The sequence below is a fragment of the Diabrotica virgifera genome, chromosome 8 (genome assembly GCF_917563875.1).
Source record: "Diabrotica virgifera virgifera chromosome 8, PGI_DIABVI_V3a".
Taxonomy (NCBI): domain Eukaryota; kingdom Metazoa; phylum Arthropoda; class Insecta; order Coleoptera; family Chrysomelidae; genus Diabrotica; species Diabrotica virgifera.
In genome coordinates this window covers 16,271,922-16,344,010 of record NC_065450.1, presented here as the reverse complement: position 1 = coordinate 16,344,010, position 72,089 = coordinate 16,271,922, and the positions used below count along the sequence as shown (strand labels likewise).

Below are 72,089 nucleotides of genomic sequence, written 5' to 3'. Positions count from 1 at the left end.
GATCGTTTACTTGATAAAGCTATGTCCGCAAATGCTTGCAAATATAAAATTATTTTGCCAAACGATCATTATTTTTTCATGCAGAAATTACCCCTTAAATTTTGTCGCACTTATATTTAGAAACACCTGTATCGATAAAGAACATGGCTAGTTGTTAAAGTCCTTAACTTTTTTATTATCCAACGTAAGCGAATGAATAAAAAACAGAATGTTAATAAAACCTGGAGCTATAGTTAGGCTTTAATTTAAATATTTTATAAAGGCTAGAATATTCCACAGGGTGTTGTGAAAATTGAGAAAAAAACCCAGTTTGATTGGTACACCCGGTATACAATGAAAATTTACCTGTCTATCAATAATGTTATCATAGCTATATTGTTAAATAATAAGGCTATAACATATTAAAAAAATTACTTAAATCGGACCAAAGGTTTGGGAGATACGAGACATCAAAAATTACTCATTTTTTTGGGGTGCCCGTTTTTCGTGCCGGTGAGTGTAGATTAAATTAGAAGTTCATTGTAAAAAAGGAAGTAAACAAAAACACGAGAAAAATGAATTTATATAAGTAAATAGGTAAGTAAATATTATAGATTAAAATAAGTACAGAAAATATATAATTATAGAGATATATAATCACTTATTGTACCTTCATTTAAGGCTAACTTTAAAAGTAAAGCAGATCTGCTATTATTCATGTTTAAAAAGAAAAGGCACACAAAACACTAAGTACGATTAGGACCGCGAATCTACAACAGATAAATGTCTGGAAACCGTTACACAGGGTTGCCAAAAAACGGAAGTCACACCGAGCGGTGTGGTATACGGAAGACGCTACGCGTTGTGTACATAACCTGTATAGTAGCACGGGAGCGACACTAGCGCTGGTGATATACCGTCGAACTAAAATCTGATCTTATGAGTATGTTAGATACGATATGACTTCCAGCGAAATTTTTAATATAAGCCTTCTGATACCATCTAGTAGCCAAATTCGTAAAAATATAGGCAAAACGTTGTGACTTCCGAAATCGGAAGTCATAACGGTATATATGAAGTAACAACGTATTACGAGAATCTACTTTGGAAGTCACATGGATACATGTATCAATATATATATATATATATATATATATATATATATATATATATATATATTGATGTGATCTTTATTATTGATATGAGATAATATTCTTATATGTTACTTAATTTAATCAATGTATTAATACTAATCTAATTAATTAACCAGATCACATATCAATATGTTTTCAATCTCAGGGCGAATTATAAATTAATTACTTACTTCCGTGGCTTCTAAATATTTCTTAATGGTTCCTAATCGGGATAGAAAAGAAAAGAGTAAAAAAAATACACATATGGGTTACAATTATAATCAAAATATTTTTTATTTTATTTAAAAAGGCAATCAATGCTTAATATTTGCTATTTCTTATTATTCTTAAACATAACATTTACAAATGGGAATCTTATTTCCTTTTGGTTTTCAATTGAAAGTTTTTATTAACATTTAACTATTAGGAGTTATTAGGAACAACTCTATTTAAGTTTGATGAAGCTTTTCTGATATTATTGATTATGTTATTCAATTTTTTATGTGGAATTTAATACGAAAACCCATACATTCATGTCCAAACAAATGAGACTGACCTTTTCCTGGTGAACTGAAAATGTCCTCACACAAGACCCTTTCCTGCTATCCTTGGCTGCGATCAAACCTCGTCCTGGCTTCCAGTGATGTTCTCCTTTGAAAAACTAGCTCGAATAGCTCTCGTTCCTGCTTTTGTCGTGATGCTGTGTTCTACCTTTTTCGAAACTGCTATCAGCTACCGGGACACTCTGGGCTCAAGGAGGTTCTTTTACTCTCGACCTGGCCTACTTCTCGTTCCACGATAAATACTCCACACTCACGGAACTACACCGGCTTTCTCACTCCTCGAACACTACCGTCTACTACTCGACTTCACTTCTCGACAGCTCAAAACATTCCGCCCTCTATTTTTCATTCATTCCCCTACTTTCTAAATATCCCTTCCAGATTCACAAATCAACCTTCCACCACCAACTCTCATTCGCAGTATTCCTCAAAACCAATTTTTAATGTTTCTAAATATGCTTAATGGATTTCCAAAGAAAATATTTAATTCCCATTCTAAAATACTTTCTAACTATTTACAAATTTTAATGACCTATTCTCTCTTTCAAATGAGTCTTATTTAGCATAGGCTAATGATCGAAACCTTCCGCGAAAAACGATAATGAACTATCATCTATTTCACTGAGTTTTATTTAGCATAGGCTAATGATCGACCTTCCGAGAAGAACGATAATGGTACGCGTCATTCACTTTGTTTATCTAAGCACATTGTTCCGAGTTTCGTACGCTTATTCTAATCACTTCTTAAAATGAAATATAACAATTTGTTGTATACAGGTTGTTCTAAATTTATATGCCCGAGGTTGAGAAAATTAAAAATATTTTATATTAAAGTGAATTTTGTTTATAATTATCAAATTTTAATTTTTATATCAAATAGAAATATAACAATATATATATCTGTATATGGGAGGCATACTATCCTAAGTCCATTTTTTCAGAAAAATACATTATTGCATAACTGGGATCGGAATACCCTATATTATTCAGGGGAATACTATACTAAGTCCAAACTCTTTTAGAAACGAAATTAGACGAGAAACTATGTATACTATGTCCAGTTTGCTTTAGAGGTATATAATCTTATCTGGACTTAAACTTATATTCCTCCAAATGAAATATTATAAACCGGATCCTAAGTCCATTATAGGATTATATGCCTCTCAAGGAAAATATATCAAGTATATAATAAAATATACACACAGGTGTGCATTTTCGTGGAACTTAATCTTTTTAAAACAAACTCAAGTTAAATGCATAGTATATTAAGTGCACATCAAGTGGTAACTGTTTAGAATATTGGTTTAGTAATTTTAAGGTTTACAGGCCGCCCTAATTTGTTGTGTTTATGTCTTTTGGAGAATGGATTTAATTATTACTTAATTTATTAGGTTGTACTAAGCAGTATTTTAACGAAAAATCGTCATTAATGACAGACAGGCGCATTCTGAAAATAATATAGTATTTAGTTTTTAACCTACCAGCATAGCAAACAGATAACAGATTTAAAGTCGAAAGCGTGTTATTTTAGAGAAGGTATTTAGTGAGTCTTTTATTGCTTTAACAATGGCTTTTCGCAAAAGAAGTTTAAGGATATTAGATTTGTCGCTCTCCGACATACCTAAGTCTTTAAATACAGAACCCAGATTACAAAAAGGTAAGTTTTTATCACTAATTTACTATTTTTTTCAGTCAGTCGTGAAAAAATAAATGCAATATTTACTGCTTTTCTAAATGTTAATAAAAATATCTTTAATTTTAATCATTTTATTTAAACTCTGCTTCCGTTGTAACGAAACTTTCTATTGCAGGTGAAGATAAAGAAACCCTACCACATCACGAACTTAGCGATATATGCGGCCAAGATGCAGCCATCAAATCGGCTAGTGTTGCAGAAGAAAATCACTCTAAACAAAGTTCTGTGGTAAGTGCCAACCTTTATTTAAGTGACAGCGATGACTCAATAAAGGATAAAGATTATCAACCAGATTCGGACACTGATTCAGATGAAAGTGGAAGTAGGTTTCCTGTACCTTTATCGGCATTTCCAGAAGGTGTGCCAAGTACATCTAATGCTATACCAGACTCTTTACCTAATACAGTAGAAGATACTATAAATCCCAATCGTCTAGTGACCAAAAGAAAAGTCGTCAATAAAACAAAAATAAAGCAAACAGGAAAGAAACGAACACGACATGTTCTTAACTGGAAAGCGAATGAGAGAAAAAGAAACTATGTTGGTGGAAGGGCCTATGTTAGTAAGAAGGGTAAGAATGTTCCTTGCAAAAACTTGAAAGTGTCATGCGGAAAATCTTGCCGCATGAAATGTGGTTCAAAATTATCTGAAGCTCAAGGGGAAGATATTTTCAAAAAATATTGGAATGATACAGCAGATTATAACATCAAACGGCAATTTATATTATTTTGTGTCCAAACGAAACCTACAGAACGAAGTAGGTCGCGCTCAGGAGATGAGTCTAAACTAAGATCAAATACTTTGGTTTACTCTTTTGTAATTAACGGTAATAGAACTGTAGTTTGTAGAACCATGTTCTTAAACACGTTAAGTATTTCACAACAAGTAGTGAAGACTGCTTTATCAAAGCGACAGGATGGCGGCATGGTTCAACGGGATCTTAGGGGCACTCGTGAGCCAAGTAATAAGACAACAGAAAAAATTATTCATTCTGTGGTATCACATATTTCATCTTTTCCCAAATACGAGTGTCACTACAATCGGGAAAGCCCCAAAAAGAATTATTTAGGGCCTGATTTAAATATTAAAAAAATGTATAAATTATACGAACAGGTAAAAACAGAGAATAAGGATGCTACTGAAGACATAGCAAAGCCCTGGCTATATCGCGATATATTTAATAAGCAATTTAATTTAACATTTAAACCCCCAGAGGTAGACACTTGTGACGACTGCGATATGTTTGCAGCTAAAATACGAGCAATTGATAATGATTCTGAGAAACAACTGATTGAAAACCAGAAATATACGCACTTAAAAGAAGCAGAAGACAGATATAAATTTAAATCTATTGATATGGCCGAAGCAAAAGTAAATATAAAGTACAAAGTACTGACTGGTGATCTACAAAAGTGCCTTCCAACGCCATATTTGACCAATTGTGTAAATTTTTATAAGCGAAAATTATGGACTTTGAATTACACTTTATACGATGGATATAATAGTGCTGCATATTGTGTAATGTGGGATGAAACCAAAGCAAACAGAGGAGGAAATGAAATTGCTTCGGGAATTTTAAAGTGGGCTGATCTAAATATTCCTTCATCTGACGTCGAATGTGTAACCATATGGGCAGATAACTGTTGGGGCCAGACCAAAAACCTATGTGTAGTTATGTGTGCATTTTACCTCATTCAAAGATATCCCAAACTACAAGTAATAGATTGTAAATTTCTTCTAAAGACGCACACGCATATGGAATCCGATTCAGTACACGCTAATATAGAAAGGAAACGGAAAATACTAACTATATTAACACCCTAACTATATTAACACCCTGGGACTGGCAACAATTTATTCGTCAGTGCTCAAATAAATACGAAGCTGTCAACATGGAACTCAATGATTTTAAAAATTTTGAATGCTTATATTCTTCAAACAGGTCCATTTATTAATCGGAAAATAAATACTGATAGAGGGGCATTTCAAATTTCAAAATCAGTGATCTTACGTGTTACCAAAGAAAATTTTGGAATGCTTCAATATAAAACATCATTCAACAGTGACACTTTTCAAATGGTTGACTTAAGACGAAATAAAAGAGGTGATATCATTTTGCCAGAAACTTAACCCAAATGAATATGCAATTGATTCCTATATCAACAAAAAAATATAGTGATCTTATGGACTTACTCTTATACTTGCCATCCTATTGCGATGATTTCTATAAAAATCTGCCACATTCAAACGAAGAATCCGAGTACCCTAATGATAATGATAACATGTAATTTGAAAACCGTATGTTAATTATAACTAAATAAAATAAATAAAGAAATATTGATGAGTTTTTTTACACAGATAACCAATTTATGAGGACTTAGTATATGTGTATTATAAATATAAGGAGGCTTATAACTTAGAGGTAATATATCCTAAGTCCATTATTTTATTATCTTTAAACCCTTACTTTACTTTCAAAATACCACAGCAAACTATATATAATACTATTTTTAAATACCGACAATAGTTTTCACTACAATTATTAATTACTTATCATTTTTTGAACAAACATAAAATATAATGTTTAAGTGCTCCTCCTGTAAAATTATGAAAATGTGACTTAGGATAGTATGCTTCCTATGTACAGATATATATATATATATATATATATATATATATATATATATATATATATATATATATATAAAGTGAGAGTGTTTGTATTAAAAATGCTGTGTCGACTTGATTATAAATAAAGAATAATATTTGCTACTGCAAGCTGACCTTGTATCGAAAACTGATACACTGGTGTGGTAACATAGGTCAATCATGTTTATTATAAACAAACGTATTTGTTTTACCAAGGACATTTAAATATTAAAAGAATTTGTCTTGTACTTAATAAGATGATTACTAAGAGATGCAGTGTATCCCAATACATCTTCCCATTCCCTCCAAAAATTTTCTGACTACGGAAAAGGAAGAAAATTTTCTGATAGTACCACCAACTGCTTACTGCGTTTTAATCAATACAAGTTAAGTTTTTATTTCCTATACCTAATAATTAAATACAAAAAAATGTTCATTATCAATCTTGTTCATGTTTCACTTGTCACGCACTGTGTTCTCGGATTGTAAGCATATAATCTATTCTTATGTATTTCCTTGATTTTATTGTTTTCCATTTTGATATTACAATTAACGTTATTTACCTCTGTTATTGTGAAGGGGCCTACATAAAGACTATCAAACTTACCATTCTCTTCCCTTTTTATCAGGACTAGGTCTCCTATTTTAAAGTGTTGTGGTGTTGCTTTGAGCTTGTTATTTTCTTGTCGCTCTTTTTTGTGCTTTAGTAAGAAGGTTCTAGTTCTCTCGTGTGCGCTTTGTAGTTTGTAGCGTAACTCATTGTAGTAAGCATCTATATTGTAACATGGTTGAATCTCCTGTGTAAGGTCTTCTGGTAGGTTAACCTTCCTGCCATATAACAGTTCAAACGGTGTGTAACCATGATACGCGTTAGGGGTTGTATTGTAGCAGTATGTGAACATTCTGCAACACACGTCCCAATTTTCTCTGTCTTCGTCTATGAATGCTCTTACGTACTCGTTTAATGTTCTGTGCAGTTTTTCGCAACTTTCAATGGACTGTGGATGGTACGCCGTTGAAAAGTTGTGCTCTATTTTTAGTAGCTTTGTTAGTTCCTGCATTACTTCATTTTTATATTCTGTGCCTTGATCTGTTCTTATTTGTTTCATAAGTCCGTATGTTGGTATGAAATGATCAAAAATTCCTCGGGCTATTGTCTTAGCTTCTTTATTGCACATGCATCCTGGCAGGATCGCCGTATGGTGGTTCCTGTTTATCTATACCATCTCAGATAATTGAGGGGTGGTTACCCCCTACCATAAGGGTTAATGAAGTAACACTACTCACTGTAAATTCATTTATTTGTACGCTGAAGTAACTACGGTAAAGAGCTGGTGGTAAAATATTTATCCGCTGTGATGTTTACCCGTTGGGATCTCAAATACCAATGACTAATCTTTACGCAATGAATTTAATACTAAGAATGTGTAATTTCCTGTTTAATGTTTTGATATATATATAAAGTGAGAGTGTTTGTATTAAAAATGCTGTGTCGACTTGATTATAAATAAAGAATAATATTTGCTACTGCAAGCTGACCTTGTATCGAAAACTGATACACTGGTGTGGTAATATGGGTCAATCATGTTTATTATAAACAAACGTATTTGTTTTACCAATTTAAATATTAAAAGAATTTGTCTTGTACTTAATAAGATGATTACTAAGAGATGCAGTGTATCTCAATACACTTACATCCGACGATGGATGGAATAGCTGTTGATGATGAGGACCTTTTGTTCCTTACATGGTGTCTAAAACTTAACATAAGAACAAAAAATTCCTTTTCTTCCACCCGGTATAAGTACAAAGATAAGTTTCAGGAAACCTTTGCCCAACTGCGTAAATAACGAATAAACATCCAAAGTAATAAAAAAAATTTGCGGAATCCGTAAATATTTTTATACACAGAAGAAATCGTTGGAGATTATCAATGCGGATTTAGACCGGGCCGCTCTACTATTGACCATATATTCACAATAAAACAGATAATGGAAAAATACTGGGAGTTTGATCGTGAGCTTCATCAGATGTTCATAGATTTTAAACAAGCATTTGATAGAGTATGCAGGGCTAGACTGTGGACAGCGATAGAGGAACTTGGCTTTCCAAAAAAACTAGTCAGGTTGATACGGATGTGTATGGAACGGTTACGATGTAAGGTGAGAGTTGGACAACAATACTCGGAGACGTTTGAAATAAACAATGGACTAAAACAGGAAGATGCACTTTCACCACAACTCTTCAACTTAGCTCTGGAGCACATAATCAGAAGTGCAAGAATCGAAAAACCTAATACAGTATTTCATCGAGAAGGACCAAACTTACTACTGGCATTTGCAGACGATATCGATCAAATAGGAAACACACGATTAAGGATGAAGGAGACTTTCGTAAGGTTCGAGAAGGAAGCAGAGAAGATGGGGCTCCAAATCAACGAAAACAAGACGAAATATATGTATATGAGCCGCAATAACCACAGCAGAGACAGAATCGATCAGAACATCACCATCGATGACTTTAATTTTGAGCGCGTTAGAGACTTCAAGTATCTCGGAACAACAATAACTGAAGACAATAGCGGATCACAAGAAATAAACAACAGGATTCAGGCCGGCAACAGATGTCTTTATGCCCTCCAAAACCTCATATAATCGAAACAACTAACAAGACGTACGAATATACAGGTCTATAAAACTATCATACGACCCGTTGTGATGTATGGAAGCGAAACGTGGACGATATCAAAGGCAAACGAAGAGAGACTATGTATTTGGGAAAGAAAAATCCTAAGGAAGATCTTTGGTCCTGTGCTGGATGAAGCATCAGGACAATATAGGATAAGAACTAACAAAGAGCTCGAAGAACTATACCCAGGCGCCATCATTATAAAAGAAATAAAATCCAAAAGGCTCCAATGGGCAGGACACCTCAGAAGACATTCTGACCAAAGAACAGTAAGACTGGTGTGGGAGGAAGTCCCAACTCGAAGGAGACCACGCGGACGCCCTCGACTCCGGTGGCGAGATAATATAGCAGGAGACCTAAGCGCGATGGGCGTGGAGAATTGGATGGAGGTTGCTCAAGACAGAAAACGGTGGAGGCATGCTGACGAGTCGGCTAAAACCCACGAAGGGTTGTAACGCCACGGAGTAAGTAAGTTAGTAAATATTTTTTCGAAAAAGTCAACTGTGAAAATTAGCATGATTTTAGGTGATGCGTAACTTTTTAAACTATGTGTATTATTATACAGGGTGTAACAAAAATACAGGTCATAAATTAAACCACATATTTCGGGACCAAAAATAGTTCGAATGAACCTAACTAACCTTTGTACTAATATGCACACAAAAAAAGTTACAGCCCTTTGAAGTTACAAAATGAAAATCGATTTTTTCGAATATGTCGAAAACTATTAGAGATTTTTTGTTGAAAATAGACATGTGGAATTCTTATGGCAAGAACGTCTTAAAGAAAAATTATAGTGAAATTTGTGCACCCCATAAAATTTTATGGGGGTTTTGTTCCCTTAAACCCCCCCAAACTTTTGTGTCCGTTTCAAATAAATTATTATTCTGATGCCATTAGTTAAACTAAATATGTTTAAAACTTTTTTGTCTCTTGGTATTTTTTCGATGAGGCAGTTTTTATCGAGTTGTGGCTTTTTTTTATTATGTTTACATAAAAATTTTATGAGGGTTTTGTTCCTTTAAACCCCCCAAATGTTTGTGTACGTTCCAATTCAACTATTACTGCGGTACCATTAGTTAAACACAGTGTTTTTAAAGCTTTTTTGCCTTTTTGTATTTTTTTGATAAAGCATCTTTTATCGAGATGTGGCTTCTTCTTTAATATGGTTCAAAATATACCTAAAAATGTAAATCATAAATAAATTTTCATATTATTACCAAGTCTCCATAATCGTATTTTACCATATACAAATATGTGGTGGATTTGACAAATATTCAAATATCTCGATAAAAACTGACTTTTGGAAAAAGTACTAAGAGACAAAAAAGTTTTTAAAAACTTGTATTTAACTAAAGGCGCCTCAATAATAATTAAATTGAAACGTGCACAAAAGTTTGGGGGGGTTAAAAGAACCAAACCCCAATAAAATTTTTATGGGGTGTCCAAATCTCATTATAATTTTTTCTTAAAATACTACCGCCATAACAATACCACATGTCCATTTTTAATAAAAAATCTCTAATAGTTTTCGATATATTGGAAAAAATCGATTTTCATTTTGTAACTTCAAAGGGCTGTAACTTTTTTCCGTGCACATTTGTACTAAGGTAAGTTATGTTCAATCGAACTATTTTAGGTCCCAGAATACGGGATTAAATTTATGACCTCTATTTTTGTTACACCCTGTATATGTCGCACTGAATCTTGTCCAAATAATCATTTTCAATAATTCATCCAAAATAAAATAAAATTTTGAAAAAGGATAAATAAACTCAAATTCCTCAAATATACCTACATTCTCCATACATAAAATTTTAGAACCAGGCAATTGTAAATATAAAACTTGACTAAACAATCGAACATTACAATAATATATGGATAATATATGGATGGATCCACCAAATATTTATTGAGCATGAATTTTATTACCAAATATATATTGAGTGCTGTAAACTCTATAAACTGAGCACTGATACGGATAATAACATCCTGTTATATGGGTTACATGTCGAAATATGTAACTCCTATTTGTTTGTTGATAATCGATATGTTGACAATCTATGATTGAATTATCCGATGATATCCAGTGCTCAGAGAAACTATTTATTTTTATACAAAAAGTATGTTATTAAGGTTAACTTTGTAAATTAAAATAAATACACTTTTATAAAAAAGATTTTTGTATAATAAAACCTTTTTAGTATTTATAGGAAAGAATATAAAATAATTTAACGATAATAGTCTAGTAAAATAAAATTACACTACATGTAAATTAAAATGTAAATTCGTACAGGTTGAAACAAATTTTATATCAAAGTTTAGGTGGGTACAAAAGATATTTTCAAGAAAGTATCCAAATCGTACAAGGGGATCATTGTTTAAATAATTAAAAAGGGGTCATTTTTGCAAAAAAAAAATATTTTTTTAGCTGCTGAGGTCATTCAATTACCAATGAAGGTCTATGGGATTTTTTTCTGCAAATGTGAAGGGTAAGTCTACAAATTAAGTTGCACTATGTTATCAGTATGAAGCAAAAAAAAATTGGTCCAAAATATTTAATATTTTTTGAGATATTGAATTTGCTTATTAAATGTTACTCTATTTTCTATTGCAAAAACGCGGTTGTTGCTAAAGAAATATTCACCTGTATTAAACCTTATTATTTTTATTTTTATGTATATTTTTGATAAATGTACTGATAAATTCAAATTTCAATTAAACTTCCCCCTAAAATGGTATTTGAAAATTATTCAAATTTGTTTATAATTTGTTTTTTTAATAACGTCGCGGGGATTAAATATTTTGAAATTCCGTTTCGATAATTGGGTTCCTGGGAATTTTTCACTTATTAACAATTTTTTTGTCTGTTTTTCCTCTTCTTTTTTTTTTCTTGGAGTTATATTATTACGGGCCCTTTTAGGGTTAAGTTTCATTAAGAATGTCGAATCTCGTAAGTTGTAGATTCTAGACAGATTGTAGATAAAAATATTAAGATTGGTCTAAAATCACTTAAATAAAATGTGGCTACTTACTGAGTTACAGGGTGTTTTATTTAAAATTTTAAAAATTATTTTTACCAATTAGTGTCAAACTATTTGACGTATCCTTATCATACTTGGCAGAAAGTGTATGTACTATACAGTCTACTAAATTGTGATAAATAAAAGTTTCTAGCTACTACCAGAGGCTACCACAGGGGATAGTTAATGGTTGACCCTTCCCAAATTCTACGCCACTGAGGGAATTACTATTTTAGCGAAATTTTTCGATTCTCCAATACTTCCTATGTAAATAATATACTCTTTACTGGTAACGATTAAGTCATTAGTTTTCGAGATATTGGAAGTTAAAAATGAAACCGCATAGTTATTTTGATTCATTCATTCATTTAGTTTAAACTTCCAATATCTCTCAAACTGATGGCTTTATCAATACCAATAAAGTTATTTACATACAAAGTATTGGAGAATCGAAAAATTTCGCTAAAATAGTAATTCACTCAGTGGCGTAGAATTTGAGAAAAGTCAATCATTCACTATCCCCTGTCGTACGCCTCTGGCACTAGCTAGAAACGTTTATTAATCACAGTTTAGTAGGGTGTATAATATCCACACTTTCTGAAAAGTATGATAAGGATACGTCAAATAGTTTTAAAGTACTTGGTAACAATAATTTTTAAATTTTTAAATAAAACACCCTGTAACTCAATAAGTAGCCACATTTTATTTAAGAGATTTTAGTTAAATCTTAATATTTTTAGGTCTAGAATCTACAACTCAGAGATTTAATATTCTTAATAAAATTTAACCCTAAAATGGTCCGTAGTAATGTAACTCCAAGAAAAAAAAGAAGAAGAAAAAACGACAAAAAAATTTTGTTATATTAGTAAAAAATTCCCAGGAACTTAATTATCGAAACGACATTTCAAAATACTTAATCCCCGCGACGTTATTAAAAAAACAATTTGAATAATTTTCAAATGCCATTTTAGGGGGGAGTTTAATTGAAATTTGAATTAATCAATACATTTATCGAAAACATACATAAAAATAAAAATAATGACATCTTAAGCAGGTGAATATTTCTTTGGCAACAACCGCGTTTTTGCAATTTAAAATATAGTAACATTTAAAAAACAAATTCAATATCTCAGAAAATATTAAATATTTTTGGACCAATTTTTGTTCCTTAATACTGATAACATAGCGCAACTTAGTCTGTAAAATAATCCCCGTGTGGAGGCGGGCCTCTCAAGTAGAATACCTCCACAGCTTCTCCTGCTCATCGTAAAAGGCGACAAATTGTAGCAGCTGACCGCTGTCCTTCAACCCAGCTCCTAACCTGTCCCTGTGTGATAGTTATTACCCCCCAACTATCATATGACACCCACCCCTACCATCAAACACGTCCTGATACCCAAACCTATACCCGAGGAGAAAACCTCCACGAATTTAAAAACCAGTGGAGGAAACCACTGAAAACAAACGGATATGCATAGGGATTGCGGCTATGCACCATCCTAGTATACCGCCACCCCAACCTCAAGGTGTAACACCATCGTGCCGAAGGGGTGCATGGCCCAGGGGTAACGTAGTGGGCTACAAGCGATGCCTAAGGGAGATGGCGAACCCGAGGGGAAAACAGCCTTGGCGGGGCAAGGGCGCACTGCCCCACTGGACAGATCAACACGACCCAACTCGTGGGAAGGAAGATGGGACAAAAAAAGAAAAACAAAAAAGGCGGAAGAGAGAGCAGCGGGGGCGAAAAAGAAAACAGAAGAGGCGGAGAAAAAGAAAGGGACGAGAATCAAGGGGAGAAAAGATGGAGAAGAGAAGTGGAAGAAAAGGAAGACCCCGGATCTAGAACCAGCGCAAACAGAAGCAAGGGAAAAGAAAGAGAAGGTAAGAGGGAAACAAGAGAAGTAAGAGTGGAACTGCAAACCAAGAGAGAAGAAGAAAGAAAGAGAATAGGAAGAGAAAAAGAGGGAGAAGAGAACAGACAGAAGGACGAAAAAAATAAAGCGAAGAGTCAAAGGAAAGAAAACGCAAGGGAAGAAGGGGAATCGAGCAGCTCTGACAGCAGTTCCGATGATGAATCGGAGGAGGAGGAGCAAACACCCAACTGTAATGCAAGAACAAAGTTGGAACGCCTCCAGGATAGTGTAGCGGCCCTTGAAAAACTCATTGTTGAGGTGCCAAATACAAGGGTTGCCATAAAGCAGGAGGTCGACAACCTGAGAAACCGGTTGTTCGATTATACCGAGGAACTGGAGGAAAGAAAGAAGAAAGAAGAGGTTCCAAGGAAGTCTGTTTGCACGACATCCAGAGGTGTGCAGACGAACATGCAGCCTTTGAAAGTCAAGAAAATGGCGACAATGGGTGTTCAAGTGGACCTAGAGAACCCAGAAGCCATTAAAAGGAGGGTGGACGCCATCACGGAAAAAATGGCAATATGCGAGTACGAGGAAATAACAGAGTTCTTAAATGAGGATTGGCCGGAGGAAGTCTTCCAAAGAACTGAAGTGAAAGAGGGGGACATCTCTGATATAGCAGCAGACGTGGCAGTATTTGTTACCAACAACGACCAGGACAAAAAAGCCAGCGTCTCTTTGTTGTTTTATAACCTACAAAAATGTTTTATATAGTTTTTTTAGTTAGATGCATAGTTTTTAAGGTATTTTCGAAAAACCGTTCGAAAAGATATCATGTTTCAATTAAAATGGCCAATTTTCAACCACGAATAACTCAATAAGTATTGAGTTTTCAAAAAAAAATATAGAACCGTTTTTGCTTAGAATTAGGTTCTCTAGCGAATTCCGTAGTTTATTCAAAAAAATGTTCACCTCTGAGAAGGGGTAAGAACCACCCCAAGATAAAAGTACACATCGGAATATGGTAGACTTTGAATTAGGAGGTAATTAGAGGCTATTTCCAAAATTTCATTTAAATTCATACAATTTCCAAAATTTCATTAAAATCCATGCAGTAGGATAGAATTCTGAGGTAATATCCTATTCTTGCTCCCTTTGACTGGCGTATTGCTAGACTTAAAAATTCTCAGACTTGAAAACAAACATGAGTTCTCCGTATTTCATAAACCTACTCACTACTCATACCAGCTTAACTATACACAACTCATCACCCCATCCTACATAACTCAAATTGGCTCCTTCCGACATAAACATCTATAAGTAGTACTTAATACCCTTGTTACATGAATAACTATTATGTCTAGCATTAAGTGAAATTACTGATATTATGTGCCTACTAACTTACTACTTACCAATAAGTTTTTACCTATTTTGTATGATTAGTAATTATCAGTAGTAATTGCACAAGAGCTCTAAAATTATTGAATTTTTCCCGAGTGACACTTTGAGAGTTTTAATTTCACGAGCCGAAGGCGAGCGAAATTATGTCAAAGTGTCACGAGGGCAAAAATTCTATATTAATTTTAGAGATCGAGTGCAATTTGTTGCGATTATTTCATGAATAAAACTGCTCAAAACCAAAATTTTATTGTAATTTATTTATGTAAGTACAAATTAGTACTGTTAAACACACAGTTGATATAAAATATTTTACGTTTGAAAGTCATTACTTTTATAACTTTTAAAACATTAATTGTCATTAATGTCACTGAATGTATTTTTTCGTAGCAACGAAGGGCATCTGACGTAATATACTTGACGACTGGATATTATCAAAAATTATCACCTTAATTTGTTTTTATGTAGTTTTCTATTGGTCAGAATCTCCTATGAATGAAATAATCATTAGTAATTGCACAAGAGCTCTAAAATTCTATATTAATTTTAGAGATCGAGTGCAATTTGTTGCGATTATTTCATGAATAAAACTGTTCAAAACCAAAATTTTATTGTAATTTATTTATGTAAGTACAAATTAGTACAATTAAACACACAGTTGTTATAAATATGTATTTGACGGTTGAAAGTCATCACTTTAATAATTTTTAAAACATTTGTCATTAATGTCACTGAATGTATTTTTTCGTAGCAACGAAGGACGTCTGACGTAATGTGCTTGACGACGGGCAATTATCAAAAAAGTTATCAGTTTAATTTAGATTTCTGTAGCTGTCTATTGGCCAGAATCTCCTATGAATGAAATAATCATAATAATATACAGTATGGTGCAAATGAAAGGAATAAATTCGTTATTTAGTAAACCGCCGAGTTTACGGAAAAATCCCAAAACAAGTCGATTTTTATTTTTAAATTATAATATTTTTGCATATATGTCATACTAGTGACGTCATCCATCTGGGCGTGACGACGTAATCGATGATTTTTATAAATGAGAATAGGGGTCGTGTGCTTGCTCATTTGAAAGGTTATTCAATTCTCTATTCAGTAATATAAACATTAACATCGTTATTTATAGAGGGTGTACAAAAACATTTTTTTTAATTAAATTAATTGACAAAAAAAGAAGAATGTATGTAATTTATTTAATTCTAAATACATTTACTACTGTCGGGAAAGAGGAAAAAAATGTTTATTCGAAAAATTAACATAGCTTTTCGCTTAGAATAATTGTTCAAACTTCCAAAAAGCAGGTGCATAGCGTGAGCTGGCTTGAACATTAGTCTGGGCTGATTATCGGAGAATAGGGTATTTTTGGGAAAAGTTATTTACCAGCAATTTTATTGCTGGAATCGAATCTTATGATTATATATATTAATAATATAGGTATGAAAAGTCCGCAAATAATGTGCTACTTTTTTTATTAACAAAATGGCGCCCCCAAATCGTGTTTTTTTCAATTTTTGCTCCATAACTCCGAACATTTTAACTCTACACCAAAAACACCCTAATAAAAATTCACCGAAATTAAATTCTGCATATAGACATTTTTTTCCCGATCTGCTCCGACGAGAATTTTCCTCGGAAAATGCGGGTTTTCCCAACAAAATCTTTAAATTTCAAATAAAGTTTTAGATAAGAAATTACCTACCAATAGTTAAATAACTCGGTGACATAAAAGTTTTCTTGGTTTAGATTATAGTTTCAGAAGTCGGTGAAAATTAAACGAATATTTTAGCAACAATTCAATTGGTAATTAATAATTTACGGTCGCAATAATAACCAAAATAATCAAGATACACTGTTCAAACTTTGAAATATTATAAATATAAGATGCTTATTCAATATTTTGTCAACAAAATATAAATTTTTAATTTTTTTGAATAATCTTTAAATGTTAAAAAAAATAGTTATAAACAAATTAACGTTTCTCAGAAAGTTTTTATAATCTAATTTAAAAAATAGGTAAAACGCGTATTTCAAAGATCTTGAAAATGAATGCTTTAAAACTTTTTTGCAACCATTTTCAAAAAAGTTATGAAATAGCAAAGTAAACATACGATTACTATGTTGTTTATATATTTTTTTAATTTTTTCAAAGCGTAAAAGTGAGTTTAAAGTACAAGCTAATTACTTACAAAAAATATCGATTATTAGTTTAATGGTTACATTTTAATTTAAGATTATAAATATTTTTTTTTTGTAATTTACACGCGCGAAAGCAGACTAATACAGTACCGTAGCTAATAACATTTTCACTCGAAGCGACAACCGCCCGCGACGTACGGTAGTTAATAAATAAAATTAAGCTTCGGCTCTGTATCAAGCCTGTTTTCGCGCTAAAAATTACAAAAAAAAAACATTTTTAATCTTTGATTAATATACAGTGTGTAACAAAAATACAGGTCATAAATTAAACCACATATTCTGGGACCAAAAATAGTTCGAATGAACCTAACTAACCTTGGTACAAATATGCACACAAAAAAAGTTACAGCCCTTTGAAGTTACAAAATGAATATCGATTTTTTCGAATATATCGAAAACTGTTGGAGATTTTTTGTTAAAAATGGACATGTGGCATTCTTATGGCAAGAACACCTTAAAGAAAAATTATAGTGAAATTTGTGCACCCTATAAAAATTTTGTGGGGGTTTTGTTCCCTTAAACCCCCCCAAACTTTTGTGTCCGTTTTAAATAAATTATTATTCTGATGCCAGTAGTTAAATTAAATATTTTTAAAACTTTTTTGCCTCTTGGTATTTTTTCGATAAGGCAGTTTTTATCGAGTTGCAGCTTCTTTTTTAATATGTTTACATAAAAATTTTATGAGGGTTTTGTTCCTTTAAACCCCCAAATGTTTGTGTACGTTCCAATTAAACTATTACTGCGGTACCATTAGTTAAACACAGTGTTTTTAAAATTTTTTGCCTCTTTGTATTTTTTTGATAAAGCATCTTTTATCGAGATGTGGCTTCTTTTTTAATATGTTTCAAAATATACCTAAAAATGTAAATCATAAATAAATTTTTATATTATTACCAAGTCTCCATAATCGTACTTTACCATATACAAATATGTGGTGGATTTGACAAATATTAAAATATCTCGATAAAAACTGACTTTTGGAAAAAGTACTAAGAGACAAAAAAGTTTTTAAAAACTTGTATTTAACTAAGGGCGCTACAATAATAATTAAATTGAAACGCACACAAAAGTTTGGGGGGGTTTAAAGGAACCAAACCCCCATAAAATTTTTATGGGGTGTCCAAATTTCATTATAATTTTTTCTTAAAATACTACCACCATAACAATACCACATGTCCATTTTTAATAAAAAATCTCTAATAGTTTTCGATATATTGGAAAAAATCGATTTTAATTTTGTAACTTCAAAGGGCTGTAACTTTCTTTTCGTGCACATTTGTACTAAGGTAAGTTATGTTCAATCGAACTATTTTAGGTCCCAGAATACGGGATTAAATTGATGACCTGTGTTTTTGTTACACCCTGTATAACCATTGAACTAATGTTTGATATTTTTTGAGAGTAATTAGTTTGTACCATGAACTCATTTTTAAGCTTTGAAACAATTAAAACAAATTATAAAAAACGGAGTAATCGTATGTTTACTTTGCTGTTTCATAACTTTTTTGCAAATGGTTGGAAAAGAATATTAAAGCATTCGTTTTCAAGACCTTTGAAATGCGCATTTTAATCATTTTTTAAATTATAATATAATAAACAATTTCAGAGAAATGTTAATTTGTTTATAACTATTTTTGTTAAACATTTAAAGATTATGCAAAAAAATGAAAAATTTATATTTTGTCAACAAAATATTAAATAGGCATCACATCTTTATAATCTTTCTAAGTTTAATCAATGTTTCATGATTATTTTAGTTGTTATTGCGACTGTAAATTGTTAATTAACAATTGAATTGTTGCTAACATATTTGTTTAATTTTCACCGGCTTCTGCAGTTATAATCTATACCAAGAAAGCTTTTATTTCACCAAGTTTTTTAATTATTGATACATAATTACTTGCCCAAAAAATTTGTTTGAAAATTCGAGATTCTGTTGGGAAAACCCACATTTTCCGAGGAAAATTTTCGTCGGAGCAAATCGGGAAAACATGCCTCTATGTAGAATTAAATTCGGGTGAATTTTTATTTTAGTGTTTTTGGTGTAAAGTTAAAATCTTCGGAGTTATATACCAATAATTGAAAACAACAAGATTTGGGGGCGCCATTTTGTTAATAAAAAAAGTAGCACACTATCTGCGGACTTTGCATAGCTATATTATTAATATATAGGATCATAATATTCGATTCCAGCAATAAAATTGCTAGTAAATAACCATTCTTTGTACTTTACTAATTAGACCAGCGTATTATAACTATTTTTTTTTTAAAATTTAAAGATTATGCAAAAAAACGAAAAATTTATATTTTGTCGATAAAATATTAAATAAGCATCTCATCTTTATAATCTATATAAGTTTGATCAATGTATCATGATTATTTTGGTTATTATTGGGATCGTAAATTAATTAACAATTGAATTGTTGCCAAAATATTCGTTTAATTTTCACCGGCTTCTTGAATTACAATCTATACCAAAAAAGCTTTGATCTCACTAAGTTATTTAATTATTGATTAATAATTACTTACCTAAAACTGTATTTGAAAATTAGAGATTTTGTTGGGAAAACCCGCATTTTCGGAGGAAAATTTTCGTCGGAGCAAATCGGGAAAAACATATCTCTATGCAGAATTTAATTGCGGTGAATTTTTATTTGCGTGTTTTTGGTGTAAAGTTAAAATCTTTGGAGTTATAGAGCAAAAATTGAAAAAAACACGATTTTCGGGCGCCATTTTGTTTATAAAAAAAGTAGCACACTATCTGCAGACTTTGCATACCTATATTATTAATATATAGGATCTTATAATTCGATTCCAGCAATAAAATTGCTGGTAAATAACTTTTCCATGAATTTTGCTAATTAGCCCAGAGTACATTTAATTTAAGAGAAAAGCAATGTTTATTTTTTAAGTAAACATTTTTTTCTGTTTTCTGATAAGAGTAAAAAGTATTTTGTATTAAATAAATTACACACATTCTTCTTTTTTTGTCAATTAATTTTATTTAAAAAATTGTTTTTGGACACCCTGTATAAATAATTATGTTAATGTTTACATTACTGAATAGAGAATTGATAACCTTTCAAATAAGCTAGGATACGACCCTTATTCTCATTTAAAAAATTATAGATTACGTCATCACGCCCAAATAGATGACGTCACGCGTGTGATATAAATATATGCTAAAATATCATAATCTAAACATATAAATCAACCTGTTTCGTGATTTTTCCTTAATGTCGCTGGTTTACGAAATAAGGAATTTATTCCTTTCATTTGCACCGTACTGTATGAACATCCAAAATGTTCTATCTATAAAAAAGTTAGTGGTTGAATGTTTTGGCAATCTAAAGAAAGAGTTCTGGCGAGATGCGACGCTTCACTATATTCGTGCACTTACGTAGCTGTTTTTGTGTGATGTTTAGTTTAAGAAACATTCAAAAATATTTCGATAATATAGAGTCCTGAATATAATAATTCCTTCTACAATACTGAACATAATTTCTTGTGGCATGTGAATACACTGTGGTTTCCTGTCATGAATCAGAGTAAAATGGGTGCGATACATCGTAAGTAATCATTATTCACGAACGCACTTAATGAGTTTTTCCTCTTCCATTGTTAACAAAAACGACGAAGCAAGTGAAGAAAATATGGTACAACTCAAAACAAATGACGACTGGATGGACAGTGACTATGAGCGTACAGTGACTGTGACTGTACCGTGCTCGTGTATGGAATTAAGTCGTGGGAAAGCCAAAGAAGCAATCTTGACTGTATCGTCTCTGACTGGGACATGACTGTTGGTATGAATAAAATACAATATGTTATTGAAATTTTTAGCAGATGATTAAAAACAAGAGAATATTTAAAATTTTACTGTTACTTTTGTACTGATGTATCAATACTTTAATAGACATTTTCTAAGAGCAAACAGTAGCGATCAACAGGTAGCAACAAAGGCGTTCCAAGATTGCGGCTCTAATTTTGAATATTTTGTCGAGATATTTGGCACACATATTCGTAATATAATAAAGAATGGCGGTACAGAGCCCAATTTCAGAAATATGTTAGTATGTGGAAATTAATCTATAACTAAATAAAATATTGAAAAAAGGAGCCTGTACCGCCATTAAGAAAGTCAAAAAATACAATTTCTTCAAATAAACTTTTTTATCCCGTGCCTAGATTTTGTGTCACATTGGAACTACTAAAAATCGATTTTTTTTATAACAAGAAATTGAACGTCATTGATTTGGCAACATTTCGCGCCTATATTATGTACAAAAATTATAGTTTTTGATGGTATAAACGTGTCGAATTACCGACGCACTGTTGCCTCACTTTTGAAAGTTCACAGAACTTTCGCAATTTTGGACCGCGTTTATTGCTACCTGTTGATCGCTACTGTGTGCTCTTAAGGCTAACAGCCGAATTATGACGTCATGACTGTCATATTGTTATTTGTAACAAATGTTGAAAAGCCAGTATTTGCCCAATCTTAAGCCTTTTAAGTATAGTGTTAAGACCACTATAATTCGGTCTTAAATTTCTATGAAATATATATTTTTATTGACATTCATCAAGCAAAGGACTAGGTACTTTTGTGAACCATTGTGTTTTGTATAATAAACATGGTAATGTGCTTTTCCTCTGATTGTAAACATTATAGTGAAAGAGGGATATGTAGATTTTTTGTGTTTCTAAAGGACCTGGTTGAAAAGAAGATTTCATTTCACAAAAGAACTGAATTTATCACCCGTGGGGGACGGCTAACAAATTATGCCACCATGAGAAGTACTGTCGACATATCATATCCCCTCCATATCAACTCTCCCAGTGGATTGGTTGATAGATATTTCAGCATAAATATTTGATTTAATTTTCATAATATTTAAATTTTTTAGTGAGTCTCTCGGTAGCCGCCGAAGAGACAAGACGTGCAGAGTGCGGACGAGCAGCAGTAGCAGCGCAACAAGTCGAGGAGAGGGAAGTGCTTTGGTGTAACGTACTTCTTAGTACGGCTGTGAATGTAAGCACAGCAACACTAGAGCGCTCGCTCTCGCTAGACGCGAAGACGTGGAAGCAGAGGCAAAAGCCAACCTCTTGGATGTGGTGAAACTCAGGAAGTTTGATTTCATTGAATTTTCTGAGACATTGCAAACAAGGGTTGGAAAGCAGAATAAGCAATAGCGGGCTCGACGTGAGCCCGCTACGGGATACTCTCTGTGCCTCCGTTAGGAATGGGTACAGTTTAAAACACTGTGCCTCGACACTGCAAGGTGTAGTTATTTAGAATACATCTTGCAGCCCCGGCCCCTAAGGTCAGAGAGTTGAGAAAATCAAGAGGATCCCGTACCTAGTTCTGTCTAGGTACGAGAACTACCGCGCTGTTGTGCAGGGAGCCAACCCTGAAGTCGATGTGGTGTCGGGCCAATCGGCTGAAAAAAAGGCTTCTTCTAAAAAGTTAGGTTACCGCTCCCAACCAAAGATGACACGAGTCAGATCTCGGTCACCCCCCAGATCCAAGGCGCTTTCCCCGCCAAGATATGCAGACTCTAAAGAGTCCCTCCTGTTACAGCACCCTGAAGAGAGCAGCGATGACCACTCGAGCGACCAGGAAGATGGAAAAGACGGTTTTACGATCCAAAATCGTAGAATAAGAAAAAAGAAAAAGAAGTCAAAAGGCAAGGACTCCACGCAGAACGTCGAAACCACCGAGAACGTCACCGAAGCCACCCAGGAAGTCGAGGATTCCCAGAACATCGAGGCCACCCAGGAAGTCGAGGACATGGACGAAGACGTCCCAGGCGCCGAAGGCGGGGGCACTACCAAACGTCAGCGGGTTGAAGAGGATGCCGCCAGCGAAGACGAGCTGACAAAGGCCAACGCAGAAATCAACCGACTCAGAACCCTGATGAAAGAATTTGCAGCAAACGTTGATGCAAACAACAAAAAATACGAAGAGGTGATCGCACAACAGAAGGCAGAGATCAAAGAGCTGAATACGGAGATTCGACGAATGAGCGAAAAGATGGATGCCAGATTCGACGAGTTGATAGCTCTCCAGAAACAACTCGCAAAGAAATCGGAGAAGAAAAACCCCGAAAAGACGGACAAAAAGCCACCAGTAGAGCAGCCTGCCACCAAAAAGATGACCACCGAGCAGACTCGACCACCCAGCCAGAAGGCTAACACCTCGACGAAGGAGGCGTCCACCCAACAGAGGAAAAAGAGAAAGGAAGAGTTTCCACCCCTGGTGACACACCTTCCACTAACCGACGAGGAAGACGCCACATGGACGTCCAACCAAGAAAAAGCCATGAAACTAGCTCCCCAGGTACAGCTACCCCTCCCCGAGGAACCAGTGCCATCCACGAGCACAGATAGGGACGCGCTTGCCGCTTCCAGTCAAACTGATACAGTGTCAATGGAAACAAACCAAAACGAAGAAGACGCCGAAGAAGCCGTGTTACCTGAAAACCAGGTAACACCATACAGAAAACCGCCTGTAATTAAGTTACAGAGTGTCAGCGAGACAGGGGCTATTCTTACCATAGCCCAGGGCAAAGGCATCATCACCACAAACAAAATCTCCAGAAGTGGCAGAGAGACGCTCATCCAGGCTAAAAGCCCGGATGACTACAGAAAGATGACAAGGATAGTGGAGGAATATGCAGAAGCATACGCCGCCAAAGAGAAAAAGAGGCTACAATGGATAGCCTTTCCACTCGACGAAGACAGGAAACCAAAATTAGTGTTACGAGGATTGCCCACGAATACCACCGAGAAGGCAATCCAAGAAGACATGGCAAACCAATATGGAATAACCTGCCACACAGCACGTAACATGTCTACGAGAGTAGGGAAAAGGAGGCCACTACCCATGTTTGTCATGACACTGGATCAGGAAGACGTGGAAAAAGCAAAGCGGGTAACGAACCTGTGCCACATGAAAGTTGTGGTAGAGGACCTACACAAGGCAGCAGGACCGACGCAGTGCTTCAACTGCCAAGGGTACCATCACGCCCAGAACTCGTGTCACAAGGACCCGAGATGTGTGAAGTGCGGCGAAGAACACCACTCAAAGCAGTGCCAGAGAGCCAGAGAAGTCAAGGCAACGTGTGCCAACTGCAATGGGAGCCACCCAGCCAACTACAGAGGATGTCCTAGGTGCCCAACCTGGGGGAGGCCTCCACCACAGAGGTCACAACAGCGACCACCACCAAACCGAAGACAGCAGGCAACCGGGGTATCCTACGCGCAAGCCACGCAGGGAGACCAACCAGCGCAGAACAACACACCGTCCAACCGACCAACCCTCCCAGACGAAGAGTACCTAGTCAGGATGGTCACAAACATCGTGACTAAGGTAGTCCAAGAGGTGATACTCAGCACCAGGCAGGCACAGAACTAATGGCAGAGAGGGGATACTTGAGGATAGGCTCCTGGAACCCGGGCGGCATAACCACAAATCAGAACATACTAGATGAACTCGCCAACAGATACGAGATGGACATCGTAGCAATTCAGGAAACAAAACTGACCAACAACTTCAACCTAAAGTTTCCTGGATACGACGTATATAGGAACGACCTCACTAGAAGATCAGGAGGAACGGCCATCCTAGTAAAGAAGGGTATTAGACACACCAGTTACACTACTCCACCACTGGTCAACATGGAAGCCACAACAATAGAAGTTAACATGAGGCAAGGCGCAATAAGGATCACATCAGCCTACGTAAGACCACAAGACCCTTTAATGGACGATGACCTAGATGCGTTCCTAAACATCGCCGAACCATCCATCATAATAGGAGACCTGAATGCAAGATCCCCCAACTGGAACGACAGAGCTACGAACAGGAATGGACGACTACTAAACAGATACATAGAAAACAACGAAGACACAATGGCAATGGGCCCAGAAGAACCTACCCACTACCCAGGAAACGCACTTCCGACACACATCGACTTAGTTGTAGCCAAAAACCTAGGACTGCAATCAGAATTAATCACGCTGGACGAAGGATCAACTGACCACCACCCCATCCTATTAGAAATCGGAACATGGGAAGAGACAAACCCGCCAAAAAGAACAAAAAAGAAAATAAAGTGGACTAACTACAAAAGGTTAGTAAGTGAAGGAATAAACATAGTGCCAGTAATAGACAATCCAGAAGAAATAGAAGGAAAAGTCCTAGAGTTCGAAAATATCATCCAAGAGGCAATTAGAAACAGCACAACAGAGGAAGATGTCGAGATATTCATGGGAAGGTTCAAAGACATACCACAAGAAACACAAGAGTTGATAAGGGAAAAAAATAGAGCAAAGAAAACAGCAAAAAGAACAAGAAACAGAGTAGATAAATCCTGGGCAAATATTTTAAATAGGGAGGTCCAAACGGCCCTAAAACTCCACCGTAGCGAAAAATGGGACAACTTTGTACAAGAGATGGAAGAACAAGACTCAAACATGAGAAATGTCTGGAAGCTCCAGAAAATGTTGAGAAGCGACAGGAAACCCATCCCCCCACTACATGGAAGATACGGCATGGTATACACCATAGAAGATAAAGCAGAGGCAATGAGGACTACACTCGAAGATGAATGCAGACTGAACTTCCACCAAGATGAAGACGACGACTTCCTGGAAGAAGTCGAAGAACAAGAAGAAGGACCAGAAGACCCAGAGGACTTCATCCCCCCAACATCACCGGAAGAAATCAATGAACATATCAAAAATAGTTCACCGAGAAAAGCGCCTGGCCTCGACGAAATAACCAACAGAGCCCTAAAATATTTGCCCAGAAAAGCTATAGTGTATTTCACAAATATTATAAACGCAATATTAAGATTCAAGACATTCCCAAACAGATGGAAAGAGGCCCGTGTCATCATGATTCCAAAACCTGGCAAGAATCACACATTCCCACAGAACTACAGGCCAATCAGCTTACTTCCAGCGATCAGCAAGATAGTGGAAAGAGTCATCCTCAGCAGACTGCAAGCGGAAACAACCCGACTAAATATCATCCCAGAGGCTCAATTCGGATTTAGAGCAGAGCACTCCAGCGAACTACAAGTCCTCAGGCTAACCGAGTACATAGCAGCCGGTTTCAATGATAAGCAGTACACTGGAGCAGCGTTCCTGGATGTAAGCAAGGCATTCGACAGAGTCTGGCACAAGGGGCTCCTATTCAAAATGCGGGATTACGGGTACAGCGGAGCGATGACGAGGCTAATCTCGTCGTACTTGGGCGGCCGGAGGTTCAGGATTCGGATAGGACAAGTCCTGTCCGAACTCGGAATACCGGAGGCTGGAGTACCACAGGGAGCGGTCTTGTCACCCCTGCTGTACACGATATACACCGCAGATGTACCTAGAACACCAGGTACCCTCATGAGCCTCTACGCCGACGATACAGCAATAGCGGCCAAGCATAGAAACGCAGATATAGCAGTGACCAACCTACAAACTGCACTAGAAGAAATTGAAGCATGGTGTATCAAATGGAAGATAGCCATAAATTCAGAGAAAACACAAGCGGTTCTATACAAGAAAGGGAGACAGCAGCCAGAGGAACAATTGAGGGTGCAGAACAGGCCCATCGAGTGGAAAAACGAAGCCAAATACCTAGGAGTCATTATGGATAAAGGATTAACCTTCCAAAAACACGTAGAAGCCACAGTCCAGAAGGCCAACATAGCAAGAGCGAATCTAAGAGGACTCACAGGCAGAAAAAGTAAACTAACACTCAAAACAAGGTTAAGATTGATAAATAGTATAATCCTACCGGTATTAACTTATGCGTCTCTCGCATGGGGACACGTATGTAATACACACAAGAAGAAGATCCAAGCAGTCCAAAACAACAGCTTGAGGGAGGCCGTCAGAGTCCCAAGATATGTAGCTGAAAGATTCCTGTTCAGAGAACTCCAACAGGTGAGAGTCACAGAAACCATGACAGACAAGGCAAGGGTCAAATTCGCAGAATTAGAACATCACCCAAATTACATACTGCGAGAGACGCTAAGATACGACGAGTTCCACCGATGGAAGCACAGACGCCCGAAACAACAAATTATAGGATAAACTAAAAGTGATAAGTGATAGTAGTGTGTTCGTAGCTCGAAACAAGTGCCGAAGATAGCGTTACCCACGAAGTCCAAGTACCACGACCACCTCCAAGGTAAGCAAATATTAGAAAATTAGAAGGGCCTTAAGCCCCCAAAAAAATTCATATAAAATAAAAAAATGGCGAAAGCCCCCAAAAAAATTAAAAAAACCAAAAACACAAAAAAATTAGAGCATCGAGTCATCGGGCGGGGCCCAGCAGGGCCCAACAGGGCTCAGTGGGGCTCGGCACGATGACTCGGGGCCCAAGCAAGCAATTTTTAGTACCGCGGATAAGTTATTAAGAAGATAAAGGCATAGAGCGCATCACGCTGGGCCTAGTTTTTTGCATTCGATTAGGATACCACAGTGGAATCTTATTACCCAGGGTTCCATTGTGAAGAGCATTTGGCTACGATAGTTGTGCCTCCATCGCGCATCAGCGTGCTATGGGGGGGAAAGGGATGGCCTGGGGCATTGGAGCGAGGTGGGGTGATCCCTGTATAACTCGGGTCAAAACACCTCGCCCCAATGACTTGTTACACCCGAATGTACTCCTTCGAGAGGGTGAACAAATCCCACAGGTCGGGTTAAATCAAATTGCTTGCTTGCTTGCATAATATTTAAATTTTTTAGGATGCAAAAAATTCTGCATTAGGAGTAGTATTTACTAGTTTTAGTTGTTTATCTAGACTAAAATAAAATTACTATAATATGTTTCGTATAGGAAAAATAGACAGCAGAAAATGTCCAAGTAGTCTAAGAGCTAGTGAACCCTCCGAGTAACGGTCTTCCGGTACGGCTAGAAATTTGCATAGTGATAACTCATAGCACACCATTGCCAAAAACCATGACCTGGCAGGCATCAGCCCTGCACGTGTATCTACCAGGTGAATCGAATAGTACATAGTTTAGGGGTAAAATAAACTTTTTCCCGTAAAGTTTAAATTTAAGTATGTGTTTAAGTAAGTCATTTAGAAGAAATGTGTACAATGAGAGGCGATTCTGAACAGCGTAAGACTTGCCAGGCGGGGGGAAATATTAGGGTTTTTTCCTAAAATTATTTTGTTTAAATCGAACAAAGTTTTTTTAGATTTTTTAAATCATTCCAAACAGAAAAGGTCTTTTGTGACTTTTCTCTCAGGTTAATAGTGTTTTACATATAAGCGATTAAACATTTAAAAATTGCAAAATCGGCCATTTTTAACACTGAATCAAACATTTAACTGAAAATTTCAGTGTTGCCAAGGTAGACAGATATTCTCTAAACATCGATTAATAAAATTCCGAAGAGTTTTTTGCAATACAATATCGAAAACCCGTTTGTTTTTTAATTGCTAATCGAGCGAGCGCGACACTGTAGTATACTTAAGTGAGGACGTTTGAGTTTGCATAAATTCATTATCTCGAGAATGGGCAAATTTGAAGAGAAAGTTCAAACTGGTCGATTTTTATTTTTAAAGTAGAACTTTTTGGCATATATATAATACTAGTGACGTCATCCATCTGGGCGTGATGACATAATCGATGAATTTTTTTAATTAGAGTAGGGGTCGTGTGATAGCTCATTTGAAAGGTTATTTAATTCCCTATTCAGTAATATAATCATTAACATAATTATTTATACAGTGTGTACAAAAAAAAATTATTTTTTTAAATTAATTTACACAAAAATTAGAAAAAAAATTGCACACCCTGTATAAATAATTATGCTAACGTTTATATTACTGAATAGAGAATTAAATAACCTTTCAAATGAGGTATCACACGACCTCTACTCCCATTAAAAAAAAACATCGATTGCGTCATCACGTCGAGATGGATGACGTCATGAGTATTATATATGCCAACAAGTCCTAATTTAAAAATAAAAATCGACCTGTCGAGGATTTCTCTTTAAATTTGCCCATTCTCGAGATAATGAATTTATGCAAACTCAAACGTTCTCATTTATACTACAGTGTCGCGCTCGCTCGATTAACAATTAAAAAACAAAGGGGTTTTCGATTATTGTATTGCAAAAAACTCTTCGGGATTTCATCAATCGATGTATAAAGAATATCTGCCTACCTTGGCAACATTGAAATTTTCAGTTAAATGTCCGATTCAGTGTTAAAAATGGCCGATTTCGCAATTTATAAATTTTTAATCACATATGTCAAAAACTATTAACCTAAGAGAAAAGTCACTAACGAACTTTTCTGTTTGGAATGATTCAAAAAACCTAAAAAAACTTTGTTCGATGCAAAAAAAATTATTTTAGGAAAAAACCCAAATCTTTCCCCTCGCCACGCCTGGCAAAGTTTTATGCTGTTCAGAATCGCCTGTCATTGTACACATTTCTTCTAAATGACTTATAGTCCAGGGCCCATCTGTTTCGAGATGGACGTTGAGAGGTGACTCAAACTTTTTTGCAGAAATTGCTAGAAAATAACTCAAATAATAATATTTGAGTTATCCTCCCTCTCAAAAAGGTCCGGAACATTGTTTAAATAATCAAAATGTCAAAAAATGAAGGAGAAATTCGATTTTTTTCTTCGTTTTTTTGATTATATCTTTAAAAGTATTCATTTCCAAGAAAAGATGTACTGACATAAAAGTTGCATAATTAAATTTCCTACAATATAGAATTGGTTAAAAATTTAAAAAATAGTCACCCTTGTTGCAAAATAGCAATAATTGCGAAAAAAAACATACAAAAACAAGTATTTGCATTTTACGTTTTTCAACCAATTATGCTTCTCTTCGGACCTTCATATTTCACCCAGAAAAACTTTATGATACAGTAAAACAATACTGTAAATTTTATTAAGATCAGTGCAATAGATTTTGCAAAATAAATTTTGCAAACCAGCTTTCGCAAAAAAAATTCATTTTTTCAAAATGTTACAGGACTGAAAATAAAGCAGATAAAAAGTTGACATTTTTTTGCGTATAGAACTATACTGTACATTTTATTTTTAATTTTCAAAATTAAAATCGATTAACTATCACGGCGTCAGGAATTTTTTTAAATAAACATTAATTATTGGTGCTACGCGCAGGACAGCGGTGTTCGAATCACACAAGTTGATTTCCACCAAAATTTCTTCCAAACTTTATCTAATATATTATTTTCTTACTCTATATTTTGTTGAATTTTAATATTTTAATTCCACAAAAATCAAACTAATTTTATTATTGTTTGTGAAATATTGTTTAAACACTTGCATATGTTTAAAAATAATAAACTTTTATTCTCTAAGTTAAAATATATGAACAAAGAAAGTTTTTCCTAAAAAAAGTGTTATTTCAAAGGATAGAGTATGTGTTTTTATTTTGCAATAAACAAATTTATTTATTTATATCGAAATGTAATAAAAATTAAAATGTATAATCATTATCAAAGGTAATTGGAATTCCCAATCAGAGCAAACTATCCGCTGTCCTGCGCGCAGCACCAATAATTAATGTTTATTTAAAAAAATTCCTGACGCCGTGGTAGTTAATGGATCTTAATTTTGCAAACTGCAAATGAAAGGTACAGTATACTTCTATATGCAAGAAAAAATTTAACTTGCTATCTGCTTTAGTTTCAGTCCTGTAATATTTTGAAAAAATTAATTCTTTTTGCGAAAGCTGGATTTCAAAATGTATTTTGCAAAATCTATTGAACCGATCTGAATGAAATTTACAGTATTGTTTTACTGTATCATAAAGTTTTTTTGGGTGAAATATGAAGGTGACAAGTATAGCATAAATGGTTGAAAAACGTAAAAAGCCAATACTTGTTTTTGTATGGTTTTTTCGCAATTATTTCTGTTTTGCAACAAGGGTGACTATTTTTTAAATATTTAACCCATTCTATATTGTAGAAAAATTAATTACGCAACTTTTACGTTAATACAACTTTTCTCGAAAATGAATACTTTTAAAGTTATAATCAAAAAACCAAGAAAAAAATTGAATTTTTCCTTCATTTTTTGATATTGTGATCATTTAAACAATGTTCCGGACATTTTTGAGAGGGGGGATAACTCAAATATTATTATTTGAGTTATTTTCAAGTAATATCTGCAAAAAAATTTGAGTCACCTCTCAACGTCCAAATGTACCAATATGTTTACAGATGCGGCCCTGGTCTATTACTCAAACACATACTGAAATTTAAACTTTACAGGAGAAAGTTTATTTTACCCCTAAACTATGCACTTTTCGATTCACTTGGTAGATACACGTCCAGGGCTGATGCATGCCAGGTCATGGATTTTAGCCTTGGTGTGCTATGAAAAATCACTTTACAAATTTCTTGCCTTACAAGAGGACCGTTAGTCGGAGGGTTCACTAGCTCTTAGACTAAAGGAGAAGGAGGCAACCGTGGTTCCAAAAGTTGCAGCAATCGTTTAAATTGTCATCTGCGGAACTATTCAGATCTCCAATAGTCAAAGTCAGAATAGCCATGTTAATTGCTAACGTTCGGAACAAACAAGGCAAATAAAGACAATGTGTTTCTGGTACTGTGTGTGTTTGTGTATTACTTATCCTAAATATCCAAGTGGTTTTTCACTAATGAAAAGCTAATCACATTATTTTCCAAAAACAATAAATCACGGATATTCAATAAATACCGGTCTCTTGGACCGGCGCGAATATGCATGTCCTGAAAATCCATGCGACCACTGAATACAATCTGTTACGATTCTGTTGAAATTTTTAGCAACGGGTTCAAAAATAACGACTGCAGTTTTACCAATTAACAACTAACTTAAATATTAATCGTTCTACGTCTAGTAATTATAATCACATTGCATAATTCGCAAAAACGCATGGCCCAATTTTTATTTCTGTTAAATATTTATTAAACAGAAGAGCCTCGAGGAAGATTTAACCGCAATATGAATCTGATGCTTTTTTATATATATATATATATATATATATATATATATATATATATATATATATATATATATATATATATATATATATATATATATATATCGGTTTTAAAACGTTCTCCTACGTCTTCCGATGCCTAGTCGCCATTCACTTCGGTCCATCCAAAGGTCTTCATCCAATTCTCTTTCTCTCATTTCTCGATTTATGCCTTCTCTCCAACTCAGGCGGGGTCTTCCTCTTTTTCGTCTACCATGAGGGGTCCACGTTAGGATTTGCTTCGGGAGTCGTTCTTCGGACATTCTTGGTACGTGTCCATACCATCTAAGCTGTTTGGTACTAATGTCATCTACTATTGTGTGTTTCACATTCATTATTTCCCTAATTCTGTTGTTGGTTACCCTTTCTAATCTTGATTTTCCTGCTGAGCGCCTCCAGAAATCCATTTCTGTTGCTTCAAGTTTTCTCTTGTATCTTTCTTTTATTTGCCATACTTCACTGCTGTAAGTGATTATACTCTTAACAATTGTATTGTATATTCTATGTTTGTTGTTGTTTGATATTGACTGGTCCCAGAGGATGCTATTGAGAAGGGTAATTGCTTTTCTTCCCTGGTTGTTTCTTTCTTCTATCGTCCGGTCTACGCTTCCTTCTTGTGTGATGGTCATACCAAGGTATTTATATGCGTCGCAATGTTTAATAATTTCGCCATTCCCCAGTGTAAGGTCCTGCTGTGTCCCACTGATACACATATATTCGGTCTTTTTTATGTTTATTTCCAAACCACCTTTTTTGTACTCCTCTATTAATTTCCTTGTCATATATTCTATATCATCGTAGTCTTGCGCTAGTACAAGTTGGTCGTCTGCAAATGACAAAGTGTATATTGTATTGTTGCTGATCGGTAATCCCATGTTTTTGCATTTGCGTTTCCAAAGTTTTAGAGTTTGTTCGAGGTAGATCTTAAATAATGTCGGTGAAAGGCAGCACCCTTGTTTTAGGCCTTTGCTAATTTGGAATCCTCTCGATAGCCTGCTTCCAACTTTCACCCTTGATGCAGTTTTGGTATACAATTGTTTCGTCGCTGTTATTAAATTTGCGCTTATATTGGTTTTCTCTAATGCTTCCCATAGTTTGTTTTGTGGGATGCTATCATACGCTTTTCTTAAGTCCACATATAACAGATGCACCTCCTGGTTGACGGCCAGTTTCTTCTCAATAATCTGTGTAATACAAAACAGATGGTCAACCGTTGATCTCCCTGCCCTGAATCCTGCCTGTTCTTCAGCTTCTATATCTTTATATTCGTTTTCGATTTTATTTTTAATCAGTTTTCCGTATATTCGGCTGATCGAGTTCGTTACAGCGATGCCTCTGTAGTTGTCACATTGATCCCGTCTGCCTTTTTTATGTATGGTGGATATCCATGATGTCTTCCATTCTTCTGGGATTTCCGCTCCGTTGATGCATCTTTGAAAGAGTTTAGCCAGGTTTTCATATAATTTTGTTGTGCCATATTTTATTAGTTCAGCTGGTATGTTCCCTGGTCCTGGTGCTTTGTTATTTTTTAAAAACTTACATACTTCTTCTACTTCTTTTGTTGTTACCCGTAATGGTGAGGCTAAGATATTTACATTGCTGGTATCACTGTTATTTAAAAATTCCGCTCTGTCCTCATTTAGGAGTTTTTCAAAATATTCGTCCCATTGATCCGGTGTGATTGCTGATATTATATCTCTTTTCTTTTCCTGTCGTAGCGATTTTAATACTTTCCAACTTTTCTGATGCTTTTTTGCCATATTTATTTCCGTAAGTAATTATTTTCATTTGCGACACTTTCTACAGACTCAAATTTGATGAACTAATTTTTTGACGAACTAGGTTCTTGAACCCCTAAGTGGAGCATAGAGCTTCAGTGAAAAGGCGCCATCAAGTTATATTTTGAGCTAAGGCCTACACCTATGCGAAGACTTTCCTTTATCTCTTATCTTGTCCATGATGGATCTTCTCCAAGTTTGTGCTCGGCAATCTCTATTCCTTTTTCCTTGGGGATACCACTCTAGGGAATTTTAAGTTTCACATCTGTAGAGTAGAACAAATATGGCATTTGATTGAAATATTCGGATTTTGGTCTTTGTAGTATTATGACATGACTCTCTTTGTAGTTTCAGTATAATACTGGCCAGACCTCCAAACAGGGTTCAGCATGCTGAATGCTTGTAATAGAGATTTTCATATTCTCATACGAATATCATCTTCTGTATCTCCGCTTTCTTTTATGATACCAAGATACGTAAAACTTTCCACATTTTCAATCTGCGTGTTGTAAATAGTAACTAGCGTGTTGTTCCTTGCATTTTTTCTCATGGATTTGGTTTGGTTAATATTGACTTTTTAAACTATTTTATTGGCTTCATTGGAAAGTGTTTGCAATTTGTCAGCCATATCTTGGAACCGTTGTCCTAATAGGCAGATATCGTCGGCGTATTCTAAATGGCTTATGCGTGTGGTTAACGTTCCATTGTATTCCTCTTGTGTCGGAGTTTAGTTTGGAGAGAACATAGTCTATAAGTTCCTCTATAAGGTTATTTGTCTCCAATTTTTGCACAGTGTGAGGTTGCCCTTTTTTCGCACCTCTCAGATTATGGGGAGCAAAATTTCAGCAGTAAGATGCGGATTAGTTTAAAAGTATTACGTCAGCTTTGTTATTGATTCCCGGGAATTGTTGTTACTCAAATATTTGATAACTGTTATTATATCCGTTTTGGAAGGGGCCTCGCAAGATATATGTAAGTCCATATTTATTTTGCGGGTTTTCGACAATTTCATCTGAGTAAGCCTTGGGCGTGCCTACCATCTCCTGAAAATGCTCTTTCCATCCCTCTACTTAGTCATCTGTTGTAGTAAGTAATTCGCTTGTCTTGGATCTTACAATGTTCGAACAGTTGGGCCATTTTTTGTTAGTCGTCTAGTAATTTGGTATAGGTCTCTAGTTTTGTTGTGTTGTGAAGTTTTTTCTGCTTGTTTTGCCGGTTCTTTTAGCATACCTTCTTTTGTGTCTTCTTGCATTCCTTTTAACTGCTTTAATTATTGATTCATATTCTTGTTGTCTGTTAGCTGTTCCGTCTACAGTTCTTGCTTGCAAGTTATCTTTTTTTGTCGTTTTTTTTCCTCGATGAGATTCGAAGTTTCATCTGATATCCATTCGTTTATATCTTTTTCTTTTTTACCCAGTTTGTTTTCAGCTATTTTTCTCAAAAATCTGCCAAATTATCCCAGCTGTTTAATTCACGTTCTCTTGTTTTTAGTTGAAGGTCCTCCCTGAAGTGAATTTGAAAACATTTTGTATAGTTTCACGGGATTGTGCACTTAGTGTCCCGTTTTTCACGGCACTTGTAATGTTCATATTTATTAAAAAAAATATTCTCTAGATGTATGTATGTACTGGACGGGCGCGTGACTTTTCCCCAACACGACTCTACCTTATCGGCAGAGTCTTCGAGATGTGTATGGTAAATTGAAGCTGTAATTACAAAGAAAGAAATATGTATGTCTTTGTACTCACTTTATCACGCTTAACGAATTACGGGATCTGGATTTCAATCCACATTTTTTTTTTTATAATTCTCGTATCAAAGTTACGCGTGAAGTTAGTCGTATTGATGACAGTTGGGTGTCCGCGATCCGTATGGGACGATTACATCTGGCAATGTCGCAAAACCACTGATTTCGTGCACAATGCATTTCAAATGGATATTTTTTACTCTTTAGTCTTTGCACCAACGCGTTGAGCTGGGGTCCCCTTTCCTTGATATGGTACCTGAGTCACCTTAGCGGTTTCGAATTTTTCTGTATTACTGTATTACAAAGAATGCAGAACTCAAAACACCTGTCCGCTGTCTGTGTGTCCACGGGCTAAGGTCAAAGGAGGACCTATTATGTAATGATCTAAAAATTTATAGCTGCGCAATATGAATATAATGACAAGTTTATTCTCCCTGTCTTAAACAAATGTTTTTCATTTATCATTGAAATTTTTAGCAGCGGATTAAAAAATCGACTGCAATATAATCAATATTTCTCAGCAATATTTCATTAACAATTAATCTATTAAATATTAAAAGTACCTATTATCTAGATGCCAATAATTATTCGAACAATATAAATAAAATAAAACCACTGATAAGAAATTCAAGTTTTGATGGGTCAAACAGACTTGATTTATTTTCGCAGTGCAGAGTCGGACTTATAAAATAAATCTAAAATAGTGCGAGAATTAAAAATCAATAATTTTAATTTTTACGGTGATTACGAACTGGCTTAAAGTTAATTTCTAAATTAAGTTTATAGATTGTGTCTAATATAGGTTTATTTTTTAAACTAACCTTATATTTTATATTGTATTCTATACAGATTTTTCTAATTGTAACATTTAGCGGGGCACTTTTAGAAAATGGAAAGAAAGGATAATGACACAGGAAGTGAAACCGATGACGAAACGAAACGCAAAAGAGAAAACTTGGATGATTGTTTTAATAGAAGTAAAATTACAAAACGGTCACCAAGCAAAGCAGGCAACGAAAAAAATGAAGACATGGAAAATGTTATGATTACGATGATGAGAGAGCTCATGAATAAAAATGATGAAATGCTTCAGGAAATAAAACAAATAAGAAAAGAACAACAACAAACCAATAAAGAGTTAATGGATGTAAAAGTAGAGAATCAAAAACTAAAAAAAGAAGTAAAATTGCTACATGAAAGAATGGAGCAGCTGGAGAAATTTAGCAAAAAGAAAAGCTTGATCGTAACTGGGTTGAAAGTACAAACAAATGATGATAAGAAATTAAAAGAAGAAATGGAAAATTTCATAGCCCAAGAGTTGCAAACACAAATAAAACTAAGAAGTGCAACAAAAATAGGAGAAACAGTATGCGCAATAGAGACAGAAACTTTCACGGATAAAATGGAAATCCTAAACAAGAAAAGTAAACTAAAACAGCATAAAGACCGTATCTATATAAACAACGATTTGACATCGAAAGAAAAAGAAATACAAAAGGAAATAACTAAAATAGCAAAGGAAGAAAGAAGCAAAGGTAAGCAAACGAAAATCGGCTACAAGAAATTAATAGTAAATGGCAAAATCTGGATATGGGACGAGGAGAGAGACCAGCTGATAGAAAATTCAAAAAACTAATAAACGAAGAACAGCGGCTGAAATATGGTATTGACATGGCAAAAAAAGGAATAACGACTTTAGAAAATGAGGGAAAAAACGATACAAATAAAGAAAAACATGAGGAAATAATAAAAATTGGAACCTGGAATGTACGAAGTACGTACGAAGAGGGTGCCTTAAAAAATTTAGATAATATTATGGAGAATTACAAAGTAGACATCCTGGCCTTACAAGAAACAAAACAGTTGGGAACTGAAATAGTCAAAATAGGAAAAAGAACCTTTTTTAAGAGTGGCGGGACAAACAGATATTTTGGAGTTGGATTTATGGTGACAGAAAAAATAAGTAAATTAGTTATAGACTTCCAAGCAATATCAGATAGAATATGTTATTTAAGAATAAGAGGAAAGTACAGAAAAATTAGCATCATTAATGCACATGCCCCCACTGAAGAAAAAGACCTAGAAACCAAGACAGAGTTCTATGAGAAGCTAAGTAATTTGATGGATAAAATTCAGAAATATGACATAAAGATAATCGTAGGAGATATGAATGCCAAAATAGGAAGAGAAGAGATTTACAGAAGTATAACGGGTGGAAAAAGTTTGCATAAGGAATCAAATGAAAATGGGAAAAAATTAATTGAATTTGCAACAGAAAATAAAATGAAAATTGTAAGCACAAGATTTGACCATAAGGATATTCATAAGATAACTTGGATATCTCCAGATGGAAGGACAAAAAACCAGATAGACCACGTATTAATAGAAAGTAAACATATCAGAGCAATTACCGATTCCAGAAGCTACAGAGGGGCAGATACCAATAGCGATCATATTCTAACGATAGCCAAACTTAAACAAGAGCTGCCAAGAAACCCAAGAACAGCAAAAGAAAGATTAACATACAGGATAGAATTACTTAAAGAAGAAAAAACGGCAAACAAATTTGTGGCAGAGATAAATAAAAGACTTCGTTACCCCACCGCAGAAGATATTGATGAAGAATGGAGGAATATACAGATAGCGATGACAGAAGCAACGGAACTATGTCTAGGAAAAGTGCAAGCAGAGAAACGAAGAGACTGGTTTGACGAGGATTGTAAAATAGCATTGATACGTAGAAATAAAGCAAAAATAGAAAAAGACAAAAATAATACACAGGATACTACAGAAAAATATAAAATGGCAAGAAGAGAAGTAAAACAAATCTGCAGAAAAAAGAAAAGAGAACATCTTGACAAACAGTTGAAAACAATAGAAGAATCATACGTAAACAAGGAAATAAGAAATTTCTACCAAGAAGTAAAAAAATCTCGAGGAACTGCAAAGAGTAAAACAAGTTATTGTAGAGGTAAAGACGGTGTGCTTTTAGGAGAAACAACAGAAAAATTGAACAGATGGGCGGAGTATTTTGAAGAACTATTAAATGAAAATAAACAAGCAGAACCCCAGGAAATAAAACAACATGAACAGGATAACACAGAACAACAACGTGAAGAAGAACCTACACTACAAGAAGTAAAAGAAGCAATATTGAAGCAAAAAAATAACAAAAGCGCAGGAGAAAGCGGAATTCCGGCAGAGATTTTTAAAGTAGGAGGAGAAAAGCTGCAAGAAAAAATTTTCCGACTAATATTAACAGTCTGGCAAAAAGAGGAAATGCCGCAACAATGGAACAATGCACTCATCTGTCCAATCTACAAAAAAGGTGATGAAACAAGTTGCGAAAATTATAGAGGAGTATCGCTATTAGAAGTGGCCTATAAAATACTTGCAAAAATCATTCGAAATAGATTGCAAAAGGAGGTAAATAAGATCATTGGAGAATACCAAGGAGGTTTTAGACCAGGAAGATCAACAACAGATCAAATATGTTTATTAAAACTAATACAGAACAACAGCTACGAACAAAATTTGGGACTACACATGTTGTTCATTGACTTTAAACAGGCTTACGACTCAGTGGACCGAGATATGCTATATGAAGCAATGAGATCCTTGGGTATTTCAGGAAAGCTGGTTAAATTAGTGAGAATGACGCTCAACAATACAAAAAACAGGATAACACTGGAAGGAAATTTTTCAAAACAATTCACAGTGAATAAAGGACTGAAACAGGGTGACCCTCTATCTACAGACTTATTTAACTTGGTACTAGAACACATAGTAAGAAGGATAAAAATTAATACAAGCGGTACCATATTTAACAACAGACAGCAGTTTATAGCTTACGCTGATGATCTAGTCATCCTAACAAGAACAAAGGAACATCTCCAAAAAATATTCCAAAAGTTCGAAGCGGAAGCAAAAAGGTATGGATTAAGAATCAACCAAGGAAAAACACAATACATGGTAATGAAAGGAGATATAAATAAAGAGGATAACTATATAAAAATGAAAGGAGAAGGAGATGAATATAAATTTAAGGAAGTAGCAGAATTCGAATACCTGGGAGTGACTGTAACCAGTACTGGAAGGGAAGAAAAAGAAATAGATAAAAGATTATTGAAGGGAAGTCGAGTTGTGGGTGCCTTAAACACGATATTAAAAGCAAAAAATGTATCAATAAACGCGAAAATCAGAATGTATGAAACGATAATACGGCCCACAGTGTTGTATGCGAGCGAAACGTGGGTAATGAATCAACAAGAGGAGAAGAAGATACAGATATGGGAAAGGAAGATCCTGAGAAAAATTTTTGGAGGTATACAGATAGCGGAGAAAACCTGGAGGAGACGAACAAATGAAGAAGTAATGAGGATGTATGGGAGACCAAAAAATAACGACAAAAATACGAGCCCAAAGAGTTAGATGGCTGGGACATATTACTCGAATGCCAGAAACTAGAAACGTCAAACGAATATTGAATGACAGAGCATTGGGAAAAAGGAGACGAGGTCGACCAAGGAAGAGATGGTTAGAGGCTGCAGAGAGGGATTTGGAAGAAATCGGGGTGAAGGACTGGAGAAAGAGTGCAGAGGACCGAACAGAATGGAGAAATATTATCCAGAATTTAGAAGCCGTAGGCCTATAAGGCCTGTTAGCGCTGTTATATATATATATATATATATATATATATATATATATATATATATATATTATCTAATAGTAATCTAGTATATTATTTAGTAATTATAAAATGAAATTGCATAATTCCTAACTGTTAATGCATGTCCTAATTGTTATCTCTGTTAAATATTTATTAAACCAAACGGCCGCCACCGGCATGATTTAACCGCAATATCCAACTGATGCTTTCTTTTCGCCACATTTTATTTCATTAATTAATTATTTCCAATTACGACACTTTCTACGGCTTCAAATTTGATGAACCAATCGAATTTAATCCACATTAATTGCTATGGCTAAACGTTGTTATCTTGATTGTCATCGCAGAAATTGTCAGAATAAGACAACGGTCGTATACTTTCCAATTATGTTCTGCTTTTACAGTTTAATCAGAATATTTACTGTTCATTTTAAATTATTAATGTACGTCATATAGTCCGTTCTTTAACGGTAAAATATTGCAAAACCTCTAAATTTTAAAGAACCGCTTGGACTGATATGAAATTTGGCATACACATAGCTAACAAGTCTAAGAAAAAAAGTGATATTGTGCCGATATATTTATGCTTTTGCCCTGGGGGTGGTTTTCACCCCCTCTTGGGGTAAAAATATTCGTCCAAAGAAAGTCAGGAAATGGATAAACTGGCTAATTTTAAGTAACTTTTGTTCTATAGAGTTTTTTCTCCAAGTCAATAATACTTTTCGAGTTATTTTGCAGTGAATATGTTCATTTTTTCAACAAAATAACCACGCTTTTAAATGGATATTCGCAAATAACTCAAATAGTAAGTATTTTGTCGAAAAAACATTCCTAACAAAAATATAGCCTGTAAAAGATTAAAAAAAATGGTGTATACATCACGTCTCTACACCTAGTAGAAGCAGAGTTATAGCTAATGAAATATAGGTTCATATTCGTCAAATTCCAAATGGAACACTTTAACGTGAAATAACCAAAAATGAAGCACATTTCGAGGAAAACTAATTACAACTTATTTAACGTGTTTAAAAAAAGCTTCATTTTTGTTTTATAAAAAAAATTTCTAGCATCAAAATTAAACAAGTTACGCTCAAAAATAAAGTTAGTCCCTTTTGGTTTTGGTAAAAAAATCGAGAAAATCACCCCCTAATTAGTATCTTAAATGAACTCAATCGTTACGACTTACAAGTTTCTTGACTCGTGTATATATTGTTTATATGATCTGTAAGTTTCATCGGTTCAAAGTCCTTACTATTGAAAGGGCTGTAGTTAAAAGGGGTTGAACGAGTCACTGATCACGAATGTATGCAAATTTGGAAAAACCAAATCTTAATCAATTTTTGTCTAACAGAAAAACAAAAAAACATGATATTCAGAAAAGCAAATCTGACTTTTTTTTTTCGAGATTTTTGGTAGCTCTAACAATTTTAAAGTTATTTTGGAAAAAAGCATATTTCTCAAAATTAAAATTTTTAAAAATTTTATTTTGAAACCAAATTTTTTCAAAAATAAGCACTTTGAATGGATGAAACTTACAGATCATATAAACACAACATAAGTAAAATAATTTTTGGAGCGGTAACGATTAATTTCATTTAAGTTGCTAATTAGAGGTTGGTCTTCCCGATTTTTTTTTTGCAAAAACAAAAGGGACCAACTTTATTTTGAGCGTAACTTGCTTAAATTTAATGTTAGAAACTTTTTGTAAAAACAGAGATAAATATTTTTTTAAACACTTTAAAAAAGTTATAATGGGTTTTCCCCAAAAAGTGCTTAATTTTTTTAATATTTCACGTCGAAATATTCTATTTGAAATTTGGTGAAAATGAATCTATATTTCATTGGCTATAACTGTAGTTCTACGAGATCAAGAGACCTAACGCCTACACCATTTTTTTTACTTTTTTATAGGCTACATGTTTGCTAAGAACGTTTTTTTCGACAAAATATTTACTTTTTGAGTTATTTGCGAGAAACCGTCTAAAAATGTGGTTATTTTCTTGAAAAATGAACATATTCACTCGCAAATAACTCGAAAAGTGTTGACTTGGCGAAAAAGCTCTATAGAACAAAAGTTACTTAAAATTAGTTGGTTTATCCATTTCCGGACTTATTTTGGACATATATTCTCTTCATCTCCAAGAGAGGGTGAAAGTTACCCCCAGTTCAAAAGCACACATCGGCACAATATCACTTTTTTTCTTTGACATGTAAGCTATACGCATGCCAAATTTCATGTCGATCTAAGCGGTTCTTTAAAATTTAGAGCAAAAAGCGTGAAATAATGGACTAATATTTATATAGGTTGAATATTCCTTCTGCATTCGCAATCCAACTTTACGGAAAAAAATAAAGTTATAGGATTTTTACAGACATTCATATCTGTAAGTCTAGATTTGGCCAGTAAGTTCGCAAGAAGGGGTCAAAAGGAGTAGGTACTAATAAAATAGAAATATTATAAAAACCAAGAAATATAGTAGAACGCAATTTAAGAGCGAACGTACGAACCCTTCTCTGTTTACACGCAGCGACCGGTTCACACCTTAAGACCGATTCAGTCTGTGTGAAGCGTTTAAACCCGGTATATACAATTTATCGTATCTATGTGACTGCGCAATTCGTTTGTACAGTTTTTTCGATGGTTTATACAAAAATTTGACCAGATTTTAGGTTGGCGCAAACGGCTGGCAGACAGGAACAAAAGAAAACAACATAAGAAAAATGCTGCCTACGATAGACTAAAGGATACCCCAAACCAACGCGAAACTTTTGCGACGCGAATTTCCGTTGCGGAACATTCACAAGCGAAGCGGTACCGGTAGCGGACAAGGTAACGGACAGGTATCCCACATTGGCGCGAATCCTGACGCGACTGCTCGTCATAAAAGTATGAAGAAATTATATTTTTAGGGCATGTCTTTTCACCTCCGAATAATTAATTATCAGGAAGTTTATCAGATATTTATAAATCTGTCAGATATACTTCGCGATAACTAGTTATCCGGAGCACAATGGAAATAAAGGCAACCGCATTGCTGACTAGCTAGCTAGGAAGGCAGCAGGCCTGGTGATCTTTTTGGCTGATCAACTACAACAATCGCGAAAATTGCCAAATCTCACTCCCATACGTAAACCGTGAAAAGATGGGAAGAAGGGCCAGGATGTAGGCTTGCCAAGGTAACACTAAAGAACCTTGGGAAGCCAGCATCAGGAAAGTACTTGACAATGACCAGGAAAAACCTACGCTTGACAGTTGGTTTTTAACTGGCCATTCTCTAAGCAAACACCTTCACACACTGGGGCTAGTAAACACAACTCTGTGCAGGAATTGTGAACAAGATGAGGAAGCTGTCGAGCATGTGCTATGTTAATGTCCTGAGTTATTGGCAATACGAGAGTATGCGCTTGGCAAGCCTTGGTCTACACCTGCCGACATAAGGGAGATGTTCCCGGGTGATTTGTTCACCTTCCTGGAAATGGCAGAATGGACAATGAGCTAAGGACAACAACCTGCTGGGAAGACGCACAATAGGTCAATTGTGGTCCAAGTGCTGTGGAACTTGACTTGCTCTCCGTACTCTACAGATACAGATAGTTATCCGGAGGTAAAAGACCGGCCCTTAGACGTTTAATTGTAGCTGACGAACACATAATGACTTCGTCTGATGAACAAGAAGCTCTTCTGGTATTGACACTTGCCGAAACTGGAAAAAAAGTTAGGTATTTTCGACACTGTGTATTGGGAGTAATATACAAGGTGCTCCATTTAAAAATAGGAAATCGATATTATTATCTTTATTTCATAATCCTTAATCAAATCTTATTTCTGAGAATGGATGATGACTAGTTCATGAAAATTCATGCGTTCTTACTAATTTAAAATATTCATTTTAGTTCAACTATTTTCTCCTAATTCTCACCCTACACTATCACAAATTTTATCCTTTTTTTTTCTTATATTTTTAAAATATTCCCTTAAATCATATATACTATAAGATATTGTCTCACAATTTCAATGAGTTTTTCTGTAACAGCCATTTTAATTCACTCGAAATACAACGGCAGGGAAAAAACCTTGCATGAAGCAGCGTTTCTTGAAAACAACGCTGATCGGCCGCGACCATTGCGGATACCGCCCCAACTGGTCTGAACACGTTCAAGTCGCCGTACCTATCGATTCGCTCCTATTCCGCGTAGGTTGCGGCTGCGAAAGTTTCTAGTCGGTGTGGTGGATCCTTTAATATTAATTACGAACCCATTGATCCTAATATCAATAGGAAGACGGTAGTAATGAAAATGAATAACTTGCGGAATTTTTACAAAAACGGTTTGTCTTTTTCCAAGAAATAAGCCAGGCTAATATAAGGGCGACCCAATATTATAAAATAAAAATTTGTTTTAAATTCGTATTTAAATTCATATTGTTAGATTTAATCTAATCGCGCGACTGCTTACGTGACAGAAGTGAGTGCGACTGCTCCCGGGTTGATAAGATTGGAATTACTTTAAGTGATGAAACACACCAAGTACATATATAGGGTGTCCCAAAAGTAGTGGAACGGTCGAATATTTCGCGAACTAAACATCGGATCGAAAAACTGAAAAATATGTGTTTAATCATTTTCAAAAATCTATCCAATGACACCAAACACCAACCCCCACTACACCCCCTGAAGGTGGGGTGGGGGTAGTAACTTTAAAATCTCAAATGGAAACCCCTAGTTTTTCTTGCAGATTTGGATTCGTTACGTAAAAGTAAGCAACTTTTATTCAAGACTTTTTTCGAACTGTGGATAGATGGCGCTTCAATTGGAAAAAACGATTTTTCCTGATACCATGAGTAAATTATAGAAACGGTCTAATATCTCGAGAAATACACTTCCAAATGAGAAAACAAAAAAGAGGTTTTTAATAGTTTTCGAAAACCTATCGATAAACACCAAACATGATCCTCTAACCCACCCCCTGGAGATAGGGTGGAGGGTAAATTTAAAATCTTAAATAGCAACCCCCAATTTTTATTGCAGATTCGAATTCGTCATGAAAAATTAAACAACATTTATTCGAAACATTTTTTAAAATTGCTGATAGATGGCGCTGATAAATCGTATTTTTCCAATTAAAGCGCCATCTATCAACAATTCTAAAAAATGTTTCGAATAAATGTTGCTTAATTTTTCATTACGAATCCGAATCTGTAATAAAAAGTGGGGGTTGCTATTTAAGATTTTAAAGTTACCACCCACACCACCTCCAGGGGGTGAGTTGGAGGGTCATGTTTAGTGTTATTCGATAGGTTTTCGAAAAGTATTAAAAATCTTTTTTTTTGTTTCTCATTTGGAAGTGTATTTCTCGAGATATTGGACCGTTTGTATAATTTACCTATGGTATCAGGATAAATCGTTTTTCCCAATTATAGCGCCACCTATCCACAGTTCGAAAAAATGTCTTGAATAAAAGTTGCTTACTTTTACGCAACGAATCCAAATCTGCAAGAAAAACTAGTGGTTTCCATTTGAGATTTTAAAGTTACCCCCCACCCCACCTCCAGGGGGTGTAGTGGGGGTTGGTGTTTGGTGTCATTGGATAGATTTTTGAAAATGATTAAACACGTATTTTTCAGTTTTTCGATCCGATGTTTATTTCGCGAAATATTCGACCGTTCCACTACTTTTGGGACACTCTGTATATCAATATGTACGAAAATCTACATAAAAAATTTGGCTTCATTAAAATAGTGTTGGCACAAGCAACTTTCGATTTAACAGAAAATTCACTTTCAATGCTATACAAAATAGTTAACCCGGCATTGGTCGCTAGGTAGGTTGTTACGTGAGTGGTCGCGCGTGAGATTTTCTCTCACATATCCAACTTTTGCCTTTCCTTACAAAATTTTACAAAAATATGAGGTTTCATCAACGATAAAGCCATTTGCTTTAAAATGACACGACGTTTTTTTGTTTTATTATTATTATCTTTATATAAAATGTTACTATTGGTGCAGCCAATATTTAATATTGAAAAATATATGGTAAGTGACCACCTACAACTAACCCGTGAAACAGAATATAGGATTTTCATATCATCGACCACATCCACGGCGCCTTTTATTACATCATAAAAGGATATTATTTCAGGTTTTAAGGGGGAAAATAAAATTAATTTTTATACACAGTTGGTTACACCGGTGGTCGCTTGATAAGAGAATCTCTCACATGAAGCGCACTGACTCAACAATATAGCGATACTAAGAAATCTGAGTCACTATCTGAGCGGACGGGTCTATTAGATTGTCGAGGGAGGATAGTTAGGAGACTAAAAGGAACTACAGCGCGTATAATTTCCCAGAATAAAATTTGTGCGCAATTTTCTGAAATCGTGAGAGAAAATCTCATATAGCGACCACTGGCGGGTTAATAATGAACCCTAGCATCGCAAGAAGCGATTTGACTACAAATTTTCAAGACCCATAGATCACTTATAAGACTTTGGAAAACTACAATGGAATTGGAAAACATCGATCGAAATATGAATTGTTGTGAGAAGACTCTTCAAAATTGGATAAAGAAAATTGGCTCTAAATTTAAAATAATAAACGTCAAGCATTTGACTTACAATCAATAAACTTACAATTAAAGAAAGAAAACTACAGCTTCTCGGACATGTGATGCGGGGCGAGAAGTATGGCATCCTGCGACTCATAATGCAAGGAAAGATAGATGACAGAAGAAGCATCGGAAGAAGACGAATTTCATGGCTGAAGAACCTGAGAGAATGGTTTGGATGCAGTCCAAAACAACTATTTAGAACTACTGCCTCAAAAATTAAAATAGCTATGATGATTGCCAACCTCCGTAGCGGAGATGGCACCTGAAGAAGACGAAAATAATATTCAATAGAAGTAATATACAGTGTGTCAATTTGAAAATATACCACCCTCTTTTATTTGGTCCCGATGCAAAATTTTATAATCGAAGGCAAAATCAATAGCAAAAGCAAACCAGGAAGAAGACCCAACTCTTGGCTTAAAAACGCACGACAATGGACGTATGACCTACATAGCGCTATTCAGGGCGGCTGAAAATATGTAGGATTCAATGGGCAAATGTAACCGCCAACGTCCTTAAGGAAACGGCACCGTAAGAAGAAGATAGAAAATCTAAAAATACGCAGAAACGTCAAAGCGTCAAATTTACTTAAGAGGGGGACATTTTGTAAACCAATTTTCAACTAAGTAATATCAATCTTCTAGAGGGAGCGGACCCAAACCCCAAAATATTTATTGGGGGTATAATGATACCGTATTTTAAAGGTCGTTCAACTTCCTTTTGAAAAATACCATATACATTATATTTCTTATCAGTACTTATGAAAAAATCTTGGACTCAATAACCCAAAAAATTTGTAAAGTTCTGAACTCGATACCTAATATCTTTAAGGTTTTACTTGATGTTTGTAAAAGTACTAAAAAGGTGTTGAAAAACCTTGAAAATAAGGTATCATTTAACCACCCCATTAAAGATTTTGGGGGTTGTGAACGCCCCCCGCTAAATGGTTGGTGTAATTTAGTTGAAAAGTGGTCTACAAAACTGGTCAAAAAGAAATTTGACGTATTTTTGCATACTTTAAGATCTTTTATAGCTCTATTTTTGGAGTTCTGAACTTGATATTTAATACTTTACGGTTTTAGGTGATTTTTTCAAAAATACCCAAAAAATACTCAAAATACTCCAATACTCCAAAATTCAATTTGGAATTCAATACTCAAAAAAAATCAGAACTAGATACTTAATATCGGTATGGCTTCACTTGATTTTTCCAAAAGTACTGAAAAGAAATACATATAAAGTACCTATGTAGTATTTTTGAAAAGGTAGTTGAAGGACCTATAAAATGAAATATCATTCAACTCTCCTTTCTATTAAATATTTTGAGGGGTTGTGTCCGCCCCGCTAGAGGGTTGATGCGATGTAGTTGAAAACTGGTCTGCAAAATGCCCCCTTACAAATAAGTTTAACGTGTTTTTGCATATTTTTAGATTTTCTATGGGGACCAAATTATAAAGGGTGATACCTTTTCAAATTGACACACTGTATACTTAGAACAAATTAATAAATATAAGGAAAAAGTAGGCGAATTTACTATTTCATATGAAATTATTTATATGATATTTGGTATGATACCCACGATATAGGTAAGAAATGATGATGGACAGTTGGTTTAAATATACGGCTTCAAATTTGATGAACTAATCGAATGCAATCCGACTGGTTCATTATATATCTACGTCATACGTCATTGGTATTATACCAATGATATGTACTAAAGACGTATAACGTATATTAATATTATACGTCATTATTTATGTCAAGTGTACCTACTAAACAAATGAGAAGCGATAAATTGGAAAATATACGACAGTTGTAATATTCTGACAATTTCTATGATGACAACCAAGAGAAAAATGTTTAGCCATAGCAATTATTACTGAATCAGTAGCTAATGAAAAAAATTCTTATTCGTCAAATCTCAATTCGGATATCTCAACGTGAAATAACCAAAGTAATTAAGTATCTTTTGGGAAAACCCATTAAAACTTGTTTAAAGCGTTTAAAGAAAGCTTTATTTTTATTTCTTATAAGAGTTTCTACCATTAATGCTAAGCGAGTTACGCTCAAAATAAAGTTGGTTCCGTTTTAAATCGTGACAATCTCCCCCAAAATGAAATTAATCGTTACCGCTTTACAAAAAAATTATTTTATTTATCTATTTTTTTATAATCTGAAAGTTTCACCCGTTTAAAATGCTTATTTTTAAAAGGCTTAAAGTTGAAAGGGTTTGAACGAGTCACTAATAACGAGTGTATTCAAATTTTGAAAAGCCACATTTTAACCAATTTTTGTCTTACAGGAAAACAATATGAACATATTTATAAAAGCAAAACTTACACTTTTTATTGTTTGAGGTTTTTAGTATTACTAATACTTTTTAAGTTATTTTGAAAAAAGTGCAGTTTTCCAAAATTTTTAGAAATTATTTTTACTATAAAACCAAGTTTTTTCAAAAATAAGCACTTTAAACCGGCCAAACTTACAAATAGTATAAAAAATACACATACATAATATAAAGTAAATGGTAAAACGGGAACCATTAATTTTCTTTAGGGTGAAAAGATAGGGGAGGATTTTCACGATTTTTTTACCAAAAAAAGGGGTCAACTTTATTTGGAGCGTAACTCGTTTAGTTTTGGTGCTAGAAAATTTTATGAAAAATAAAAATAAAGCTTTTTTAAAAATTGAAAATTGTGATAGGCTTTTCTCGAAAATTACTTAATTATTTGGTTATTTCACTTGAAATATTCGATATGGATTTGGACGAATAAGAACGTACTGTTCATGAGCCTACAACTTTGCTTCTACTGCTTCATTAAAACACAATTTTTTCGTTTTTTCTATAATCTACATTTTTCTAAGAATATTTTTTCAATAAAATATTTACTTTTTGAGTTATTTGCAAAAAATCGCATGAAAACGTATCTTTTTTGTCGAAAATTAAACATTTTTAATCGCAAATATCTCGAAAAGTATTGACTTACTTAAAAATCACTATGGAACGGAAGTTGCTTAAAATTAGTAAATTTATCCATTTCCGGACTTATTTTAAACGCTAATTTTTCACCCCTAAGAAGGGGTGATTGTCACCACCCAAGTCAAAAGCAACCAACAGCACAGGTCCAACCTTGAAGTGGAGGGTAAGTAGAATCTAAATCCAAATTTTCATCTAATTAGGAGTTGACTCTGAAAATATCACTCCAAAGCGGTCATTTACTGGGCTAAATTTTAAATATGGTAGGGGAGCAAAAGGGTAGCGAGTAGGAACTAGGGTACCGAGTAGGAACTCTTTAAATTATTGAATATAGTCCTATCAGGGAAAATGAATCAATCCCTGCCCCTCGCAGATTCTGGGGGTTTCCTGACCCGGGAAACTAGTACCTGTTTAGGGTCCCTTCTCCAGGGTTACGGATGAAGTCCATAACGGCAGACATGGCGGAGAAGCGGAGCTTCGTTACGGTGTGGATGGCGGAAGTGGCAACCCTCGATTATAGGGGTAATATAGAATCAAAACCGTAGCGTCTGGTCCAGAATGGACGGTTACGAACAGCGTCTGACCCAGAGTGGGCGGCTGATATAAAACTCACCACCCCGTCTAGCCAGCGTGGTGTTTTAAGGCTACTCATCCTTCCAACTACATAGAAATGGCGAATACTAAAACGAACGGATATGGTCCCCAGGTGGGTATGGTATGTTATGCCAAGTCCCACACCCAGAAAATGGTCTTCCTCATGGAATGTGGGGGAGGCAAGAATTCGCTTAGTACACACAAAATGCACATCGGAACATATAACATCAGAACGATGAGGACAGAAGATAACCTAGAAGAGTTGCAAGAAGAACTTAAAACCATAAAATGGGACGTAGTAGGCTTATGCGAGACAAGGGTTAAAGGCGAAGAAACGACTCTACTAAAATCAGGGCACACTTTGTTCCAATACAATTCAGGAAATAACCAAGGTATAGGAGGCGTAGGCTTTTTGGTACATAAAAGATTTGAAAACTTGGTAACTAAATTCCAAGCTATTTCTAATAGAGTTATCTATCTGGTAATAAAACTAAATTGTAGATACAGCATTCAAATAATCCGTGGTTATGCGCCAACTGCTTCTGCAGATGATGAAGAGGTAGAACAACTTTATGAAGACATTACAAGAGCCAGAAACCTAGAGAAAACATATTACGTAATTACGGGAAAATTCAACGCTAAAATAGGAAAGAACGAAAATAACAACGACAACGAATATATTGGAAATTTTGGACTGGGAAGTAGAAATCACAGGGGAGATATGCTCGCAAATTTCCTCAGCAAAGAAAAGCTATTCTGCTTAAACACATTCTACAAGAAAAAGATGCAGAGAAAATGGACGTGGCACAGCCCAGACGCCAAAGTAAAAAATGAAATTGACTTTATACTCTCTAACTTCAAAAACATTGCTAAAGATGTTACTGTACTAAATTCTGTCGATACTGGTAGTGACCATAGATTAGTTAGGGTGCGAATAGAAGTAAATAAGAAATTCGATAGACGAAAATTATTAACACAGGATAAATTACCAAACATAGAAGCACTCGAAATGAATCAAGAGGAATATCAAAGTGAACTAAAAAAGAAACTAGGACCTTTACCAGTATTCATCACGAGAGATATAAATGAAATAACACAAAAATTAACGAATGACATAACATCAACTACAAAAAAGATCTGTGGTAAAAATAAAAATCCGAGAAAAATGAAACTTAAACAAACAACACTGGATTTAATGGAAGAAAGAAGAAGAACATCTAAAGAATTACCAGAATATAAGGCTATCAACAATAAAGTTAAAAAGAGCAAAAGGTCAGACTTGCGGGCTTATAAAACAAAACAAATATTGCAAACCATCGAAAACAATAGAAACATGAGAGTATTGAAATCAAATTTAACTAAAGGAAAATCGAAGATAACTAAAATCAAAAACCAACAGTGGAATACGGTGACGGAAAAAACTCAAATAATCAAGGAAATACAAACGTTCTACAAGAATCTTTATACATCCACTATACAGAACCCCGGAACAGACCACAGAACAATCCTAAACGTTGGCTCGGAAACTCTCCCTAAAATAATTTCTTCGGAAATTAGACATGCCTTACAGCAAATGAAGAATAAAAAAGCTCCTGGCGAGGATCATATAACGTCTGAAATGTTAAAAATGGGTGGCAACACCGTTGCAGAGGTTGTGGAAGTCTTGCTGAATAGGTGTCTAATAGATTAAAGAATACCCAATCTGTGGGAAAACGCCGAAATAATACTTTTACACAAGAAATGAGACACTTCTAATATTGAAAACTACAGGCCTATAAGTTTGTTGTCACATTTATACAAATTGCTAACAAGAATAATAACCAACCGCATAACACAAAAACTTGATTTATATCAACCGGTTGAACAGGCGGGATTTCGAAAAGGGTTTGGTACTAACGATCACTTACAAACCATCAGAACACTGGTAGAAAAAACCACAGAATATAATGTACCCTTACATATGGCATTTATTGACTTTCACAAGGCTTTCGATAGTATTGAAACCTGGTCCTTTTTGTCGGCCCCAAGGGATGCTCGAATAGACTCACGGTACACTACACTCATTAAAAACATTTATGAACAGGCCACATTCCACATCAAAATTAATGAAAACCAAAAAACCGAAAAAATACGTCTTGGTAAAGGTATTAGAAAAGGTGATACTATTTCACCAAAACTTTTTACCTTAGCATTGGAAAATGTATTCAAACAGCTCGACTGGGAGGAAAAAGGTCTAAACATTAATGGTGTACGTTTGAGTCATTTGAGGTGTGCGGACGACATAGTATTATTCAGTACAGTTATCAAGGAACTGGAGCAAATGATGAAGGAACTAAGCCAGCAGTCAAATAAAATAGGTCTCAAAATGAATCTTCAGAAAACAAAAATAATGAGTAATGTACAAACTAATCTTGTTATTGACAACGTCAGTCTTGAAAATGTAGACCACTATATATACCTTGGACATACCATTAAAATCGGCAAAGAAAACCAAATAGCCGAAATAAAAAGACGCATACAATTGTCTTGGGTAGCTTTCGGCAAGTTAAGCTTTATCTTGAAGAATAGAGATATACCAATGTGTCTAAAACGTAGAGTTTATGACAAATGTATCTTGCCTGTAACTACATATGGACTGGAGACAATGGCCTTTACAAAGAAAACCTTAGAGCAGCTCAGTACAACTCAAAGAGCGATGGAGAGGTCCATGCTAGGGATTAGTTTGAGAGACAAAATTCGAAATATCGACATTCGTGAAAGAACAAAGATTACTGATGTCGCAGAACGTATAGCAAGGCTCAAGTGGCAATGGGTCGGACATGTTGCCCGAGATAATCCCGAAAAATGGACACAGAGACTAACAAACTGGAGACCAAGAGAGAACAGGCGAGGAGTAGGCAGACCGCAGAAGAGGTGGGCAGATGATATCAAACAAGTCGCGGGCAAACAGTGGATGAGAATTGCCAAGAGTAGAAATCGATAAAAGCAAATGAAAGAGATGTCCAGCAGTGGACAAACACAGGCTGAAGAAGAAGAAGAAGAAGGGGAGCAAAGTATGCTAAATGTGCAGTCACTCGAGCGAGATAGGGACCTATTGGGTTGTGAAGAGTAGGTCCTAAAACCAAAAAAAGTTAAGTAAAGTTTTCCATTTTAGTGGGCGCTTGCCATTTTATAATTTAATTTTCCATTTCCAACAATCGTTTTTTCCGATTATAACGCCATCTATCCATAATTCGAAAGAATGTCTTGAATAAAAGTTACTTATTTTTAAGTAAGAAATCCAAATTTGCAATAAAAATTTGGGGCTCCCATTAAAGATTTTAAAGTAACCCCCCACCCCACCTCCGTGGGGGGTCATGTTTGATGACATTCGATAGATTTTTCAAAAATATTGAATAAGTGTATTTTTCAGTTTTTCGATCTGATGTTTATTTCGCGAAATATCGCGGGATTCGTATTTAAAATATTAAATTTACCCCCCACGTCTCTCCGTGGGAAGTCGTGTTCAATATCATTCGATAGATGTTTGAAAAATATTGAGCACGTATTTTTTATTTTTTCGATGTGTCATTTATTTCGCGAAATATTCGCTTTTTTCTTGTAAAATTTTGGGACTCACCCATTTTCTTACGCCCCGCTCAAATCGTCAGATTTTTTAAATATAGACTCTTTTCCATGTACTTAATTTACCTTATCTTAATCTGACAATTTCGAGTCTTTTTAAGGATCGATTTTTTTTTCGGGCCCCCCTTAACGAACTCCCCTGTACAGGTACACCTGTAGGGTACAAGGTTTCTCCCCATATGATAATCTGACGTGCTCGAGTAACTGCAAAAATCCCCGCTTTGGGCTCCCCTACCATAAGTTTTTAAGCTGTTTTTTTTTATTTCAAAATCATTATAACTAAAAAAGATTTCAAAGGTATCGTGTTTATATCTATACCCAACTTTTAATTTATATTCCTCAGCATTCCTCGTCGAAAGAAACCTGAAACTAGTTTATTTCTTTTCCCAATATTTCCAATACAAAATTGGAATTTATAGTATGCCAGTCTTTCAGACTGATATCATAAATCTATAAAGGAAATATTTCCTTATCTAACGTCCGCCCATTTATATATCTCGTCTCATTTCCACTCGTCTCCATAAATTTAACTTTCTTTGCATGCAATTAGAATTAATCTTATTGGGAGGGTATCAAGAATTTATAGGTTCTCTTGCCTGCTCCATGTGAGCCAGAGACGGCTCTACGGAAAATTTACGCTCTATCATAGGGAAAAGCTTACGTTTTTTTTAAATTAAACTTACCTTGTTCTAGACCTGCATCTGATTTGGCTGAGTTAAGATTTCCTCTATGTAGGGTGTGTCATTTTCAGGAACTAGTCTTATGTACAATAGGGTGGTGCGAAAAAAGTCAAGTTGATAATTCCCTATCGCTATTCGCGGTGTGCAAGTACATGGAAGGGCTTGAATAGCGGAGAAATATTGCAACTTTCTTGAATAATACATATTGTCAATTGATATTGTCAAATTGACGTACATTTTATATCTACTGTCATTGAAGAAGAAAAATTATATGTTGCTCCACAATATTGATATGATATGCAATTATTATATAAAGGTTTTAATTAATTGTATTTTGCTTGCAGTACTGCATTTTAATAACTAATTTTATTTATTACATACAATTATTTACGTTTTAATAACATAACCTGAATCTTATTTTTTCTTCTTATTATTTTTTTGGACTATGGCCTTGACACTTATCCAGTAACCAGGACTAATATAATTAGCCAATATAATTAAAAGTGCAAATAAAGTTGCAGAGCGTAGAAATAGGTGTCGCTTTGCCGAATATGCACGGTCCCAATAGTGCGGAAGAGTTGCGATTGATAATTACAAGAAAAACAAAAAAGAATTATTCAAATCGGACTTTATCTTCCGATCCCGCAAGGGACCTATAGAATAGGAAAAAAAATAAAATTTTACCTTTTTTTCAAAAAATTTTATTTACCATTCGAGTACCTACGTTTTATTTATCGCTATAGTAAAATTTATTTACACTTTGCATGGTTGAGTACTAAAAAAATTGTTTTACGCATTTAACGGATATTTTCCGATCCCGCAAGGTAAATCAAAATCTATAAAAATTTGAAATTTTTGATGAATTTGAAAAATTAAAAAACATTTAGTTATCTCATTTTTTTTGTTACGTTGTGAAGCTCTTCGGTTGTTTAGATATTGTATGACAATATTTAATCAACCCAGATCTCAAAACGAGGGGGTGGTTGCACTTCTAGCTCCACACTCACCCTTCTCTCCAACCAACCAATGAGTGTGTTTTTTTACATTATTTACATATCTACAATTCTTTTTTATCTAGCTCTCAAACACCAACTTTTCATTGTGATTTCTTGCTAAAATCTGGCAGCATGGACTTTGATTTAAGTGTTGTCCTGATGCATCTACCTCTTGATCTCACATACATTAGCATTAGACGATGCTTCCGTGGCCAACTTTAGACACCGCTCATCAGCTGGCTTGTGGCAGGGATAGTTTTGTACATTCTAGTCTGACATGTCGCCCGATATAATACAAGGAGTTATATCTTCATTTGAAGCTCTTCGAGGAAGTGGTGGAGAAGATAGTTTTGTAATATTCCAGTCTATTATTTTAGTTTAGTCCTGTGCTTCAAAATTTCAACTAGTAGGGAGAAAGGAAACACATTAGAGAGCTAGGGCCAATGTGAGTGTTAAAAGCCGGACAGACTAGAGCCAAGGGCAAAAGTATTAGAAATTTCATCCCTCCTACTTTAAATTTTCAAGCACAGGACTACGCTGCAATAATAGACTGGAATGTTACAAAACTATCTTCTCCACCAGTTCTTCGAAGAGTTTCAAATAAAGATATAACTTCTTGCATTATATCGGGAGACATGGCAGACTGGAATGTACAAAACTATCCATGCCACATGCAAGCCGACGAGTGGTGTCTAAAGTTGCCCACGGAAGCATCCTCTAATGCTAATGTATATTGTGGGCCCCAATCAACAGATATATTCATCAGGAAATCATTTAGATCAAGGTCCACGCTGCCAGATTTTACCAAGAAATCACAATACAAAGTTGGTTTTTAAGAGCTGGACACAAACAGATGAAAAAGAAATTTACATATTATGTAAATAATGTATGTAAAAAACATACACTCATTGGTTGGTTGGAGAGAGTGGTGCGTGTGGAGCTAGAACTGCATCCACCCCCTCGTTTTGGGTTCTAGGTGGTTTAAATATTGTCATACAATATCTAAACAAGCGAAGATTTTCACAATGTAACAAAAAAATGAGATAACTAAAATGTTTTATAATCTATCAAAATCATCAAAAATTTCAAATTTTTATAGATTTTGATTGACCTGGCGGGATCGGAAGATATTCATTTAATGCGTAAATCTATTTTTTATTACTCTACCATGCAAACTGTAAATAAATTTTACTATAGCGGTAAATAAAACGTACACGAAAGATAAATAACAATTTTTTAAAAAGAGGTAAAATTTCATTTTTTTTTTCATAATCTTTAGGTCTGTTGCGGGATCGGAAATCCGATTTGAGTAATTCTTTTTTTGTTTTTCTTGTAATTACCAATCACAAATTTTTCGCACTATAGCGACACGGAATTATCAACTTGACTTTTTTCGCACCACTCTAATATACAAGTATATTGCGATTCTGAAGCAGATTTCTGACAGATTTTAAGATTAGAAATAAAATATAACATATTTATTTATTTATATTTATTAATCACAACAAGCCTTGCATGCCTAGGCCTAATGTTTACATTTATAATTAACTTTTAGTTTAGTCTTATAAATTTTATTCAATTACACTTTCTTTCACACAGTCTTTTTATACACTCTTTCGCCACTTCCCTTGATCTCCTTCTGTCCAATAGTTATTTACACCTTTCAATATTACTTTTATTCAAGCCTTCGTACACAGTAACCTTCCATCTTTTCATTGGCCTGCCTTTACTTCCCTTTTTATATTGGTCTTCGTGAGAGTGCCATTTTTGGCATTCTTTTACCTCCCATTCTCTCCATGTACCCCAAATATTTTATCCTCTGTGCTTTAATCGTCGTAAAGATAACTAGAATTATGCATTTTTTGAGTTGTGTCACTTTTCTTCCGGATGAGCGATATATACCAAAAAATTAGAATTTAAAAATAAAAATCGGCCTGTTTGGGGATTTATCTCTAGAGACGCCTATTCTTGAGAAAATGAAATTATGCCAACTCAATCATCCTCACTGTATATGTTTATAAGCCAAAAAACTGTTTATACATTTAAAACAGTGCTGAGACCGCTTAAACCATCCGATTTTAATTCTGTAATGTGTATTAGATATGTAGAGAACCTCTTTATATGTAAAAAAATTAGCAAATTTCTAAATGGTCCACTTTTTCTTCAGAAAGTTTTTTAAAAATTTAATTTATGTTGTAAGAATGTTCTAAGCGAATTACGGGAATTCTAAGTGCAACCAGAGTGGTTGAAAAACATTGAATAAAAACAGACTTATTTTGCCCCCCTTATTTTGTATTTATTGCTATTTTGCAGAAAGGGGAATAATTTAAGACACTTTTAACCAGTCGCTTATCATAAAAAAGTAAATTGTCTTTATTTTATTATCCTACTACTTTGTTCCAAAATGAATCGTTTAAAAGTTATAAGCAAAGAAAATAGAAAAAAATCGATATTTGTCGAAAGTTTTAAATATTTTACTTTTTTTATTAATATACCGGGCATATTTGAGAAGGTTTAAATATTTTAATTTTTTTATTAATATTCCGGGCATATTTGAAAAGGAGCATAAGTCAGTTAATATTGTTTAAGTTGTCACCTAACTTCAGCTGCAAAAAACCGAATGCCCCTCGCACATCCAAAAATATACGTTTTTTCACAGATCCGCCCTGGTCTAAACATAAATTTGAGATTATTTACAAGTTCGTTTAATCCAGTAACTAGCTTAGATTAACGTCAATTACCCCTTACGGCCGGTTTCACAAAGTCAAGTTAACTTGTGGTTAAGAGATAACCAGAGGTTACCACGAAATATGTGTTTCACAATATCAGGTCAACGGCGAAGTTGTGGTTAACCGACAGAATTTTTAACCAGAACTTGGAGTGATGGTTAAGCTCTTAACCAGAAGTTATCCTAACCTAATTTCGTTTTATTGACAGGACAGAATGTAGAGTGATACACGTAAATGATTAATTACAGATATATGAATTTATAATATGATGTACTTAAATGTGTTTAACATTTCAGCGGCCAATAATTTTTGATTTTTAAATGATTTGCTTCCTGGGGTAATTATTAATACACATAATAAATATATAGTCTCTGGCTTGCTACATGTTTTTATATTAACAATTTAATTTTAACGATTTTGGCGAAAGGCCTTAAAACAAATATTATTCTTAAGAAAAACTTAAAACGTATAATGTGCATGTAATATACAGCGTGTGTACTTTAGTTGGCCACGTATGGGAAGCATATTTAATATTAATTTTACGAAAAAAAGATACATCAAAAAAGTTCTGCATACTAATTTATATGGTCCAAAATCTAAGATTCAACCATCATATACCTATCAAATTTTATTAATCCCATAGGAGATATGTTAAAATATATGAATTTTTAAAGCAAGATAGCAAGAATCAACATCAAAAATATGATTATGCAAATGAAACCACAAGTCTCGCAGTGAATATCCTAACCACACATATACACACATTTATTTTTCCTTAATCTGCAAAATAAACTCCACAACTCAATATAAAATGCTTAAAAAATATATACAACAAATAGTCCTAAAGAAATATAACAATTTATTGAATTTATCCTAATAAAAATTAATCAAAACTCATCTGACTGATCAGCTGATCTGATAATTCTCCATAAAAATGTTATTTCTGCTGATCATTGTCCATAATTTCCTACCAACATAAGAAAAATAAAACAAAACTTATGGTCAACTAACCATGACCATGATTGAATCAGGGCCCGGATTACGTACACTCGATACGCTTCGTATCCGCCATGTTTTACTGTAGCGCCTTATGGGAAAACATGGCGGATACGATGCGTATCGAGTGTACGTAATCCGGGCCCTGTTGTTGTGAAACAGCATCTGTCAGGTAGACTGTGGGCAAAGGTTAGTTGACCGCTAGGGTTAACCGCAGATTGTGAAACTGGCCGTCACTAGTAAGTCTCCTATCTACTAGTCTCTATGAACTATTCTCTATAGGCTCCGTGCGTCTCCCCTCTACTTACAGTCACGTGACACGCTGTCAGATTTTGTCAGGACGTTTTAACATTGAGTCTTATGGGATTATTTTGTTAAACTTGAATATTTTATTTTGTAGTGATAATAACCGAATACAATTGTTAGAATTCATTAGTTATTAATTTATACTGTAATTTATAGTGCAACAAAAATATTTTCTTTTTCGTTAATAAAGATTTATTGACATAAACTGCGATAGTGAGGTTATGTATACAAAATCAAACTGATAATCAATATTGGAAATAGAAGAATTTATATCAGATTAAGTGCATTTTTATTTTCTGTTTATATTAATACATAATATCACTAGCGTGACACGGCATTTTTTTAAATGTCTCATTTAAACATACACAAAGTGTCCTGATAAAATTTCAAAAAACCTCCACCATGAGCAGGTCGGTCGATTTTGCTTTGACACTTTGTTAACGCTCATAGCGAATATGAACTAGTCTCTTCTTCCCTATGAACTAGTCTCCCATCACTTTTAGATATTTTTTGACAGTTACTTTCTCGACGGTACTTTCAAGTGCGCCTTATTTTTTCGATCACAAAATTTTTAAAATAAGCTAAAAGCTTATTTTTTTTTTCAATGATCCGTTAGAGTATATACCTATAAACCTTATTGTGTATTTAGCTCATTTGTAGTATACATATATGCTGATAACTAATAAATTATATTTAACACAACACTCTTAAAACAAACTTCTTGGGATATAAGTACCCGAATTTGGTGGTACTTAAAAATTTCATCGGGAGATTAAGGGATTGTTCATTTTAAAGGGATTGTTCATTTTATATTGAATACAGTGTTCTTACAAACTTCGTGATATATCTTAAAGTGAAAATATGAAACCCCAGTGTATCTACTTCATTTACATATCTTAGGTAATTTGTCAATTTGCAAATTACTTGAAATATTAAATAAATCAGCCGTAAGTTATTTACAAACTACTCGCTATACCGATTTCCATGTACAAAAATTAATTTTAAAATGCTGGAGCTGCTGGAGCTTCAAAGTTTTAAATTAATATCAAAGTATGAGATGTTGTTTTTCTTGAGGTCCTGCTATTTGGGAAGGCACTAGTTTGCATATAATAATTGTACTTGTACAGAGGTCACAATTTGAAGTTTCTTCCTAAGCCATGTATTAGCATTATACAATTTCATTGCACAGTAACAGTTTTAAATGTCAGTAACCAATCACTAACTATAAACGCGGTTCTTAGACAATTCCTGGATGTGCCATAATATGCAAATTATAGCCTTCTCAAATGACGGGAGCTCTACTCATTTCGATATATGCATTCTTCTTCTTAAAGTTCCCTCTGCTTCGGAGGTTGGATATCATAATGGCTATGGTCACTTTGTTGGCTGCTGCTCTGAACAGTTTTAATGAACTACAGTCAAACCATTCTCTAAGGTTCCTCAGCCAGGAGATGCGTCTTCTTCCTATGCTTCTTCTTCCTTGGATCCTTTCTTGCATAATAATTCTCAGCAACTCATATTTTTCTCCTCTGGTAATGTAATCCAAATATTCCAGTTTTCTAGTTTTTATACTCTTCATAATCTCTAACTCCTTATTTAAACGTCGTAGTATGTACTTCAACATTGATAATGAACTCACTGAATTTTCAATATTCTTCTGTAACACCACATTTCGAACGCTTCTATTCATCATATGCGTTGTTTATTCATTGTTTAAGCTTCCATTCCGTATAGCAATATAGAAAATATGTAGCATCTTAGCGTCTTCATTTTTATACCATATCTCCAGTTTTTCACTTTCAGGATTTTGGTATTCCTCATGACCTAGTCCTCAGTGGCGGCTCGTGGCCTTGGAGCCAGGGTCGGCAAGGTTTTTTGTCTCCTCATATAGGTATACCATCAAACTAAAAGGCTTAAATCATCATAGGAGATTTTGTTTTTTTTTTATTTGGTGTACTTGACATTCTTCTCTCTTGTTTCATGGTGTTTCGACGACAATACGTGTTGATTCTTTTGAGACAAGATAAATCCCGTTTATTTGAGGCAGAAATGGGTGGTAGTGGTGATAAAAAAATTGATGAACAGTTTGTTATAATGAATTGCAGTACAATACTACATAGAATTATATATACATATTTTGTAACTTATCCCACTTTCTGAAAATATTTGGATCGGCATAATTTTTAAGTACCTAACTTGTTATAATAAATATCTTGGAAATTCTTTGGCGAAGGTAACTTTTAAATTTTGAATCGTCAAAGAAATCAAAAATTTGCAAATCTTCAAAATTCGAAAAACGAGTATCTATTTGCATATATTAGTAGGTATCCAAAATTTCAAGATATACCTACTCGTTTTTCGAGAGATGTATCATGTTGTTGTCTTTTTTGGGATGGTTCGGAAATATCAAGCGAATCTAAAATGTCACTGCGTATATATTGGGAACTACTATCATTACGAAAATCTCTGAGATTTTGCACCAGCTTTCGTATTCTATTTTTTGAATAAATAATGTCAGTTGACTGATTTTGAACAATAATGAATATCTTGGGCAAACTCTGTCTTAAAAATATTTAAAAGAATATTAAAAGAGTAATTATTTAATAAAGTTCTCAAACCGATTGCTTCACGGATCGAGGTATCGCCAATTTCAAAATCGTCGCCTTCGATAATAAAATCAAAAACTTCCAAAAGCTGTTCACGAAAACCTGCTACAGATACTAAAACTACCAGAGATAATCTGCTTAGATAAAACTAATCGAGATTTAAAATTTCATCGCGTCTGACAAACTGTTCGCTTTTTTTTCGAAACAAATTTGTTCTAAAGCAGTAATCCGTTTAGGTGAGCTAAACTGGCAAGAAAAGACGATATTCTTTATTTTTTTACACGTATCATGCAAAACTAAATTCATTATATGCGCATAATAGTGAGTAAATAAAGCTTGTGATGCAATATGTAGTTTTAGCTTTTGACTGGAGACCATTTAATTCACCAAACATCACAGAAACGCCGTCATAAGATTGCCCCAGTTTGCCCTACCTATTAATTTTTGATATAAAAAAATTTTAATCTGTTCTTTAAAACACCAAAAATATATTCTTCCTTATTGGTTTTACTCACGTCTCTAAAAACCTAAAAACCTCTCATAAATATTACCACGTAACGCGTATCAAACAAAAATAATTGATAATTGTGAATGACATGATAATCAGAAGTTTCATCTACTTCCAGCGAAAAGCAAATGGTTTTCTAAATCTCAGATTTAATAACGTTATTCAAAATGTAACTATTTGATTAGGTATATGTATTAGTTCATTCTGTATTACAAATACACTTCGAATCAGAAAGTAAATATTTCTAAAACAATTTAAAACATGTCCACTAAATGATAATTCCTGACAACTTAAAAAAATTACAAAAAACTCTAACAAGAAGTAAAACCACTTCTATGTAAATTGGTATATTTATTAAAACTTAAAATCCCAATGGATTGAATAAAATAAGTCCAATTCAGAACGTTTTCAGACCTATCGGTCCATCATCAGTGAATGTGCATACTTGCTAAATAGCCCCAGAACCAAACAGTGGTTGAATTTAAAATTCGATTTACATTATTTAAAAATAATATTCAACAGGCTAAACGCCGATGTTACAGGATATTGCCTATGGGAACATGGTGCTAAAAATTACAATATCAATTAAACGACGTGAAACGGCGTGATTATTTTTGACAATTTCTGCCGATGCGATCTGGCGATGCCAAATGAAACACCGACCTGCAGATTTAAATATGCCGTACCTGCCTACGGAGAGAATGTATGTTCGCTTGCTCATCGACTTGTTATTTCGTTGAGTTTTACGCGTAAATCGTCAAGCTACGCAGTGCTACGGATGAGCTAGGTACGGCTAGCCGAAAAGTCAGATGAATGGCTCGGATCATTCATTGTTTGAGAAGTCTGTTATGCGCAGGGGTCACTTAACGCTCGGATTGATCAAATCCTTTTAAAAACCATGAATAAAATTTAGTCTGTATTACCTAACAGATTTTTGTTTACTTCACAGATAAAAATATTAAAAAAATCTATCTATATAAATGTGTGGGGCGGCACTGCCGACCCTGCCGACCCTGACCGGCCGCCACTGCTAGTTCTCACATCTCTTTCTGGGTCTTCCCTGTGATATTTCAGTTTCAGGCTTTCATAAATATGGTTTCTTAATTTTTCCTTCTCCCTACATGTCCTAGCCATCTCAGTCTCTGTGCTATAATCAAACTATATCTTCTCCCTTTATTAAGTTTCTTAGTTCATGCTTTATTCTTCTTCTCATTTCCCCATTTTCCGTTCTAATAGGGCCCATAATTTTTCTGAGGATTTTTCTAATATTATAAATTTTTTTTATCCTTATCTGTAAGATACATTGTCTCAGTGGCCTATGTAACTATTATCTGATGACAACAATGTATATTTTCAGCTTTGTATTTCTGAATAAGTTCTTGTTCTTCATTAGTTAATGATATCTCCATTACTTTTTGTTACTTGCTAGTATTCGCGTCGTTACTTTTTCACTTCTCTTATTTTTGCTATTTACAATTGCTCCCAAATAGTTAAATTGTTTAACTCGTTCAAAAATGTAGCTTTCTGTCTTGACTTCTTTCGTCTTGATATTTTCTCTTCCATATCGGAGTAAATATTTATGTTTTTCCTTCGTTAATTTCTAGACCTCTTTTACGCGTCTTTTGCTAGAGTTGTTACTGCTTCTTTTAATCTTTCCTTACCTCTTCCCATAATAACTGTTATGTCATCTGCATATATGTACTACTATTTGTGTTGAGGACTGGGCTACAGTTCCTTTAATTCCGCTGGTCTTGACTGCTTCTTTTACTGCTATGTTGAATAGTAAGGTTGACATGGAATCGCCTTGTCGCACTCCTATTTCTGTTGCAATAATTGATTGTGTGCTACCTTCTTCTGTTGTTACTTTGGCTTGAGATACATTCGTAATCTATAGTCATTGTTGTTAATCTGATTAGCTTTGCCGGTGTATATTGATTTTTCATTACAATAAATAATTTATTTCTTCCATTACAGTCAAAGGGGAGTCTGAAGTCTGCTGCGAAAAGGGTGTGGAGTTCTATGTTGTGTTCGAATTACGTGGTTCGTATCTGTAGTAGATCTACCTTCTCTGAATCCTTGCTGGTAGTCTAAATTTTTGAGTGAGTTTTGTCTTATGAGTTTTAATAGAATTTTGTATGTTGTACTCTGTAAAGGTATTCTTCTATGGTTGTTATAATCCTTTACTTATCCTTTCGTAAAGATTGGTATAATTCGACACCCCCATCGAACAAGGTTGTAACTCAAGTTACACCTTTTTCAGATTTCAACATAAGCGAATTCAGCAAAAAATTGCGCACACATCAATATTAACGATATAGTTAAATTCTCAATATTTTGGCTAATAAGAAGTTGTATTTTAAGTTACGTGTGCCATTTTAAGGCATTTTAGCGTGAAAAAGTCAGTAACACTGGATACTCCCTATGTTAAATATTTACTTTCTTTATCCTTGACGATTAAAAAGGTTTTTAAATGAGTTACAACTTTGTTGCACGCATATTAAATTTATAAAGTAATCAAGCATATGCTGCATCTCATAACTCAATTTATCGAAATGTAAATAAATGTCATAAAAAAAGATTTACCGACTTTTTTTTCCTTTTTGATAGTTGCAGTGGACAAAATAAATATAGAATAGTTTTTGCTACACACTTCTACGCAGTAAAAAAAGTTTAATATTTAATGTATTTTTTGAAATAGCACATTCCAAATCGAGGGTGATTCAATGCATGCCCTTATAGAAAAACGGAAAAAACAAGTCGTATATGCTCCAGACCAAGGGATAACCATGATACGATGTGCCAAAGCATCAGGTAAGCCTTAATCCGTAACTGAAATAAATCAGAAGCAAATTCTAAATTTTAACCTATTTAAGGACACCCATGTTAATTTTGAAGTAGATGTTAATAGTAAAAGAGTAAAGTAATAAAGCAAAGTGGACAAAAATTAAATATTTACAGATACGCAATAGAAATGCGAAAAATTTGAGATATTTTATGTTTTCGTGTTTTCATGTTTTCTTCATAGTGATAGAATATTATTGTTATTGTAAAATTTATAATTTCCAATTAAAGTTGTGAAAACTATGAGTTGATATTTTGTTTAAATATACCATAAAAACTAATTTTCTCCTATCTGTATTGCCGATGACTCAAAACATACAACCTTTTAATAGTAAAACTGGAAAAATAATTAACACGGAGAGTGTAAAATGGTTGTTAGGCAAGTTACAACCTTTTTATACGAAGAATTATCTTTATTATTAAGGTTGTATCTCAATCAAATTCAAGATTTTCAATAGTTAATAAAATTACAAAACACATCTCACAGTAATCTCCTATCATGTTATAAATATCATATCGCATCATTGTAAAAGAGTCTAACCATTTCGCTACAAATTTTTAAAAATTTAATTTTTCGTTTTTGCCTCTCCTGTAAAATCGCTAAAAATTAGTTACAACCTTGTTCGATGGGGGTGTCGAATTCTGCCTTTTTTCCAATCTTCGGGCATTTCTTGTGTTTCTCTATTCTAACTATTAGGTAATAGATACGTGTTATTAATTTTTCCCTTTTTTAATTAGCTAATTTTATACGGGTCGGGTGTTTTTTTCTGTTTCATTTTTTCTTCTTCTTCTTTCACTTGTTGTAGATCTGTCGATATGTTAATTCCGACGTTGAAGTATTTCTTGAGAGGTAGACTGCCAGCTATTTCTCCATCTTTCTGGTGGTCTCCCCGATGGACGCTTGCCAGTTCTCCATTCTTTTTACATGATTGAACCATTTTCTTCGTCGTTGCCTACCCCATCTTACTACATCTTACACGCCACGTTGTTCCCTGATAATGTTGTTTCGTATTCTATCCCTTCTTGTCTTCCCTGCTATTACTCTTAGTGTCCTCATTTCGGCTGTTCGTAGCATGCTTCTGGTTTTTGGGTGTCTTCTCTTGATTCAATACCATAGTTCATAACAGGTCTGATGCGAGTTTTACATATGGGTTATTCCAGACCACACCTCTTAAACATCCGAACATAACTGCGGCCTTGTTTATTTTGTCCTCTTACGACTCCGGCCTTGTTTCATTTTTTTAATAATGATAAATACTCATAGTATTAGGTTGGTATACCTATTTCATTATCTCCCAGCCTTCCATTGTGCATTCTTACTCATCAAGGCTTTATTTGCATTTATATAGTTTTGTAAAGTATGTTTGCCATGATCCATTGTTAATTTTATCGATTGGTCTGCCTTTCCTTTGTTGAGCTTTTAGGTACCCTAATAATTCAGCGCTGTCATTTAACAACTGCTCTTCCATCCATAGCTTTTTTTGTCTTTGATACATCGATCTGCTACTGTCTCTTTTCTTTGAATTCATTTCGATTATGTTCTTATTTAATTGACATCCATTTATGTTTTACTACTACATTTCTCTATATTTCCTGTGTGTTATTTGTTTCTGATTTTCATTTAACGTTGTCTCGTATTGTTCTCTTAGTTCCTGTACCCTTTACTTCTTCAGGTTCCATCTTCATTTGTTTTGTCTTGTTCTCTCTATTTTAGTTACCTTTATTTTTATTTCTCCTATTACTACAAAATGGTCTATGTCCGCGTTTGCTCCTTTATATGATATGACGTAATTCATTATTACTTTCCATCTTTTGGATATTTGTATGTGATCTAACTGATTGCCATCGGTTGTGCCAGGTATCAGCCATGTTACTTTTTATTCTCTTTTGAACATGAAATTTGTGATTATAATGTAACTATTTGTTATTGATGGCATTTCCGTTGATGAATTTTCTTCCGTTACCGTTTGTCTCGTCATGAATAATTTTTATCCCTGCTACTTACTTATTCTGGTATTATTTGCCTACTTTTGCATTAAAGTCACCAATTTATCATTTTGTAGTGTATTTTCTGTATAGGGAGGGAGGCCTAAGGGAGGCTTATATCTTAGTATGGATGGAGTAGCTGTTGATGATGATGAAGATATAATAGTATGGATTATTTGGATTTAGCAACATCAATTTAAGATTATTGAAAAGTTATATTAATATAGTAACTAGCTTACAATATTTCTCGTTATTGTTCTTCATTTTACATTAAATAAAGATTTCGTACAAACTCCGTGATATACTTTACCGTAAAGCAGAACGACCATCATGTTTTATTTATATTTAAAAATATGAAACCACAGTCAATGTATCTACTTCATTTACATATCTCAAGTAATTTGTGAATTTGTAAATTACTTGACATATTAAATAAATCAGTCGTAAGTTATTTGCAAACTACTCGCTATACCGATTTGCATGTACAAAAATTAATTTTAAAATTCTAGAGCTGCAGGAGCTTCAGACTTTTAAATTCATATAAAAGGATGAGATGTTGTTCTCCGTACTCGAGTATTAGCATATTATTACTTTGCCAGACACGACGCTTATATTTTGGTATGTGCAAGTGAGCTGAATTGTTTATAACATGAAGCAAAGAGACAAATACAAAGAAAATTAAACAGAAAGAAAATATTTATACATACATATTATATTACATAAAAATAAAATAATATCAAACGTTATGTAATTTATTTAACTTAGTTTTTTTATGATTTTAATTTATATTGCTTGAAAATTCAAATATCTTTGCAAATAGTCTCACATAGTATACTACTAATACCACCAGTGTAGCTTTCCTTGATGATGACTATAAAAATGGCGAAATATATTGGATATAGTATAAAAAGTATGCTTTGTATATAACAGCTGTTTAAAATTTTTTCCTCTTTAAAAAATTTAAATTTGAGTCTATGACTCTTGAGTCTTGTGTCGATTTTGTTTTTCCATTAACATTAACGTTTCGGCAAGTAATCCTTGCCTTTGTCAAGCTTCTTAAAATATGCATAAAAATGAAGACAAGATATTATTGTAGAGCATATTATCTGGTAAAAATTTTCACGCACGTAAAACAATACACTAACAGCAATGGACAGACACAGAATAAAAAATGAAATCTGCTATCTTATTGCCTACCTTGATATTATAATAATGATGTTTACAGTCCTGTATATCTTTCAATGTTAAATATTGGCGGCATTAATAGTCACATTTTATATAAAGATAATAATAATAAAACAGAAAAACGTCGTGTCTTTTTAAAGCAAATGGCTTTATCGTTGATGAAGTCTCATCTATTTTGTAAAATTTGGTAAAAAAGGCAAAAGTTGGATATGTTACAAAATTAAAAGACCTCTTACTTACATATGGGGTACAACTCACATGAGACTACCTTTACCAAATGATTATAGTACGCTTGCTACGTACAACTAAATTAAAACCAACCAATAGGAAAAATAATATAAATAAGCAGGCACAAACCTGACTAAGGGAAATACAATACAATGAATTAAGCAAAGTTTAATATACAAATGCACGTTAAATAAATTGAAGTTAAGATAAATACCTATACAATTTACATAATGAAATGAAATCGACCAAATTAACTACAAAATACAACCATACCTTTTTCGCAGATACGCCGAGCTCAACGTACAGTAACGCAAGATTATATATAAGTTTGATAACTTACTAAACTTGTATGTATACACCGTTCTTAGGCGTCAACGCCCTTCGGTAGGGATCTATGGAGGAGTATCACCAAGCCGGAAGCCCTTATCCCTTCCCGTACCGCTCCTCCATAGGTCGATCAGACGCCAGTTTATTCCAGACCAAGCCGTAGACTCTATTGAGTTTTATACTACGGCGTTGGCCTTTTATAAATTTCATGACCTAGCTGAGGCTCGAACCAGCGACCGCAAATCGCAAATCCACTAAACTTGTCGATCGACTGAGCCCCAGCTAACTGGACCGTCAAGACCGACTAAACTTACGTATATTAAAAAAAACAATAAATAGAAACTAAATCTTAAAAGAAATAATCATTAAGCATAGTGAATCCAAATAATTGTCTGTGATATTAACCATAATAGTTACTCAAGTCACAAAACTAAAAAACTAATTGTTTCCAAACAAATCCATTCATCAAAAATCTCGAAGAAAGGTTTGATGCTCTATTCCAGAAAATGAGCATCAGGATGGTACCAAACCGTGCCTTCTGTAGGTCCAGGTGGAAAACGAAAATGGAACTGGAACGCTCAAGTAGCTTGTTCTCCAAGTGACATATTCCCACATGACTTGACAGTGGCTGTAATAGGGCTTCCCTAGGTGTTCAAAAGGGGCTACGATTTCACATGATGGCTAGCTCTTTATTCCAAATGGCTAAAAACATATCCCTAGTTTTATTTCTCATATAAACATGTGAGCAAAAACGCGAAGAGAAGAAGAAACAGATGAAAAGTTTTTTAAAAGAAATAATACGGAAAAGCGACCATTAACTGGAACAGAAACTAATCTAATGTAACCTTGAACAAGTGTGGGTGTGAAGATATGAACAAATATAATGACATTTATTCAGATAATAGACTTTTAACTTTGAAATTTGAATATAGAATATGATTTATCTGAGAGAATATTATATTAATATAATAATAGCCTTTATATACATACATATATGCATTAATAAAATGGTATGGAACCAGGCAAAAGATAGTTACTTGACAATTTATAAAAATATTGGATGTTCAAACACTTTAAAACCTACAGAGAAGTAATGAAAATTATTTCCGATATTAATTGAGGACTTCATAAATGTTTGGTTATGTATAATCAAAAACATATTAATATACCTATTTTCGCTTGAATGAATATTAAATAAAGATCGAAATAATCTAAATAAACTTCACTTAATTGGTTAACTAAGAAAATTTAACAATGAAACTAATATTTCAAATATTCCATAACAAAAAAAGAACTTTCACCGGGTGATTTTTATTCAGGTTCCAAGAGAAGTTGTGCTACACACATGTCTCTTTATTTCAGACAACACTCGGTAATAGCTTTTCACTTTAAAATTAAACTTGAGACGTTGAATCAGTCTTCACAATTTAGTTGGAAATCAACCCGCCATTTTACGCCACTGACTTTACCTAAAGCCACGAGCCAAGTGAAGTACCGCTCCTTCACCTAGCAAAACGTCAAATTCTCAGAACACGAACCAAACGTCAGGGACACCAATCTAATAAAACTAAGAAGTAGTTTTAATTGTGTTTAGGTATGACGTCACTAAAATAAATATTTTTAAAATATAAGAGCAAATAATAGTTATAAATGGGGAATTACGAGAAAATTAGAGAAATTTAATTAAGAGTTCAAAGGAAAATAATTATAAAAATAATTAAAAAGTTCAAAAATAATTTCTTACCGTAACGAACCGTTACACTCTTCAAATGATATATTTACTGTTTTAGTAGTAAATTGAAAATAGGTTTTTATTCACTTGGATTTTAAAAAATTTGCATATTCCTTCGATTGTCCACCCGAATCTTCATCAGAAGTTCTTACATCTTCTGCTTCATCATAAGACACACGAGAAGTTTCTATAGTTCCGGGAATTTCATTTGCAATGCAATTTGGATCTTCTAGAATCTTATTATCAAGTTCGTCGGAATCTGTTAGTTATTCACACAAATCAGTATTCTCCAGTTGTTCGTATTCCTCATTATTAACTTCTACCAAAGCTTGTTCCATACTGATCTGAAAAGAAACAAATACACGAATTAGACATATTTGGTGCCTGACGTCCTCGTTTGACGACGCTCAAATAGTGACTGTTAAATACTATCAAATATAAAATAATTTTTTATGGTGAATACTTACATTAAGAATAGTGCGTGGTTTTCTAATTTCCGGTATAAACTAGTAAAATATATTTTTATCTTGATGGAAAATGTTTTGTAGTGTGTAACTACACCTCGAGACCGTAAGGTACAAGAAGACGGCTTAAGTAAGTAGTAAGTAACTATACCTCTTCAGAAACTCATATGTACTACCAAACACTATAATATATAATCACAGGTTGTATTTAAAGTGAGCTGAAGCCAGTTTCTGACTACATGATCTATAATGATAGTGTAGTTTATTTTTATAGGCGTCCTCAAATGAATAC

General features: G+C 34.2%; 1 protein-coding gene across 1 annotated transcript; it reads left to right on the top strand.

The window, feature by feature from the left end:
* The first annotated feature begins 13,318 nt into the window (after window positions 1-13,318).
* LOC126890094 (titin homolog) lies at window positions 13,319-36,648 on the top strand. The gene is made up of 5 exons (XM_050658941.1): window positions 13,319-13,612; window positions 13,738-14,344; window positions 22,095-22,219; window positions 22,589-23,317; window positions 36,592-36,648. The coding sequence occupies exons 1-5, from the start codon at window positions 13,319-13,321 to the stop codon at window positions 36,646-36,648; spliced, it is 1,812 nt and encodes a 603-aa protein (XP_050514898.1).
* Window positions 36,649-72,089: the final 35,441 nt, after the last annotated feature.

What these genes read in the sequence shown, in the direction of transcription:
- LOC126890094 (XM_050658941.1), top strand. Translation starts at nt 13,319, where the DNA reads ATGCCTAAGGGAGATGGCGAACCCGAGGGGAAAACAGCCTTGGCGGGG. An exon ending in CAAGGGAAAAGAAAGAGAAG is followed by an intron (nt 13,613 to 13,737) that starts GTAAGAGGGAAA and finishes AATAAAGCGAAG; the next exon opens with AGTCAAAGGAAAGAAAACGC. An exon ending in TTCTTAGTACGGCTGTGAAT is followed by an intron (nt 22,220 to 22,588) that starts GTAAGCACAGCA and finishes GCTGTTGTGCAG; the next exon opens with GGAGCCAACCCTGAAGTCGA.